We start from the raw sequence: 72,089 nt of genomic DNA, 5'->3' as shown, positions 1-72,089 counted from the left end.
AAGACAACGTATAAGTATCTTTGTTATTTATGTTATGAATGTGTGTTTATAAAGTCAGGTTATTTATGTATTACTCTATTTGAAAGCTTTTATGGCATATATATATATATATATATATATATATATATATATATATATATAATTTGTAATTTTGACAAGTGTATGCATACTCGAGAATACTCTCACTTGTATGCAAAACAAGCAAATAAATAAATAAAATGAAATGAAATCTTTGAGTTTTACGTCCTACGGTTATGCCGGTTAAGTTAAAGGAGACGGTTATGAGAAATGAATGAAATGGTGGAATGAATAAAGTGGGAGGAAACGAAAGAGCCCCGAGGAAACCCACGCACACCGTGTTTGTCCACCACAAAGTTCACTTGGCGCGAGCTGGGATCGAACCAGGGACCGTATGCACCAGAGGTGAACGATTTACCACTGAACCTCTAAATAAACTAAAATCGAAGGCGTAGCTCCAAATGATGGAGTAGTTGCGTAGAGTTCAAACAATATTTGAGGGGAAAAGAACTTAGATTGAAATTCTTGAAAAATAGTTTGTTATTTTATAACAATAGATTAGCTAATTTCTTTGTAATTAAGAAAGTTGCTTGAAAAATAATGAGCTCTGAAAGACAAGGAAAAAAGTCCATAATCTTCATTAATGTTAATAAAATCTTCACATTGTTTTGGGAAAGCTTTGAGGTTACAGCAACTATGATAAGTGAAACAATTAATTATTTTCTCAACGTTGCCGAAGGAATCACAACAGTGAAGCAACACTTAGTAGTAGCTGTGCTATGTTTGTTAATAAATCAACAATGGAGAAAAAATTCGTCAACACTTCCGAAAGGATTGATTTTATTTGGGATACTTGATTAGTCTTTGCAAAGTTGTATATATGTCTGTGTGTATGGCTTATACACATTTACAATTGTAAGCGATAAGCAGCAATTGTAAAAATATTATTATAAAGCGGAAGATACTTATAGAGGTCGCTGGTACTAGAATGTGATAAAAGGGGGATCGTGGAACGAAATAGGTTGAGAAATCCTGCTTTAGACTAATAGCCAGTTCCCGAATCCTCTAGAATTGAGGAATGAATGAATGAAGGAAGATATACTCAATTCACAGAATACTTTTATATGAAATATTGGAATGTGTTTCGTATATCTTTCATATTTCCTTACCTGAATGATTCACTTGTCTGTCTGGTAGAAAAAAAAATAAGTTTTTGACTTGCTTCAATAACCCGAATTAGTTTGATAAACAACTCTGACTTAATCCATTCAAATCAGACAGTTGGTGTTATTGTATTCAAGCCAGACTTCGTAAATATTTACATAAATTTACAAAATACAAGATTTAAATGTTTGCACATTACAATAATTTTGAGGTTGTAATTGGTACCTTCACACATTTTACGAGTTTAAATTTATAATTTCCTCTGCAAAAGACAGACAAATGAATTAATGTTACCGAGAAAATGGGACCAACTTTTTTTTGCAAACTAAAACACTGTATTATCAACCTTCGAACTGTATAAAGCCTATTTACTTTGTAAATTTCTTTTTATCAAGATTTCACATTCATCACAGTTTCATAAAGTGAGAATTTCAATTACTTTTCTTCTCAGGACTCCACAAGAAGGCAGGAACTTACTCACATATTTCTAATTTAGAAGCGAATAGAAGCCATTGATAAAGATATCAACAAACATCGAAACTATTAAATAGAATTTCTAATTCACGGAATGTAAGGTAAAATCTTTCACATTGGAGTTTTCCATTATGTATCCTATAACAACTATTAGAAATTATTCTTTTAATGCATCATCATCATGGCAATTCAACAACAAGTACATAGTAATTTGAACTCTGGCAAAGACATAAAGAGGATCACTAGTTGTGTACCATAAAAGATACTATGCTATACTGAAGTATCTAAGCGATTAATATTATACGCTGAATATCAAATTTAAAAAGCCCGCAATTATTGTAAATATTTATTTTTTTCGTAAAATTTGTGTAAACAATTCAAGACTGGCTTCAAATACCTATGAACTGTCTGAATCGAACGAATTAAGTTAGGGTTGCTTCCAAAATCTGTGGTTTATTGAAATAAGACCAACACTCATTTTATTCTATCAGACATACACTTGGAAATTCCAGACAAGGAAATACGAAAGGCATGCGGGGTGCATTTTGCAGTTTTATATAAAAAGGACCTCATTTATCTGTAAGTCACGTAAGTCAAGAAGAGACATAGCCTTCTGTGTTTACTTCAAGTAACACAAGGAACATAATGTAAGTGTTTGTTCATATTAACCTTTTCTGATAGTTTCAGAAGCCTTGCTTCGTATCTCAAGTGCAGTCTTTATACATGTTACGAGAAAAATTAAAACCTCTTTATCACTCAATTATCAGTTTCCCATTCTTTTCAGTTCATGTTTGTCTCTATCTTGTGCAATATTCTGTGAGAAATTAACCTAACATTTAGATAGACTGAGAACCAACAACCAAAACTTCGATTCTTAATTGGTACTTCAATATTTAGAATTCTTCACAGAATAACAATACACTCTTATTTCCCAAGTATGTAAGGAAGTGAAATCTTTTGAATTTTACGTCCCACGGTTATGCCGGCTAGACTAGTGGAGACCGTGATAATGAGAAATGAATGAAATGGTAGAATGAAGGAAGTGGGAGGAAACGGAAGAACCTCGAGTAAACCCACGCACACGGTGTTTATCGACCACGAGGTTGACTTGACGGGAGCTGGGATCGAAACCAGGACCACATACACCAGAGGTGAACGCTCTACCACTGAGCCACCACCCCCCCAAATACGTAAAGTTTTAACTTTAACAATATTTTTTGAAGTTTAACAAAAAGATCGTATATTTGAGGTTAAATTGATGCTAAATACTATAGACTTATATATCCTCTTATACCCCAAATACATGAAGTATATACCCTCTCATACCCCAAATATATGAAGTATATATCCTCTCATACTCCAAATATGTGAGGTGTATACCCTCTAATACCCTAAATATATGAAGTATGTACCCTCTCATACCCTAAATATGTGAGGTACATACCCTCTCATACAAAATCACCAATATTTCCTTGTTGAGCTCACTCGTGACTAAGCGGTACGCGTACGTGCCTTTTTGTGGTCGATTCCCGGCGGAAGCTCATGTGGTTAGGATCACATTAAGCTATAGGTTCACGTCTCATATAGCCTCACTACTGAAAAGACTCTAAACTCAAAATTAAATCAAACCAATATTTCTTGCGGTTTAACCAAAAAAAAAAAAAATCTGTTAACCTCGAAAACAATTTTAATCTCAGAAAATATTTGGGTGATTCCATGCCAAAATGGACTGATTTATCGTTTTTGACGAAACCGAGACAAAGTGAAATTTGTGTTGAGAACTAAAAATTTTATCACTCGTCACGAGTGGTCGAAGTGAGACGGTATGCGGTGGTATGCCATACCGCCTCTGGTTTTTCAGTGATGAAGGCATGCCGTCACTGCAGAGTAGATGCTAAATTCCTTTAATAAAATCATTTTTATACACAGTGATTGACGAATACCTTTACAAGTAAAAAGATTTGATTTCTTATGTAGAAATAATTTCTAAGTTGACAACACATTTTTGTTCTTTTTCCTATCTTTTGTTTTTAAAATGAGGTGTCTTCAAAGAAGTTCATCTAGTTTATATTTTAATGTGCCATATTTCTTTCGTATGCCTGTGTGTCTTCTTGTTATAATTCATATAAATGCGTTTTGAGTGGATTTAGGAGTTGTCTGCTGTGGGAGCGATTCTTCCAGGGGTTTGGAGTACCCCTCAGTCGAGTAGGGGATCCGGGGGGCTTGTTAATACAAAAACTCGGTTTATGAACATTTTCGTGTACTATTCTCTATAATACAACGTAAGGGAATTTTTTTTCAGAAGGTTGTTGTCAAGGGATGAAAGTCTTTCCACCCCCCCCCCTTCTCCCCTCCTGTAACTAAAGAGAAGCTCTGCAGTGGTTTTCAGTCATTATGTAAATAGAAATGCAATCTTTTAGGCAGCATACCGTCACTGTATTTCAACATTTAGATAGCCGGTATATCGAGTCAAAATCGTAATAGAACATACCGCCTCTGCTTTTCTTCCACTTCGTACACTGCCCGTCACACAATACATTCATCACATGAACTTACAGACTTGGTTCATTCTGGCAAGATAAAGCTCTTGGTTTATAAAATGTCACTCTATCTCAATTTCATCCAAATGTAGTTAGTTCGTTCATGAAACTCCCATTTTATCTTTGACTTGAAAAAAATATGTCTCATTGCGTGATCCTAAAAATACAAATTATCTTCTGAAGTGTGTAATTCATTACAATGTTTCATTATTCTCCTTCCTCTTTCTTTCAAATGTAGCGTTTAACGTGCGAAAAATATCAAATTAATAACTATCTGGTTCATGTTAGATTTACTTTACTTTAGTAACTTCAGAAAAGAAATAGAAATCTCTGAACAAAGCTATTTATTTATTTATTTATTTTTAAATAATTGTGTAACAGTTTCGCCAACTAACTAGCGTAGCTTCTGATGAAGTCAAGAGGTTTAGGTAGTTGGCAAAACTGTTACACAATTGAAGAGTCCTCGGGAAAGAAAGAGGGGATGTCCATTTTTACTCATTTTTCAGGAAACGATTTTTAAAGTTCAAAACATTTTTTCCCCTAAACTAATCGTGGAAATTGCTTCAAATTTGGTTTACATGGAAACCAGTTTGAAAAATCTTATGCTCAATGTATATTATTGTAAGTAAAAGAATTAAAAAAAAAAAAAAAAAAAAAAAAAAAAAAGCTGACATGATATTCGTATACTGTATACTGGAGAAAATAGGTCTATTGCAGGCAAAACAATGGTAAAAAAAGAGGCGATTGTTTTTAAACTTATAAACAATCGTTTTTATTCTTCTTTTCTCCGCTAATTGCTTCTTTGGAAGTCCCATATAGAAGGTTTGAGCATCTGGGCTGCATAGGACCTTAAAAGCTTGCAGATCCTGCCATTTTCCTTCCGTAATAGGAAAGTTTCCTTTAAAAAAAAAAAAAAAAGAAAAAAAGAAAGAAAGAAAAAAGAAAGAAAGAAAGAAAAAAGAGCTTATAAATCACTCCAATAACTATCGTGTTGATCATAGCGTTCTATTCGAACTGTTTCCAACCGATTTAATCTGGTGTTTTAATGCACAACGAAAGTTCTGGAAATGTACTTTTATCGTCGAATCAGTACCCTGTATGGGAGAGTGGGACAAGGAGAACAAGCAAGGAACAAAGATTCATTGACTTTGCTGAGATCATGACAGGCAATGTCATATCTACGACTATCTTGCACATTGCACGACTCCAAATTGCTTACGGAAAGGTGCAGTTGCTTAAGACAGTTTGACGACATTAGAATGTTAAAAAGCAAGTTATGGGGCAAGGGTGATATATTTTTAACTCATTTAATATATAATAACGCATTGAATATACCTGTACTGCACACATGTCCGTGACAGAACAATATCACGGATGACAATATGATTTTTACAATACGGGTCTTCTTTTCATTCCATTTTTCTTCGTATTTTATAGTAATGAATATGTGAACCTTTGTGCACTATTGCGATATATTATTGTAGTAAATTACAATGTTAAAACAATTTATGTATAAGCGTCCAGCTTTCCAATGTGGGCCGTTTCGTTCTGCTATATCACATGCTAGCAGAATTATACTTTACTGAATTTTAAGCCGTCCTTTTCGCCCCACTCTGACATCTTTAATTCTACAGACATCCTGCATACAGAAATTCTTCAGAAATGAATGAAACGACAATTGGAGCTTATAATAAACAATGTTTGCAGTGCCGGCTTTAGTGGGTAGGCCGGTTAAGCACGGGCCTACCCAAAAATTTTGAAAAATATATAAACGCTAAAAGATTAGAGAGTAAATATATTTCCATTATTTATATTAATGGTAGAACAAATAGCATCAACCACTACTGAAAAAGTAATTTCCTATTGTCGTTAATCAATCAAATGTGTATATGTATCCATAAGCGAGAGAGCGGGCCTACCCAAAATTAAAATCTTAAAGCCACCCCTGAATGTTTGATGTGATGCTTGGTAATGGAAGATTCTTCTGGTAGTCCATAACCAAGCTTTCAACATTTTCTGATGTTCTGCTTCGATTTGTTGAGTTGAGTTGAGTTGATTTTAGTTTAGCGTCCCTTTTCAGCAGCGAGGCTATATGAGACGTGGACCTACTGATTAACGTGGAATCCGAACCACATGAGCTCCCGCCGGGAACCAAACCCGGGTCTCCCACGCCAAAGGCGCGTACGCTAACCGCTTAGCCACGGAGGAGCTCCTGCTTCGATTTGTAGATCTAGTCTTCCTCTGATAAAATGTTTCAGCCTTTGTAAGATGCACTCTTTTCTGGAATTCTCAACGATTTTTCTCCTTTTCAATCTCTGTCTTTCTGGAACTATTTACGTCCGATAAATTATTAAGCTCAGAATTTAAGGGTTATAATTTGACTTCTAATTCATCACACGTGGTATACGTGTCGCTACGAAGGTAACCGAATGATATGTTGAATTCGGTTGAAAATTTGTTCTATAAGTTTTGTAGCTTACAGGATAGTCTTCACCATATATTTTATATATATTTTTTGTATTATAATCTCGTTTTATCCTTACCAACAACCACCGACTTTTGTCAGAAAATATTATTTTCACTCTTTATAAGGCGACCCATTTACTATAAAGATTTGGTTTGTGAACTCTGGAAATAACCAAAATATTTGGTGTTTCCTAGGATTTAGGAAAATGTTATGACCCCATGAAGTTTCCGACGCTATACTTGTAAACGATGTATCTGAAAACACCTTTAAAAAAATAATATCCATCAACGAAAACAAAAAGAAAATGAGATTCTAAGAACTAGTACGAGCTTACTACAACAGTCCTTCAAATAGAACCAATTGTATTGACTATTTGTTTTCTTTTCAAAGAATGATTTTTCTTTCCTGTACATATTGTAATAGTTGTTATAGGGTTTCTGAAATAGTCTGTGAATTTGAGAGGTCATCAATGACTTAAAAAAATGTATGACATCATCAAAGGTGTTTTTTTTTTCCTTTTTTTTCTTGAATCGATAATTGTCTTAAGAACTTGCATTAATAACATGTATGGTGAATTATTTAAGGACATTAATTGACACATGTTTATGTTGATTTTATACGTACTTTTTTTTTTATTTATTGCGTCTAACACAAAGGTGATTCAGAAAGTAATGCCTCCAAGCCCACTACTTGCCCAATAGTAAGGCAAACGTTCTGACCTGTTTATCATTAAGCTATAGAATGTCACTTGTTTCATCTTCCTATCTTCTTCTCGTTCCACAGTAAGAAGCAATCCATGGATGTCATGGATGCCTGTTGAAACAGCGAGCTGTAATTGAATTTCTGACTGTGGAAAGTTGTGAGTTCCAGGAACATTCATCGAAGGTGACGAGTCGTGGATACATCATCACGACACGGAAACTAAACGTCAGTCGATGGACGTCCTCTCCTCTGCGAAAAAAATTAAAGTTGTCCCATCTGTTGGCAAAGTGTTCTTGGTATTCTGCCTCATCCTGTCTATAGTCCGAATCTTGCTCCCTGCGACTTTTGGCTCTTTCTTAAAGATCACTTTAAGGACCAACTCTATAGTTGTCACTCGGAGGTAGAAGCAACAGTTCGGCAATGGTGTCTCCAGCAGAAACAACAATTCTTCGCAAATTTGTTGTCCGTGATGGGGACTAGTTGAAAAATGATGCCACCATTTGTGGCTGATATTGCTAGGTTTCCACTGATACCTGTATCGGTGCTATCTGTCAAACACAAATAATGGTATCACCTTGGAGGCATTACTTTCTGACTCACCCTAGTATTTAATGTACCATTAACTTTCCTGTTTCGGTGTTTACTAACATCTTCCTCGGCAAATCGGAAAGCTCCTTGGCAAGCCATCTAACTCCTCTTATACTATTTTGTTAATATGTGTGGTTTGTAGAAACTTTTCTTACTTTAAAAGGCACTTTGTGAAGATTCCGTTTTAATCTTAAATCTATATGAAAATTGTCGACAATTTCTTTAACCTGTTGCAATATTACCTAGGTATTAAAAATGTATAAATGTTTACATAATATCGTAAAGTACTTAACTAACTTCTAATGAAGTGGCACTATAACCTTTTTTTAACAAAAAAAATCTTCTACTTTCTCTGATTGCTGAATTAACGAAAATCTTTTTTTCAATTGTTGTTGTAGGTCTCCTGGTGGTTTGATGAATTTCCAGCTAGTAACTAAATTTTGACAATTTTCAGTTTTGTTCCTAAACCTCATTCTGGGATTTAAGTGGTGTGTTCGTCTTACAAAATAGCTAACTTAGATAATTTTGACTTTCGTTTGACATGTATAAATAATTATTATGCGACATGTTGAGTTAATAGATATTCTTATTTGAATATTAGAAATTATTATTGTTGGTAATAAAATCCCATGCCTGCCTAAACTGCCCTTGTCCAGATTCAACTATTTTTTGTTCTGATGACAAATGGCTCATACAAAGAATAAGGTATGAGTAGGACGATGACTTTAACACTGTGTAGTCTATGTAGGACGACGATTTATATAACAAATTATTCTCTCCAAGAGACCTGAAACAACTGTATCTTCTGAAGAATGTGCCAAGAAATACCGAAACAGTACGGTGAATGGTATCTTAAATATTAGACGCAGTAAACAAAACAGTATATATACGAAACATGCATACCTGTTGTACTTGCAGTTTTTCATTTCTTTTACTTGTCTTCATAAGTATGTTTAGAGTCAATATATAGGATGTTTCAAAAAGAATGACATGATTTTAGAAGTCCATATATACTGACAAAATATACTACAAAAATGGGATAAATTGCAAAATTTTCAAGTTTTAGCTATGTTATTACAAATGCTCTATATTTCCACCACCAGCAAAACGAACAACATCTAGACGATAGCTAAATTCCACCATTTTATCCGAAATGCGAGGCCGATCTGGACTCTTACCTTTGCACAAGCATCCTGTCTCTTCAAATTGGCGATACCAACGACAAATATTTTTCAGGTGCAGGCGGATCGATGCCAAAAGGCCCACGAAAAACACGATGATCCGAAATCACTGACTCAGTCTTTGCAAACTGCAAAACACCTATTGAACGGACGCCATCTTACTTCTGACTGACTTCAAACTGAGAAGACACATTGACTGACATTGACGGCGATTTTCTGAAACTCTAGGCCACGCTTATTCAAACAACACTCATTTCCTTGCCGGCACGTCCCATGTTCCGTAATTATTACCGTCCAAAATCATGTCATTCTTATTGAAACACGGTGTATTTGAATTTACTATGTATGATTGACTGAATATGACCTTCTAAAGCAAAATGGATAGCCAAGACTTTTTGAACAAGACTAAACATAAGTGTATTCAAACTTACCTTCATATGCACTGTAGCACCACAGTCTCTTCTGTACTTTAGTTGTATTCATAACTATCAACTTGTGTTCAAATTTAAATAAACCTGACTTAGTCTAAGGTAGGTGCAGGTAAATACGCCAGTTAGCAGGTAAATAAGTCTTAATTTTCATGAAACACAAAGAACAAGACATATGCATTGTAGAGGAGTCTTTTCCGCATGTAGAAAAAAATGTGGTAATGATGCGATCTATTTCTATTTTGTACCCAAGATAAAAGAAAAAAGTGTTACAAAGTGGCGTATTTGCCAACATGTGCAAGTAATTACGCCAAGTCAAGGATATTACTATAAATCTGTAATAAATCTTGCAATTGCTTACATCGTCTGTATTAAACTAACTCAAATATTACTATACAATATGGCTGAACCAAAAAACAGAATAACCAAAGTGCAAGATGAAGATAAAAAGATAGTGTAAAAACGATAATCAAAGTTGAAATGAAGTTACAAATTGAAAAGTTTTAGTCCAAAAGAAGATAAGCAAACAGTATCACAGTACTGTGACTAAAAAAAAAAAAAAAAAACTACACCGAACATGTAGGACATATTACATGGAACATGTGGGACAAATGAAAACATCTTTGTCTTCTGCAGTCAGTCCTGCACAAGCCCTGACGTATTTCCCTGCACCACGTTGGTATTGATTTAGTAGTCATGGAATCACAACTACTGAAATTGCTTACAAAACAAAATGTTCCTAGACGGACAGCAAAAGCATACATAGCTGTAAACAATGTGCAATGTACTGAGTTTGCACGGTACTAATAACGGATTCTTACCTCTTTTGAAATAATAACGTCCTTCCACGGAATCTTCCCGAAGCAAACAACACTGCATGGCGTGGCGGTATCAGCGCTGTCTCCCGGAGTACTCGTCAAATCGGACTTGTCCAAGACCGTGGCACATATTGGAGTTGCATTTAATCGGATTTCGTTGGAAACGTCTCGGCACTGAACACTTGACGTATTTAGCTGCACTAGCGTATATACCTACAGTTACCTTACCATTTTTTAAAACAATTTGCAACATATTTACACAATTAAGATTGCTTAAACACAAGAGCAGGAACTGTTTAAAGGATATAAATGCCGGCAGGCATATGGCGATATATACACAAATAAAAACACTTGATTTGGAAAATGTTTTATATATATCTATATATTTAGATATAGATATATATATATATATTATTTATTGAACACAACATGTTTATATCTAGTATTTCTTTCAATCTTATTTTTCCTTAATTAATTCCTAGTTTTTCTTTAAATATATAACTTGATTATTCCTTTGTTTTCTTTTTAAATCTCTTCGCCTTTCATTATGGATTCAAAATTCGTTTTTTATAATTATTACAGGGACATAAATATAAAAATCTTGAATTGCAGAATCAAGATAGGCACGAAGTCTTTTTTTTCTAACACAACTTTGTATTTTATATATATTTATATATATATACTTTTTATATATAATAACAACAAAAAATATGCAGTCCAACAAGTTTTCATACTTTTTATACTTTAAGTCAACAAGCCATTATAATATTTTTGTGTATATTATTTTGTTACTAGTTTTTTTCTTGTATGTACAGAAAGTAATAACTAATCTTGTCTCAACAGACACGACGGCAACCATAATAATACAGTGAAACATGTTTTTAACGGATTTTTTTTAACAGTATCATGTTCTATTTCCGTTGTATACAAGTTCTGCTTAATACAGATTAAATTATACTATTTGTTAAAAAGAACTCAAGGAACTGTAAACTAATTACATAAAAAGATATTTTCCCTTGAGTAAAGGTTTCCGTTAAAGACATATTTCAATGCATATTATAATAATACTGGTCTCCATTACACTAAAAAGTTAGGAAAAACGTTTTTTTTTTTATTGGTAATATTCTTTATGTCAGATGAAACAGTGAATATCTTTATACCATGTACGTATGTATGTATGAATATGTACATATATATCCATATTTTATATTTATATACATATTCGATTTAAAGTGTCCAGAAAGTGTTGATACAACAAATATTTATTTGTTTACTTCTTTGTCGATGCGCATCATTTCAACGTCAAACGAACATAAATTATATACTCATAGTATGCATTCTTAACAACAACGATTACATCTTAATAAGTCAGTTAATACGATTAAACGTACATTTTTTTATGTATATACCTATATATTTATATCTATAATAATATTCGTTTGAATTGTGAAGTTTCAAGTAAGGCGATTTAAAAATCAAGTAATTAATAACTTTTTTCAAAGTTTCTTTCTGTCCCACTATCAGTAGAATATGTATATATATAGTTACTCAAGTCTTACAATATTTTTGTTTTTCTTCTAATGTTAACAGTAGATGTTTCAGGCTGTCTCTTTGCCACTTTTTATTAATAATATACCATTTTTCTTTTGTTTTCATCACACTTTATTTTTTTATATATATTTTTTCCCTTCAGTAGCCGACAAAACATATAGTAAGACTGACAAAAGAATTTGTTTGGCACAACGACTGCGTTTATATTTCATTCACAAGATAAAAAAAAAGTAATTACCGATACACAATCAGATTGAGTGCAAGGCTAATTATATCTAGAGCTCTAGGTAACATTCTACATCTTGTACTGCTATTAACGTTTAAAAAGGCAAACTTTATTATTGAGCCGTAAAGGATACCTTCTATCCTACAATATAATCCAGATCTAATTATCCTTGTACTTAATATTTGTGTGATGCAACAAAATTAAGTAATTAAGAGTTACTCTAAAACTCAAGATAGATTTGAAATGAAACCATGCACAAGTATCATGGATTTGAACACTACACAATTTTGAAGTAATCCTAGGTGATATTATACCTTTAATTATATATACCGGTAATAAAATAAAAAAAAAGTTTATCACACTTTAAAGTTTCTTCATAAGTTATATGAACATGATCTTACAGAATATAACGTGCTTTTTTTTCCATTGAGTAAAATTGGTTCGTGATTTCAATAAAGACTACCACTTGCTTTGTTTCAAGTTCAGGGCTACATTAAAACAAAACAGCAACAAAATATTACTTGTTTATAAGCCGAATTTCACACACCAAAAATCATTTCTAGTATTACAAACTGGAATAGAGGAGACATAATTCAATTAGTGTTCGGTTAAACATTTCTCTCATACTAGGAAAATTGTTTTTAATGAAACGAATATACTTGCCGTTATCATCTGGTCAGTTATAAGAAAAAACCCTGAATCACATAATATTCCAATGTCACTTATATCATTAACTCCAAAGAAATCACGTTAAATATTTTCTACTTATATTTCTCTTGTGCACGATTTAATTCAAAATTTATTATGACAAGTAACAGTACTAGTATTCGTAAAATTCTACTACCCTACTTAAGATAAAATAATTTGATTCTAAAAAAGAAAAAACGAAAAAAGAAAATATTTAAAAGAGGGTGTATATATTATTTTTACTTTATTTTTATGCATGTAGCTGTGACAATAATATCTGCTATAAGTCAGCTCTAATATTGTGCAAGTAATAGGTCGAAATCCAGCAACCTCAAATTTAAATATATCATTCTGAAATAGTTTTCCACTTTTAGAGTGAAAAACAAAGGACTGATTACTGATCATCCTTTCAATCAAATATACCTGATCAAAACCCCAATATTTCAGGTGAATTGTCCTTCGTACTATTCCTCTTATATGAGAGGACTGAACTGAAAACGCAATTATATCTGAAAACTTTTCATAATATTTTATTTAAAATTAAACTACTTGTGATAGACGTTTCGAAAAATGTTATTTATGTTTAGAAGACATGATCTATACTTTTTCGTCCTTTTTCATTATACCTACAATTTTTCCTTCTACAGACTAAATCTTGTGTTAATATTCTTTCACCTACATCATTTGGACTTCTGCTTGCAAATCAAATTATAGATTTCTAAAACTCATGATAAATTAATTCTAAGTTGAAGCCAAATTATAAAGTCCTAAAACTCATGTTAAATTTGATTCTAAGTTGAAGCCAAATTATGAAGTCCTAAAACTCATGTTCACTTTAATTCTAAGTTGAAGCCAAATTATGAAGTCCTAAATCTCATGTTAAATTTAATTCTGAGTTAAAACCAAATTATGAAGTCCTAAAGCTCATGTTAAATTTAATTCTAAGTGAAAACCAAATTATGAAGTCCTAAAACTCATGTTAAATTTAGTTCTAAGTTGAAGCCAAATTATGAAGTTCTAGAATTCATGTTAAATTTAATTCTAAATTGAAATTAGGTAAAATTATTTGTCAATTGTATTTGGTACTGTGTCTTTACACTTCTCTTCCTTCCTTTTTTTCATTCTGTCCACATAATTTCTATTTCTGTGAAAAATAATAAAGCAGAAAATCAAGGAAAGCCCAAGTCTCAGAAGAAAAATTCAAAATTTTGTTGGAAATGTTTTAATGAATAAGAACAGAAAATTCAAAATTTAGCATAATACTTTGGAAATCTGTAAAGATTATCTCTGTACCTTCCACCTCTAATTTTGGAAAATAGCACATTTTTCATTATTTTTAATATACATACCTAAAATACTGTATTCATGTATATAATTAATTATTGGGTAAACACGCTAAGGTTGACTATATTAAACAAAATATTGTGTCAAATATCGAATATTCATAATAGGAAAACAATCTGAATAAATTATTTTTCCTGACAGTAATGAATTATTTATAAGTCTGTACTTGTTGGTTCTGAGAACCTGTGCAAAAGTTGCCGATGGAACTAGTTATTCATAGTCTTCAGTGGTGTCTTTTGAGGGAAGTCACACAGGTAAAAATTAAATTAACATTTTTTCTGTACAACTAAGAGAATTAGTATACTGCTTATCGCTATTAGCTGTACTCAAGAATTAATACATATTTTAAGTTTTACCCTTATGTTATAGCAATTTTTTTTTTCTACTGATGTAACTTGTCTCAAGAACCTCCAATAGTTGGCTTTCTTCCAACTGATTCCATACATATTCATATAATTTCAAAGAAACAACAAAAGTACGATAAACCATCAACGAAACATATTCTTTAATACTCTAAATCTTTCTTTTTCGTTGATAATGAATTAGCATTAGAAATAACGTTTGTTCTTATTGATATACAAATTAAACTGTTTATTAGTAGTCCTTTTCGAAACGAATACCTTTTCCTATCCTGTATATATTTACTTATTTATATGTATGTATATCTCTGTCAATATTTTACTACTGGAAACATTTACGAAAATTTATTTATTATTAGTAATAGTAGTAGAAGTAGTAGTAGTAGTAGTGGTAGTAGTATAGTAGTAATATTTAAGAAGAGAGATCTGGTCCACAATGATAGTGCTTCCTTTTAAACGTGTAACCCTGTCTAATGTTTCTCTTTAAATAGGAAATTCTTCCTTAGTAAATAGAGAGTATTCTGCTCCTAGATTGATTATTTCTTTTCCAGCAGCAAGTGAGATATTTTTTTGGTGATAGTAGAAAGTACAGTCACTATGTGTACGTGTTTAAATAACACTTGTAATTCTAATTATTATCATATATGTATATACATATATATGTTTTTACTCAGCCATATAATTTCTAATTTAAAGTACAAAGTCTTTACCAACGTTATTTTACGTCGTTTTAATACCTCTTTTATAATATCCTACATTATTTAATCTAACAATTTTTCTCCTGTAATGATTATATTTATATATACATACTTTTTCAGACTTAGCTAATATAATCATCTATATAGTAAGATAACATGTACAAGAATTAACCATTTAAATTATTATTATTATTATTATTATCTGGACCCGTCGTTGAGGTGTATGTGATTTTTTTTATTCAAATAAAGATATTTGAAATACCTAGTTAGCAGAGAATATTTTTTACTGATGGGCTAAATTGTCAAAATATGATTTGTTAATTTAATTTCAAGAGTAGTTAACTAACGTTACTTTTTCAAGACAATCACAGAACTGGCCTTCACCAAAACATATAAATCATGGCGGTTTTCTTTTCTTTATTTTTATTGTTCTACAAAGAACCAAATTATTAGATTCAACATGAAATTCGCAGTATATTTGAGTTATGCTGTCACAAGAAAGTTTACCGAAAGTTTGCAAGAGTACGCATTACATTTCTAGAAGATAATTTTTGCTCTCGATTTGAATTTAAGCACACCCATCATTTGGCTATCGATTTCTAGTATAGAATCGACGGTTGATTGCTCCAGTTTAGTTTTGAAAACCTACTAAAACTTATTCGACACACTGCAAATAACGTTCGTATTTTTGACTTTTATTCCGAAATTGGTCATCAGCCTGGTATTGGACAAAAAGCATTACAACAGCTACGAATTTAAAAATCATCAATTTTTAGAACCGCTTTAAGAGGCTATAATAGAGTAGGGTAGGGTAGAGTAGAGTGAGGTAGGATTAAGTAGGGTAGGGTAGGGTCGGGTTAGCGCACGGTTGGGGAAGTTTTGACCCATTTTGTTAATAGAACGTAATTCCTCGTCTCTGAGCAAGGATACTAAATAGAGTGTCTCTATGCACTTGCAGCCATGTTCAGAATACAAATATTCGTTATTTTCCCATAATCTAACCATGCGGTAACCTTGCGCGAAGTAGTTTCTTCCGCTTGCCAAATAGTTCCATGTTTATAACTGCTTATATAAAATAAACACAACTTCTGCTCTCCTTACATATTACCAAGCATACAAACGAGCAAATTATTAATTTCTTCCCGGTAAATTTTCAAAATTTTCCTAGAAACGGACGACCAACTTTGGAATTTAACCCGTATTTTTTTCTAACATTCACATTATGTCATGACATACGCCACTTCTATCAAGTGCTAGAAAAACTGTTGGTTGATTGTTATCAGAGTTATTCAAAGTGTTTATGCACCATAGGCTCTTAATGAAAGTTTATATGTGGTACTCTGAATTTTGACTTTGTTAATAACAACAATAACAAATAACGAATTTATGGCAGAAAGTAACACACAATAACTGACAATTGATGACACCGTTAAAAAAAAAGTATCTAAATTGAGTTATTACTACTATTAGCAATAAAGTTAAAAGAAACTTGCATTTTTCAGTTGAATCTAACAATTTAGCCTCAATCAAAATCTCCAATCGTTTTGTAAGTACTCAATCTGTGCATGAATTAATAGCGTATTACAATTTTAATAGTAATTTCAATTATCTTGTTACACATATAACAGAAGCATTTGAAATTTTCAAAAGTTTTTTTTTTTTTTTAACTTTTTCCTTTAATAATATTAGCTGATAACATTGTGTTGCTAAAAACTGACAAATATCTATTCTGGAAAAAAGAAATATTTGCTGAATTTTTTTCTATTGTCTACCATAATGTAAATATGAAGCGAAAACTACAGATAAGATACAGAGAAATGAGAGAAATAAATGACCCTGCTTTTAAGGAGAATTTTCTCTTCAAGGGGAAAAAAATATATACAGAAAAATTCGGTTAAAAGGGAGTTCCAGTGACCCCGTATTTTTTCAAATGTTTGGGGTTTAAAATGTAGATTTCAATGAACTGTGTCCAATGGCACCACTTTTGATTTCTGGAACCGACCGCTTCAAGGTCAAATTAGGGGTCAAAAATAGAAAGTGGGACCATTTGGGTATTGCGAACCAGTAACCGACTGGGTGTCATTCGATTCGTATTATCATGTACATGAATAATTGGCGGCTGGGTGTGTAAATTCCGTTAAATCAAAAGTTAGTGTTTTAGAGAAGTCGCATTTGAAAGTTCAGATATAAGTCTAAAAATCCGATTTTGGGTTTCAGACATAAATCCAAAAAACAGTCTTATTAGGATGAAAACCTACAACAGCTAATCTTTTCCCAAAACCCGATTTTCGATTTATGTTTGAACTTTCAAATGCGATTTCTCTAAAACACTAATTTTTGACTTAATGCACTATACACACCCACCCGTCAATTGATATGCCATTTTTTCGAAGATTCTATTTTGACCCTGAAGATGAACGAAAATCTGGAAGTTTAGATCTTAAATTTTCGTTAATTTTCCGAATCAAAATTGAATTTTCGGGAAAATGGCAAATCAATTAATCGTGTATGTGTAAACACGACTCGAATAACATCCATTTTGTCCCAGTCGGTTACTAGTCCGCATTCCCCCAAAATCCTAAATTTATCGTTAATTTTCGGGAAAATGGCATATCAATAATTCACGTAGGTGTGGATACGAATCGAATGACACCCATTTCGTCCCAGTCGGTCACTGGTACGCATTGCCCAAATAGTCCCACTTTCTATTTTTGACCCCTAATTTGACCTTGAAGCAGTCGGTTCCAGAAATCAAAAGTGGTGCCATTGGAAACAGTTCATCGAAATCTACATTTTAAATCCCAAAAAATAGTTGAAAAATACGAGACCACGGTAACTCCCTTTTAACCAAAAATTCTTTCATAATTATGGTAACTTTCAAAAGCTCTTTTTTTTTTGTAATTTTCGTTTTTTTTTTTTTAATTAGCATAAACTTGAATATATTTAATTTATTTGAATGTCACTCTATTAAAGTACACCTAGATGTAGTTCTTATAGATTATGAAAATACCAGATTGAAAATTATTTTCATTTGTTTTTTCGGAAGTCAATTATTTTCACATGTAGACAAGATTCGGTTTCACTTAAAAGCAAATTTCATTTATAAATCATAACCTGATGAAAATATTAAAACAAACCAACAAAGTTTTAAAGTACACTCATTTCTTATTACTGTTATTCATAACAACATTTTAGTCGTGGATGCATTATTTTTGCACTAGAGTATTATCATTATGTTACAAAAAGAAGTGGAAATACGCCAGTATCTAGGGCGTCGTTAGACTCCAAGCTCTGATATATGTTACATGATTACACACACAAGGAAGAGGCCATTTACTTGAATGGAGCGAATAGGTTAGTGATACTACGAAATGAATAAATAATTTTATCCAAAAGTAATCGATTGCCTGTCTAACTTGAAATTTTTGCAGAAAATGTACGATAATCTCAATTCAAACCTTGAGCTCATGGTTAAATATTGTAATTTTCCATTAAAATTTTCTTCAGGATATAGTGCCTCATGCAAAATATCTTCTTATATATATAAATGAATTTAGGTCATCATATAAAACCTCTTTATATTATTTTGGACTTCCAAAGTTTTTTTTTTTTTTTAATGATCTTATTGTAATTGAAATTAAAACAAAATGGTGAACCGTGAAATATTTACTTTAATTCTATCTGGGTTTCTCATAATCTAAAATATTCTTTTCTTTTAGCTGGATAAACGTCAATTCTTGGTTATTGAAACAAACTGCAATCCAAAACATAGATTCATCCATTTGGATGCATAACGAACAGAATTATTTTATTCTTTACGCTTGATATGTCTTTAATAACAAGTAGCTTTACTTTCAAATGTGAATGTAAATTTTTTTGTAAATAAAAAGTACTCTTTTCCTTTCCGCTTTTCATTCTTTTTCTGTCTTAGCATCACGAAAAATTATCAAGGATATTCAATTATAGTTGACTGTGCAAAATTTTCTTGTGATTTACTTTGAGGTAAATTTTGTTACATTTACATGGTTACTCACTTTGAAATGTTAGTAAAAAAATTTTGAGAAGAAATATCCGTTAGAAGCTGAATATTTGACACTAGTTAGAAGACACGGAAAATTACTTTTTACCTCTGAAACTTAGTCCACTTTCAGGTCTAAAATTTTGGCACAATCCCTTATATATATAGTTGACTCTAGTTTTATTAAACCATGAAAACTATAACTGAACATTAAAAAAAATAATATAAAAGACCAAATCAAAAGAAAAGCAATTGCGGGAGACCCAATTTTGATTTTCGGCTGGAGTTCATGTGGTTCGGATTCCACGTTAAGCTGTAGGTCCACGTCTCAGATAGCCTCGCTGGTGAAAAGGATGCAAAACTCAAATCTAACTAACTAAACTGGATTTAGATACATATTTATAACACAGACGTTTCAAAATTTCATTATCGTCTTCAGGCTTGCAGAAAATCGAACTAGAAAAGTTTTCGAAGCATTGTATTTCATCCAAGCATTCGACATTACGTTTAGTAGATTTTTATTTGAATTTTAATTGCGACAAAAATGTATAAAAATTATAGGTACTCAAATTTAAAATGGCCTCTCCAACGCCATCTGTCAGCAACCGATTGAACTACATCACCCTAGCGACTAACACGTGGTCAACGCGATGCGTATCAGGGGCTTTCTAGACCTAGTGGCCGTCACGTCTCTCATTCACGTGACTCCCCAGTTGGCCTCACGACGCCGGGTGGACGCCGAAAATTGAGAAGCACCATAAACGACAAATTTGCTAAATCTTTCTACATCTTTCAATAGCACGTTATCAAATTTACTTTTAATTTATTTGTTTATCATTGAAACAATAATGAGAACCAATTTTCTGGGATCCTGTCCTGTTTAGATGCAACTCTCTCTTGTTTTTAACAAGGATGTTATAAAATAGAGGATCTGCCCATACGTATCTTCATCCTATGAACTCAGTGAAGCCAAAAAAACAACTGAGCATCGTCTGAGCCGGCACGTCTGATTGGCTACTCTCGTTTCCGCCATGATTGTTGGCTCGAAACATTGCGATCTTAGTGGCGCGGAGTGGGCAGAGTAGGTGTGGCGAAACTGTGACGTATGGCTTCACGATTTTGTTGTATGGGAATATCCTCTATTTTATAACATCCTTTGTTTTTACAGTGTCTGATGAAGCCGATATGTGCAGTTAGTTGGCGAATCTGTTACACATTTATTATTTTTAAATAAACGTTGTTTTCCTCAGTGATTTGTATTTTCAGTGTAAGAAATTTAGGCATTTATTCCGAAGTTGGGCGTCCACTTTCGCCACATTTTTTCGCTGTTATCTCCTTTGCACACTTTCTACAACTTGTTTTTAGGTTCATTAATCCGTGCTCTTCACAAACTTTTAAAAGATTTTGCTCGTTATCAACGTATTGCTTCACAAATGTTAAAACTGTTAGTTCATTCCCCTTGTACATTCGCCATGTTGATAACATAAATGCTCGTTTCTTTCCCACAATGCAACTGTTCGGTTACCTTGCGCCAAATAGTTCCCTCCGCTCGCCGTATAGTCCCATGCTTATAGCCGCTTATATATAACAAATAAACAGATTTTTTGAAACTCTTATATATTATCAAGCACAGAAACGATCAAATTATCCATATCTTTCCTGTAAATTTTAAAAATTTTGCTGGAAACGGACGCCCAACTTTGGAACTTAACCCGAAATTTATATTTTCCTGTCAACAAAACAGCAAATTTTTAAGATAATTAAACTTATTTCTTGCTTATCTGTTTCGATAATACTAAACATTAGCCTCAATTCTTTCCCTAACTAAATCGTTTTCCTATATTTCTAAACGTTTATCAGTTTTCGTTTCGCTTCAATAACCAAGCAAAATTGTTTATCCTTTTTTTTTTTTTTTTTTTACCATTTCAGAGTGTGAATTTTAAAGCTTGCAGTTACTCTAACAGATTTATAATCATTATTGTGTACAAAACATTATAGATATTCTTTTACAGTACAGAAGCAATCAATGAAATTTATTCAATCAACCTAATGTATCTATTTTTTTTTTCAAAGTAGTATATAAAATAACTTTTGACTATAAAAAATCTACATAAAGATATTAATTGCGGTGCATTGTACAGTAATAGTAGATGAAAAATAAAAATTAAAAAATGTGTAATTCTAGGAACCTAGATCCCGTTTTGCCTGATTGCATTTTGACTAGTTTTATCTTTTAGATCCATCAAGATTTCATCAATACATATGTATAAATTTGGAATGTTAAGAAAAGAACAGTAGCGTTTAAACGATTCTTGTTAACACTTTTACGCAGTATAGTTAAGTAATAAATACAAAATGACGAAAAAAATGTTCCGAAATGTTTTGTTATGACACAACAATGAAACCCAAGTCAGATTGTCCACACTTGAACTTTCTCAGCTATTACACACCAGTTGGCATGATCATAGTAAGAGGATATAATATGGAGATTGTCCACGTAACGTTCAATTAATTGATCCAGTTCACCTTCTCGGAACACGTGATAGTAACGGTGAAACGTTAGTGCGCCCCCCGTGTCGGATTGTAAAGAATCTTGAGACGTTGATCCACTAAGTGACGTTTCACAGCTTGCCGTCTTTTGTACAGTCTCTATGTCAGCTGGTTGTTGCTCATCGATTGTTTTGCTTTCACAGCTGGCACTGCGAGAACCAGATTCTTTACTGCTTAGTCTCCGCTCCATATTGTTTGCATTTAATACTGCTTCCTTAGTTAACTGTTCCATGTTACCGGTGATTTTTGATTCTTTTTTGTCACTGTTTACAGTATCCTTGTTACTGAAATCAGTTTGATTACTTGGTAAAGCGCTCTCTAAAGATGACGCTCTGCTCGCTGGTTTTCTACTTGGAAGAAGGAGTTGACTGACAATCGGTTTGTCATCTGTTGTAGCACCTGGGAGGTATTTGGGTATTTGGCCAACACTTATCACTTTGCGATCGTCTGTTTGTTTCTTTTGTTGATCTGATCGACTTGATGGCAAAGCACTTTCCAGAGAGGATGATCTAATCGTTGGTTTTTTATTTGAAAGTGTGGGCACTTGTTTCTCATTAGGTTTTGTTAATGAATCTTTTACAGCTTTTATGCTACCTTTAATAATGGAAGGTTTTTCAGTTTTCGAGATTTTTGAGTCTCCACATTTTTGTCCCTCATCTTTCCCGTCTTTCTGCTTCGTTATAGGTGTTTCTTTGCTAACACTGTCTCTGGATCCCTTGTCTGCTAATTGAGATTTGAAATTTGTTTGCGGGCGTATCTCCGTCTGAGGTTTACTTGCAGTACTTCCAGATGTATGACTTTCAGCTGATTTGCTGCTTACTTTCCCAGGCTCTTCTGTTTTGGGGCTTGTCTTCTTGCCACTTTGAGAAGATTTTTTACTGACTGAGCGCAGTTCTGGATCTTCTTTAGTTTTAGTTCCTGAACATTGTCCTGGATAATCAGATACATTAGTATGTTTACTTGCTTTTGTTTCATTGTTGAAAGACTCTGAGCAGCTTTGCTTATCGTGTGATGCTTCACTGGTTTCAGATGTTTTGACACCTTTTGATGAAACTGGTTTCTTGTCTACAGCTAATGGCATTGGCGAAGTTTTAAGCTCTAATTCTTTTAACTCTGAATGAATGTTTTTTGAATGTTTAGCAGCTCGATCTGACATCTTATGGAATATTGGAACTTCACCATTATCTGTTGCTGATGGTGATTCACTTTTGAGGGATTTGACTTTTGCTTTCTTTTCAGTTGCACTAGTTTCTGAATGTGCGTATAACATTTGTGAATGATCATGAACTGCAGAGCTAGGTCTACTAATTTCTACGGGTTTGGGTTCGATTCTAGATTCATGTTGTACTGGAACTGTTGCAACCTTCACGCTCGAGTCACTTTTATTGTCTCGACTACCAAAAATATTTCCCTGCTGTTTACTTTGTAACTTATTTCTTGATTGTTCCCGCAACAATCTACCACTTTGGGCTAACCTCATTGTAAATCTTTCATAATTTCTGTCCTGAATTGGGTCCATATCATCCTCTCTAACTGGAGACATTGTTCTTAACGTGTCTAAGGGTGTGCGATCACCGTAAGTTAACATACGCCCGAACCTACTTCTGTAGCTTTTATACCCTTTTAAGAAGCTGTCTTTGCTCGATTGTCTTGAGGTAGTCGTATCTAAATAAGAATCTTCATCTTTAGAGGACCACGCTGATGTAATATCCCAAAATCCTCCTTTTCTAACAGGTCTTGCCTTAGTAAAGTCCATGAGGGAACTTTCTTTTACAGGTGATTTCGATTTACTTGATTCTAGATAGGAGGTTGAAGTCTCTTTGACTGGAGACTTCTGTTCTTTGCAGAAATCTTTCAAATAACTTTTGCTTGTAGATGTTGGTGAATAAAATTGAATTTTGGTTTCCTGTGAGGGTGATCTAGATGGAGAACTTCTGAGAGACTTACTGTCAGTAACTGGTGATCTCACCTTTGTTAAATCACTATATCTTTCACTTCTTGGTGATGGAGTTCGTCTCATAGTTCCTCCTATATTCTCTTCCAAAGACAAATTTGGCTTTTTACAAGGGTCAAGGAAGTTTCCATTCCTTTCTAGCAAACTAATATTAGCGTATTCCATAGGAATATTACCTTTTATTGGCGATTCCATTTTTGATGGAGAGTAGAGATTATCTGTTACATTAGAATCTGAGTAGAACTCTTTTACAGGGGACTTGGAAATAGTTCTCCCTCGAAAACTGATCTCTTGCATTTGAGTCTTAATAGGACTAACATCTCCAAGTGACCTCATAGGATCCACAATTCGACGTTGCTGTATCGGAGATTTCCTAATAGTTTCTAATAAATGATCTTGCTTCACAGGTGACTTTGTTTCCTTAGTAGAAGGACACTGACTGGAAAACAACAATATTGATTCATCTGTGACTGGTGTTTTCATTTGGGGAATCCGAGCATCTCCTAGTGTTGGTGATTTCTTTGACACTGAAAAAGATTCCTTTTTTGGCGAAATTAATTGACTAGAATCTACAATTGAACTATATTCCTGTACTGGTGACTTTGATTTCCATACATTAACGTCTTTCATATCGTACACCGTTGGCTTATGACTTTCTCTGGATTTAATTTGCTTATTTGGTAAAGTAGATTTATAATTATGTAAATAACCCGTTTCGTTTAATATTTCTCTACCAGCTAAACTAGTACTGTGTTCAATAACTCCTGTTGATGTTGTTACTTGTACACTAGTATTGGCTTCACTAACAGGGGACCTAGAAAAATTGAAAGACACGTATTCATTACTTAACGGTGTGAAACGTGAAGTGATGTTGTTAGTATTTGTAGAATCAGTTTCTTGTGCGACTGTTCTGGCTAAATCACGTTTCACGTCATCACTTTGTTTCAGTGTTGTCCGAGAGAGTTCAATACCACTGAATGAAGAAGAATGAGCCTCTGTGGGCTTTTGTTTTCTGTCAAACGTAGGGCTTCGATGGGGTAAAATATTTTCACGCATCGATGATCTGTCTCTAGTCATGTGTTCACTCTCGCTGTAGTATCTCTCACTAATAGGAGACCTCTTAACAACCGTGCTCGTAGATCGCGGCTTTTCCGCAGTGGCACCAGAAATATCTACCGTAGGTAATGACGTCACTTCCCGAAACGGACCACAAACGAACGAAGCTTCGGCGGAATGCAAGGAACTAGGGAAACTGTAACTTTTGCCCGTGTCGTGTGAAAGACTAGAGTCAAAGACGCGACAACTATGTTCTGACGAGGATTGCTTAAGATCGTGCACCACGTCATGCGTAAAACCACTATTATATTTCCCAATACTTGGAATTGGTTCTTGTAAACTATGGAAGTTTCTTGATCTAATACTCGAAGCACCACAACTTTCTGAGTAACGATCAATTTCTTCTAATAAAGCTTCACTTAATTTTTCTGCGAATTCTGTTAAATGTTGTTTGCAGTCTTCACTGCTGCTACTACTACTACTTTTCTTATAGTCATCAGAGTCTATTTCCTCCAAGTTCACTCCACAACACGCCTGGGTTAATACTTGCTTCGTACCACGGATTAAACTTTCACTGTTTGGTGAATATTGAGACTCCGCCTGAAGGCTCCAGTAACCCAGAGCTGTTAGAGGATTTTCTAAAAGTTTCCTTCTTGCTCTAGGACTAGATTGTATCACTGCATCAACGGCTCCTTCCAGAGAACTAGCCACACTAGCTGCAGCTTCTAGAAGAGTTGACGAAGGGCTCTTTGATTGAGGTGGAGATCCATTCCCTTCTATATGATCTTCGTCATCAAGGAATAATTTCCCGCTACTTTCAAATTGCAATGTAGTGGCTGACGATGTAGGTGTTTTGTCCGGGCTCTGGTCCATGGGATCTTCTTCCTGTTTTTCTTCTTTTGTTTGGGGAGAGGAGTTTACATCGCTTTGTTGAGTACATGGAAGACAGTGCTGATTGTTTCTTGAAGATTCAGGCGAACTCGTCCCCTGTGGACCCACGATGTAGCTAGGTGTTTCATCTGCTGATGAAGTCTCTACACATACTGTTGTTTGCGTAGTGATGGCATCGGAGGTTGAAGTAACATCAGATGGGGACTCTGCTTGTGCACCTGTAAAGTATACGAAGAATAATATCATCCAAGGATCCTAAAATATTCTAATAATACGCAAATATACAAAGATACTTAAATTCAATTATGACAGAAACAAAAGCGATCTTGCAATTCCTATACAACACTCTATCGAAAAGGTCCTAAGTATACAGGAATCTTAATTTACAATAATGCAAAACAACGCTCAGGAATTCTAATTATGATTCTACTTACATATTCCTGTAATTCCTTAATTTCCTGTAAGCTTCCAAGCTTTCGACTCTCCCCTGGAGTCTTGGTCAAGAAGGACAGAAACGGAAGAAAAAGAATGGAAACATCAATGAATAAAAATGGAACGCACTTACTAAAGGAAGAACTATGAACACTCCGTGACGAAGACTCCATGGGAGAGTCGAAAGCTTGAAAGCTTAAAGAAAATTCAGACATTACAGGAATTTGTAAGTAGAATAATAATTTTACAATAACTTGCCTAATAACATGAGAAACCTTCAAAGACCAACGAACTACCTACTGGAGCATTGCTTTTACTGTTTCTGAGATTTATGAACAAACTAGGAACTTATTTAAAAAAATGAAGGGCTAGAAACTTGTAGAAGTGAACGAAATATGTAAAGTATACAAATAATACATGCATTTGTACCATGAAAAATATATATGTATATCAATACACATAGCCCGGTGTATAAAAAGCCATCTTGGCATATTTAATGAAACTTCATAACTAATAGAGTCATGAAAATATGTTTTGTTACTTATCATATCGTACTTATCATAATCATACTTACTTAATCATGAACATATCTTTTGTTACTTATCATACTTATCATAATTAGTAAAATATATTGACATGTTCAAAGTGCATATAATAACACTATCCATGGCTTTGGATTAGATTTGTAACAAAAGAAATACTGACCAAAGCACTGTGGGCCAGAAGCAGAATTTGCCTGGAAAAAAGTAGTTTTTTCAACTATGTCTAATCTACGCTCTAACAGCACAGTTGTTTTAAGTGATAACCAAAGTTTCTTGCTGCGTATCAGTAAACACGGATAACAGCCTATAGTGGTGGTAACAGCACGTCAAATTCGATAATTCATTCTCTGCTTTGTAGCGCGCTAAATACGGGTGGTATGAACGTAAGGCTTGTGGTTTAATTATACCTGTGAAAAGGCAAGGAACGTTGGCGAAATAAGCTATGAGTAAATGTATGTATATGTACTTGCTGTTTGACTAAAGTTTTGTTTGATTGGTTTATGTTGCTTTTCTGTAGAAGTATCTCCTAGACAGTGGAAGTAATTACGTAGTAAAGAACTGCTTTTGGAAATCCAAATGACATTTAAAAATGTATGTCCATGTATGTATCGCGATTTTTCGTCATGGTGTAGATTGATATATGTATTTCGAAATACAGTTGTGATCTACTGCCCATTCTTGCCTTTTTTTTTTTTTTTTTTTTTTTTTTTTTACACATTTATCTTATTTTCAAAGGTAGGTGTAGAGAGACGGACATGCTCGTCGTGACGCGGAAGGACCGGTATGAGGTGTTCCGTTATAAACCATTAAACGAAGCACTTTAGAATTATGTACGAACAAATATGGAATGGAAACCCTTTCTGTGGATGTTCTTTGCACTGTGAAAGTGCCTTTAAGTGTCAACAAAGGTGATTTCGAGAAGCGTTGGAAGTTGTGTAATAGAATGATTAATAGATTTTTATCCAAATATAATGACTGGTTGGAAGAATAAATTAAGTTCTATGATGAAGTGATTACTGCTTTCAAAACGATCTCTCGAAGCCAAGAGCATAGGCCTTCGACAAGCAAATCAGGCAGACCTAGTAAATCCTTCGAAGATTCGGGAATGAAGTTGAAGAGAAACCATTGTAAAGCCACTTGTTACAAGGCATTGTGAACAAGAGCTGGTGTTGCTTACCCAAAGGTCATTGAGAGCTGCTGGAAAGAGAAGCCGCAGTTGTATTAGAAGAAATCACTCGCACGACACCTAAGAGAGCAACGAAATACAAGAAGGCTTATCATTCGCCAAAACTGTATCCAAACACTTATTCTCCGGATGAAGTCGTGGTACTCATCCTAGATACCAATTTATCTAAAAGACAGTATATCGATTTGAGACTAGGCGCAAAGGCAAAACGTTGTGACATATATCTTTCGTATAAAGTGCTGTGGGAAGAAAAGTTACAGTGTCATCTCAGATAATAGCATATTATAGTAACTGATATATCAGCCAAAGTTCATTTACAAGCAATAATACATCAGACAATTAAGCACATCGTGAGTTTTCAGGAAGATGTTATTAAACAGTGCATCAGAGATGGAGACATAGTGAAATTAGTGTATAAATGGAGTTGCGATGGAAGCAGTTGTTATAGTGTATATAAGCAGAAAATTCAAACAGAAGATGAATCGAACAGTGTATATAATGACTCATATATTTTTGCTATCTCCTTCGTTCCCTTACAGTTGTATTCAACATCAGATGGGGAAGTTGACAAAGCAGTTTTGTAACCAAAATCCCAGACCACCGTCTTCTAGATTTTTTTCTACTCATCATGGGCGTCCGAAGGGAAAGGCAGGGTGGGGTCCGGGCTCCTTCCTGGCTGACGAAAATGTATACGTAATATAGTAAACCACGTATATTAAATACCAGATGTAATATAGCAACCATGAAGATGGATCCCCCTCTAGGAAATTTTCTTCGGGCACCCCTGCTACTTATTAGAATGTTGTATCAAAAAGAGACAACTGAATTGTCAAGACAGGAGTACGTTTAATGGAAACACAAATATGTAATTTAAAGCCTAATGTAGGAGAAGGAGAAGGAAGTAGATGTTATCCCTAAACTTGTATTCAAAATGGTGGATGGGAAGATGTGCAACTCTGTTACAGAAACTTCCTCTCAAATGTGCTATATATGTGGATGTACTCCTAAGACTATGAACGATATTGAATTACGAACAAAAGAAATGAATATTAGCAGATATAGATTTGGAACCTCCCCTTACATACCGATTTCTCGAATACCTAATTCACATAGCTTATTGGTTGGACATCCAAAAATGGCAGGTTAGGGATCCTGAAGACAAAGTCAAATTCTCTGCAAGGAAGGAGAAAATTATGCAAGAGTTCCGAACGAAAATTGGGTTAATTATATATCAGCCTGAACCTAGAGATGTAGGAAATTCTAAAGATGGAAACACAGTGCGGCGTTTCTTTCAAGATCCATTACAATCCGCTGAGGTTATCGGAATTAATGAAAAACTAATTCGGCGATTTGTTATTATATTGCGAACTATATCATGTGGTATTCCAATTAATGTACAAAGATTTGATGCATTCACATTAGAAAGTACTACACTGCATCTTAGTTTACATTCATGATTTTTCATCCCGGTTTCTGTTCATAAAATTCTAATTCATGGAGGAAAAATAGTTGAGTCAGCCATCTTGAATATCGGAATACTCTTTGAGGAAGCTCAAGAACTAACACATAAGCACATTAGAGCAGATAAGGCAGCGAGTGCAAGGAAAACTTTTCGCAAAGAGAACATTCGCGATAAATTGCACATGCTCTTACTCAAGTCCGATCCTATCATTTCAAATCAATCTCCTCGCAAAGAGAACATTCGCGATGAATTGCACATGCTCCTACTCAAGTCCGATCCTATCATTTCAAATCAATTTCCTTTTCGAAACAAAATCAAAAACTCATTCATTACTGATGTCAGGAAGTTACTTACAGAAAATGCTATTAAATGTGCAGCATCTTAGGAAAGTGAAGTAGGATATGACCAAGATTGCGATAGTGATAATTGTGATGGTGATGATGACGTCGATAATAATAATAATAATAATAATAATAATAATAATAATAATAATAATAATAATAATAATAATAATAATAATAATAATAATAACAATAATAATGCAGACGAGGACAACGAACACAAGAATGATGAGTTATAGGCCTGTGAAAGAAGATTAGATTATTTATATCTTTAATCTTTGCAGGTAAAATACTTTATTGTTCTATTTCGCTAATTTACTTTTGTATTTTTTTTATTTTTTAGCTTTTAATTCATTATTTCTCTCTTACGCATCGTTTTACAGTTGTTATGCATATATTGTGGCCACTCACGGCATCAAGTAATGATTTTACTGGTATAGTGACCATTTATTGCATGTATAGGTGGAGTACTACTTTTTTCCAGTCAGATTCTGTATGTGGCCTACTGAGCAAAGCTTAAAAACACACTATTTTAAACTAAGTAGGAGAGACGAAGAAGAGAACGAAAGAGAGGATAAAACAACATAAAGATGATGTGAGGAGAAAGAAAGATATCAATGCGATATACCTAGGTACAAACATGTTAAAGAGACTAATCACAAAATTAACTGGGGTAAGACGGAAGTATTGGAGACAGAGAAGAGAATGATATTAAGGAAGTGGAAAGAAGCAGATTGGATAAAGAAGGTAGGAAGAGATAAGCTGATGAACTAGACAGGGGGCTTACCTATTAACGAATTATGACAGAGAATTTTGGATATCATAGACAGGAATATGAAGTTGAAAAAAGGCCAATATAAGGATCAAAATGGCGGTTGGAAAATGGACACGGGGATTGGCTGAAGGCTTTAGCCAATAGAATTTAGACTTTTTCATAAGGATGACTATATATCTATATCTATATCTATCTATCTATATCTATCTATCTATCTATCTATCTATCTATCTATCTATCTATCTATATATATATATATATATATATATATATATATATATATATATATATATATATATATATATATGTGTGTGTGTGTGTGTGTGTGTGTGTGTGTGTGTGTGGTCACTTGAACACAAAATAAATAAATAAACATAATACATTTCCGCAGTTAAAGAAATCTACATTATAATACCCCTGTATTAAGAATGTGGTTTCTTCATGCCATTGTAGGGTAGCAGAATATGTGACACTAATAAGTATCTGATAGAAATACATATATAGTAGTAGACAATTCCCAACAATTACAAACCGTCAACCAATCTATATTCCGTGTTTCATCTTCCAAACTTAGGGACGTAGTAATTTTCACATACATTTCGAACCTTCCTTCCTCCCTAAGAACATTCAATTTAATAAATGTGATATTAGAAAATGATGGCTTGAAAGCATCCACTCATAAAAATAATTTCAAACGTTTCCCGTGATGATAAAGACAACGTTAATTTGACTGTATAGGAAAAGATATTTCAAATTACATCTTCTCCCACCTAGATGCGGAATTTCAAAGAAAGCTGGGATAAGTATTCGTTTACTTTTCAATAATGAGCTTATACACTGAGTTTTATTTCCCTAACTTGAAGAACTCCTGTGAAATTTTATTTCTCGCAATAATTTTGAAACACCCTCTTTCCTTTAGGATACACATTTTAAGATTACTAAAAGTGTTATGACAAAAATCTGGACTGAGCCAAGTGCCAACTTAATTTAAAAAAATAAATAAATAAATAAATAAAATCAAACACATGAACCGTTTCCCAGTGATTATGAGACAGGCAAACTTGATGTAATTTTTCATGTAAAGAAAAAAAAATCGCCATTGCTGCTCTTCTTCCCCTCAAAAGGGGAATTTCCGAAAACGTTGAAGCACGTGTCTGCTTCTTCTTAATTAGGAGTTTATCCGCCAATTTTCTTCTCCCTAACATGAGGAGCTCGTAAGTTGCCATACATTGAAATTGAAACACCGTCTTATCCTTGGACTGGCATTTATATAAAAGTGAGATGAAAGATCCAAAATAGGTATAATCTCTTAAATTTTTTTTTAAAAAAAAATGATTTTTGCTTGTTTGTTTGTTTACAAGATAGTAAATTTTGCCCCTTCTAGTAATGGAATGTATGGGAAAATCAGTTCACGTAATCATTTAGTTGACTTTTTTTAAAACTTTTAAAGCTATGAATTTTGATTTTAAAAAAGTATATATATATATATATATATATATATATATATATATATATATATATATATTACGTTTGCAATGGAGTTTATGCAAGAGATAACAGGATAGTGTAAGAAGAAGGAAAGCAGAAAATCTGTTCTACGCTGTTTCACAAAATAGAAATATTTTTTTTTTTTTTTTTTTTTTGCGAGGAAGAAATAGCGAAATATGTAGTATTACAGTTTTAGATCTGATTTTATCCTATTAGATTTTTTAAAAACTTTTTTTTTTGCTAAGATAATAATATAAGATACCAAGTACAATTCTAGATAAAAAATAAGAGTGTTCTGGACTTTTCTTCCATTAATAAACTATAGAAATAAGCTTACATCCGAAACTAAGTACACACGTAATTGAAACGAAAGTATCGAATTTCTAACATTTGACTTAACCAGCATTTGTGTGTCTGTCCGCCTGTCTGTTTGTTTCACTATGATTTTCACAAAGTTTATTCGATTTTAATGAAATTTGGTATATGCCTTCTTCCAATTTTACAAAACAACCTTATTTGTAATTGTTGCAAGAATCATCTGCGCTAGGATCAATGCAGAACAACTAAAATTAGCCTCAATAAACATTGTAGACATGTTTGGTTCAGTTTCTCTAAATTTAGTAGGGGCGCGGTGGCTCAGTGGTAAAGCGTCTACTTCTGGTGCATGGGGTCCCTGGTTCGATCCCATCTCGCGCCAAGCAAACTTTGTAGTGGACAAACACCGTGTGCGTGGGTTGTCTCGGGGTTTTCCCGTTTCCTCCCACTTTCTTCACTCCACCATGTCATTCATTTCTCATCATCACCGTCTCCTTTAGCCTAGCCGGCATAATCGTGGGATGTAAAACTGAAATATTTCATTTCATTTTTCTAAATTTAGTAATGCAGTGTATACAACATTGACTCATAGCAAATAAATTTAATTGCCTGGAAATTTGCGAATCACTACAATACTAGAATTGTACCTTCGTATAAATTACTTTTTCCTTTGAAAATAAATTTTACAAACAAATAGAGCGTTTAGCTATAGGCAGCCCAGTCTCATCACTTTTGGCAAATATTGTTATGAATTACTACGAAAGCAAAATTCTAAACACAATTAAATAAATAAAAAGAAAGTTTTTAAAATACTGTATGTATGCAGATGACTATCTTCTGGTTTACAAAAAGGACGAGGATCCAAATAATCTACTTGTAATAATATCTGCCCTGATAGTACGTTTACAATAAAATGAGAAATTAATAATAAAATCAATTTGTTGGACATGACCATCAGCAGATTGAATAACAAATTTCATATGAGCACAGTAGAGTTCTTAGAAATCGGTACTCGGTAACCTGGCAGTCCGGGTAACTCGGACACATCCTAGCAGGACAACCCGGAAGTCCGGATAACTCGGCCACATCCTGGCAGGACAACCCGGAAGTCCGGATAACTCGGCCACATCCTGGCAGGACAACCCGGAAGTCCGGATAACTCGGCCACATCCTGGCAGGACAACCCGGAAGTCCGGATAACTCGGCCACATCCTGGCAGGACAACCCGAAAGTCCGGATAACTCGGCCACATCCTGGCAGGACAACCCGGAAGTCCGGATAACTCGGCCACATCCTGGCAGGACAACCCGGAAGTCCGGATAACTCGGCCACATCCTGGCAGGACAACCCGAAAGTCCGGATAACTCGGCCACATCCTGGCAGGACAACCCGGAAGTCCGGATAACTCGGCCACATCCTGGCAGGACGAAAAGACCCCGCTCGCAGACCCGTCTAAGTATATTTCTGAGGTCTGTCTGATCAGATAAATTACTGTACAGTGTGTATTCATTAATTTTCATTTTCACGTATAGTAAAGGATCTAAATCTTCATAAAGTACGTACTTTTCCTTTGTTTAAGGGTAATTGGGCAGTTTATTCTCTGTTGTATTCTCAAACAACCAATACATACAAATACAGTACTGTTTTCTGAAGAAACACTCGTTCTTATTCTTTTTTAACCTCATTCCCGATAACCCGGCATTTTCACAAATTCGGCCACTCTTCAGTCCACATTTGGCGAGCTTTCGAGTCTCTACTAGAGGGTGTCCCGGAAATAAGGACAAATTTGAATTTCGCACCGTTTTGTCATATAACGGTTGGCAACCGTGGTTTTACCATGTTTGTTATCCTCTATCCTTCCGATTAGTAGCCTGTGTGGTGAGCATTGTTGGTTTGTTGTTTATTTCGGCTTGGAGCGTTTGAGAACAAAGCAACGCATCCAAGTGATTAAAAGTTATTACAAAAACAAGGAAAGTCCCACGGCAACCGTTCGAGATTTGCGTGTGACACTTGGACGCAATGTTGATCCTACTGAATCATCAGTTCGGAAGTTGGTCCTGAAGTTTGAAGTTTGAGACCACGCGGTCAGTGTTAAATGTTAAGCAAACTGGAAGACCGCGTTCTGTTCGAACAGAAGAAAACATTGCTGTTGTGCGTGACAGTGTGACCGTAAACCTCATAAAATCAGTCCGCCGACGAGCTTACCCCTTATGACTTTTTTTTGGGGGGGGGCGGATTTGTGAAATCTAAAGTGTACGTGAACAAAGCACAGACAATACAACCACTGAAGGATAAAATTAAGAGGGTTAGTAACGGCATCACACCAGATGTTTGTGAACGCGTCATTGCAAATTTCAATGAACGCATTGCTCATTGCCGTGCAGCTTTGGGTGGTCATATGCAGGATACAATTTTTCATATATGAATGTGAGAAAATTAACTAATGTGTATGTATACATAAATGGGAGAAGTTATTCAATGTGTTTATAAAAAAAATTTCAATATATTTTATATTAGTTTTATAGCACTTTAATATTCGTTTCTATTTCCCGTACACCCTCATCTACAAAAGGCCGAATACGATGATGTGTACATAAGTAAAAATTCGGTACATTCTACAAAGACAAGCCAAATGTTTGGATAAACTTTCTTCCTGAGATTCTACAAAATCTTATCTCAAAACAAGGAAAGTCAATTAGATTTCGTTTATAAAACTATCCTCCAAAATGGCTATAACAAATATTTGTTAGATAAATGGAACCAAAATAGCTCTATTTACAAAAAGAGGACAAAATTTAAAAATAAAATAAAATAAAAAGTACGAGAAAGAATCAGAAACTAAAGTAGCAAGGCCGTTACTTCTGGAGTTTCTTCTGCTATAGAAGAATAAGGAATGGGCGATAATTTTAATACATGAAGTTGGCAACTGTACGAGAGTTTCAGCCACCCGCCACCGAGTTTTAGTTGTCAGTAAAAACAAATGACGACTCGTTTCAAAAACTGGTCTCGCGAAGAAGTTCGCTCAGTTATTCGATTTCTGTGGGCAAAATATGTAACCGCGGTTGAAATTCACTGGTTTACAGAGAGACTGTAATGTCTCGTCATTATGTCGCAGAATGGTGTCGAAAGTTTGCGGCTGGCAAAATAATAATAATAATAATAATAATAATAATAATAATAATAATAATAATAATAATAATAATAATAATAATAATAAAAACCCTCACCCATGAGAAGCGCAGTGGCCGACGCAGCACTGCATCAACAGATGTGAACACAGCTCGCTTGGATGAGCTGATTTAAGACAACAAAAGAATCACGTTACTCCATCTGAAGGCACAATTAACCCACATAGCACAAGTACGTCCACGGGATGTGCGAGACTGAACCCGCAACGGATGACGGAACATCCCGGGATTATCCGAATGTGCTCGAAGGACATCCACAGGATTTCCGCGGGAGATCCAGATGTCTGCTAATATCCCGGGATACGGGATATTCAACGGGACCACGAAGGGATGTCTATTAGTTTTCCCTCGGACCTCCTGTCCCATCTGGGACGTCCCGATAATCCCGGACGTCCATGGGATGTCTTCTCATTGCCCCGATAATCCCGGGAACCGAATGGGATGATTGGGATCAAAATGGGACATCCCAGGCACGTAGTGTGCTATGTGGGAAGAGTGTCGTTCGGAAGCATTCATCACATTGTGCACGATATTCTGCAGACGAGATGAAACGGTTCGTGACAACGTGGCTAAACACGCAAGAACAGGATTTTTATCAGGAAGCAAATTTCAAACTCATCCCACGATGCGACAAGTGCCTGAACCGATATGGAGACAATGGAGAACCGATATCAAAAAATAACCTAATGTATGTACTATCCTGAACCAATATAGAGACAATGGAGAACCGATATCAAAAAATAACCTAATGTATGTACTATCCTGAACCAATATAGAGACAATGGAGAACCGATATCAAAAAATAACCTAATGTATGTACTATCTATTGGCTGTATGAAACAATATATACACGTTTCACTGCAAGCTTTGTAACTTTAATTTCTGATCACTCCTCGTACAGAGGCTACTTTCCCATTAGGGGGAGCGGTGGTTCAGTGGCAGAGCGTTCACTTCCGGTGCTTGGGGTCCCTGGTTCGATCCCAACTTGCGCGCGTGGATTTTGTGGTGGAGAAACACTGTGCTCGTAGGTTTTCTCGGGGTTCTCCCGTTTCCTCCCACTTTCTTCATTCCACCATTTCATTAATTTCTCATTGTCACCGTCTCCTTTAGCCTAACCGGTATAACCATGGGACGTAAAACTTAAAGATTCCATTACTTTTCCATTATGATCCAGTTTTCCCTACAGAATGCAGAAATGAAAAACACTGTAAAAAAAAAGTAGCCTTAACATCACCTAACTATGGAAACCATTTCTCACAGGATGCGAAAGTTACTACGTAAAGAGGTAAAACTCCTGTATTAACGAGGATGTAATTGTGAGCAAACCTTCATAAAAATGACGAAGAGAACCATCGATATTAGGATCAAGAAACATATTAGAGACTTTGAGGACCAAACTCAAGCAACCTCAGGATTATCTAAATTCCTAAGTGAATCCAAGCATATTATCGAACAAACAAACATTTTGCACAAATCTTCTTTACCTTTAGAAACACAAATTGATGAATCTTCCTACATCAAGACCAAGAACTTAAAAGTAAATTTAGATAAAGGTAGATAGATAAGCAATGGTACTATCATAAATCACAGTAAACAATATCCTATACTTTCCAATATCGTACCAAATTTCCCTAGCTGTCGTATTAGTCAACATCTTACAACCTGTATCTATTTCAATGTCAGTGGATATGGAAACACTGTGAATTTAATATACAAAGATTGCAGCTTCCTTACCAGACAAACCTACAAACCTGTTAATTTTGACCTGTTAAGTGATGAAAATATCCTTTTCCTGCACAGCAGAGAGAAATTAAATGTGGAATTGCAGTAGTTCAAGATATAATTTCATAACATGCTTGACAATGTTGACGGAAATATAAGGCTTTTTTTTTTTTTTTTTTTTTTTAATATCACGACCCGCCACTCAGGTAAACAATCTTTGATGTATATAGGAGTATATTTGTTATACGAAAGGATATACTGTACAGGATGTTCGAAGATTATCTGCACCCTTAGGCTTGAATATCACAGAGACCACTATCGTTATAAATTTTAATTTATTCATTTATTACATACGATATTTAAGTGTACTTATATAGACAAACTATATATCCAGTGGATTTGTTTAACGTGTTATTCGAACCACATGATCTCTCAGCGGGAATTGAATCCGGATCTCCGGCGCCGAAAGCGCGTGCGCTAACAATATAGTCGTGACAGAGCTATTCTACATTTATAAGTGTATAAGTTATTGCGGGTTCATTAAAATACATATTTTATTTTTAAGTTAATGACCAGACTTAATATGTTTCCTCTTTTGTAAATATAAGTAAGCAAAATAATCGTAATTCGAGAGAACCACAAAGAAAAATAATCCATATTTGTGACACAGGAAACGTACTTCATCTTTAATAATTCAAACGTTCTTCCAAGGAAATCATAATGTTGCAAAGTACGCAAAATTCAAACAGGTATTTTGGAAATTTATTTTGGCTATTGTAAAATAAGGAAGCGATAATCAAACTATTTGTTTAAGGAAATAAAAACAGATAACGTAGGCACCACACCACAGTTAATAGGAAGTTTTCCTATAAGGAAATACCAAAGTAAGGTATTTCATAAGAAGACCTGAGCTGAGCTCTACGCTACAACCAGGAAGCGTGCGAATCCTGGAAAGGGATGGTGCTGGTTGATAAGAGAAGCTAACCCGGGGAGCTGAAATTAAGATCTGATAGTGAAAAGACAACTATAGGAGATCATCAAAGCTGAATTATCCAGTCAGTATTACATCTATTTATGATGTTGGATTAAGTTTCTGTGCTATTGCAATTTAGTAGATTCTTGTAATTAAGACGATTTTGAGTCCTGATAGCTGATGTCGAAATATCCAAAGAAATCGATTTCTATTATTTAATTTCTTATCCTAATGAATTCGTAAAATTTATTCTTGAGTTGTCTTAATACACGGTGTTACTAATTTCTGATGAGCTACGCTGTCCTGAAGCATAAAAGTTTCTAAAATACTGAGTTATTCCAGTTTGAAATTTGTAGCACACGTTAATATGTTAATTAAGATGTTGATTTATTTGTTTAAAATTATTAGCGTTTTGTAATGAAAGATTGAAAAAATCTATTTTAACTGGACTACTTAATCAGTTAGTGGACTGGATAGTGAACTCGAAAATCTGCCTAGATCTATTGGTGTTGTGTTTCATACATCACATTTCCTAGCTATATGTCATTTTTATGTGTAGCTCCAATATTCTTCTTCATCATCTTCCAATCTTGATTGGTTCCAATATTCTGTAGACTTATAACTTAATATGAAACCCAAAATGTGTGAATTTCCATTGAGAATTAAACCTGAGTTTTCTGCGCCGGGTGAGTGTGTTAACAAATAGAGTTCCGAGGAAGCATATCTGAAAATCTTATACTTACAACCTATGTATTTCCACCTGAAACACCATTTTTACTAAGTACACTCTTTTGTATATTTTAAGTGCATACAGAGAAGCAACTGTCCAAGTTTCATTAGATCGTGCACTTTTCGCGTCTTTGAAAATCTTGTTCAAGTTTTATTGGAATGTAATTTTCATGTTTTCGACATTCTTGTTCAAGTTTTTGGATCGTGTATTTTCCATACCTTTAAAACTCTGTTCAAGTTTTAATGGACCGAATGCTTTTCATGTTTTTGAGACTCTTGTTCAAGTTATATTGGATTGCATATTTTCACATCTTTGAAGCTCTTATTCAAGTTTTATTGGATCTTGGACATTTCATACCTTTAAATTCATTGTTCAAGTTTTAATGGATCAGCTATTTTCGTTTTTTGAGACTTTTGTTCAAGTTTTATTATACCGGTATTGAATACATTTCACATCTTAGAAGCTCTTGTTCAAGTTTTATTGGATAGTGTACTTTTCACGACTTTAAAGTTCTCGTTCAAGTTTTAATGGATCAGGTACTTTTCAAGTTTTTTGAGACTTTTGTTCAAGTTTTATTGTATTGAATATTTTTCACGTTTTAGAAGATCTTATTCAAGATTTATTGGATCGTGTACTTTTCACGACTTTAATGCTCTTGTTCAAGTTTTAATGGATCGGGTACTTTTCACGTTTTCGAGACTTTTGTTCAAGTTTTATTGGATTGAGTACTTTTTAGATCTTTGAAGCTGTTATTAAAGTTTTAACGGATCGTGTATTTTTCATACCTTTTAAAGCTCTTGTTTAAGTTTTAATGGATCAGGTACTTTTCACGTTTTTTGAGACTCTTGTTCAAATTTTCTTGGATTGAATACTTTTCACATCTTTGAAGTTTTTATTCAAGTTTTATTGGATCGTGTACTTTTACGTCTCAGAAATCATACAAAGTACGGTTGACAAAGTTCAAGACAGTTTGTATAAATTAATTAACAATACTTACAAAGAAGGGTCTACAGACTTCCAGACTAGCAAGGTAGTGGCAACACTAAAAACAATAGGTGCTGATAAATGCGAGAATCACAGTATTATAAGCTTCCTTACGTATGCTTAAAACTCTTGACAAAGTTACTTTATAGAAGATTGGACTCAAGATAGAAGTAGTACTAGCAAATGGCCAGTTTGGATTCAGAAAGAAAACAAGAACAAATGTAGCAATAGTGCATTAAGAGGATTACTGGAAGAAGAAATTCGAGTGGGAAGAGCAATTTACGTAGCAAAATGTTGACCTGAGAAAAGCGTTTGATAATGTAGAATGGAACAAACAGTTTAAAATTCTGAATTAAGCAGTAATAAACTATAGGGAGTGAAGAATAATGTATAAACCTATACAAAGAACAGAAGGCAACAATTGAGTAGAAGGAGAGAAAGAGGAGAAGTAGCAATTCAGAAAGGCGTTAGACAAAGATGCTCACTGCCACCAATTTTATTTAATCCCTACTTCGAAGAAGCAATAAAAGAAATCAAGGACATCCACAGCATAGGAATAACTATTCATGGTCCCAAAAATTAGAGTGTAATATGTAAAAGATTTTAGGAAATAGATTAACTATAGATGCAAAATAGTGACATAATTCAATGTGTATTAGCCCCATGCTGTAAGCGTCAGTGGACTACCGATGGGCAACTAGCGACATCTCGCCAAACATAAGTGGCCCCGCAGCGACGATCCGGGGTGGCCCCATTTTCGTTTCGAAAACTATACCACAAGCTGCCCACCACCGGTGGAGACGCGATGAAACGCCAATGAAACACATAATTACTCCTCCAAAATATGTTAAATCGCCTATATGTGTTATTTGTTTACATTAAGGTGAGTCTAAAACACTAAAAAAAAAGGAACCCAGAGATTGGCGCCAACCATCAACCTTATAATTACTGGGCGCGTGTTCTTACGAATTCGCCACGCAGGCGATGAAGAAAACCTCGCTTGTAGAGGGATAAATTGTTGAAGTTTTCTTAATTTGTCAAATCAGGGTGCTTCTTTAATCATGAATACTTGACGATAACCTTTTGGGATATAATAAAATGCGTTTGCCTTGTAATTTGGTAACGAAATGATGCGTTTCTATTTACTTTATTTAATACTTATCCCATATGCACCTTCTAATGGTCCGCGACTAAATTGTATGTATTTAGTTTCCATCTAAATGCCTACAATTTTCCGCACTCTTCTCAAGACTTTTCACTTCATGATGTACAAGCAGGGGTTACTCTTGACTCCTGGAACTCACTTTAGGAATAATTCGTCAGGAAAAAATAATATAATAATAACCGCATGTACATGACTGGCGATAGTTCATGTTGGTCCCTGCGCGATTCTTCTTGACGAATCGAATGAGCGCGGACCAAAATGAAGTTCTCGCTGCTAAGCGGTGGTAACTTCATCACGCCGACTCTAGATATCAGTTTCGACTAGACATAACCCTGCCGCCAGTGGCATACTAGCAGCAATCCTTTGACGCGTCGCTATATCGACGATCCACATTTACTGGCAACTGGACCACTAGGTGTTGGTGACGTTTACGGCATGGGGACTATTTTAATCTATCGCTTATTTCACGTTCTGTTTAATTAAGAGGAAGTTTAAGTAAACATTACAAGATTGACATTATGCAAGCAAAATTATTGTTAGTTAAGAAATGAATGTCCTAAAATATTACTATTACTTACTTTCAACATTTTCTATTCGATCTGACGAGGAACTTGCTTCAGGTGCTGGAAGATCAGACTGGGAAGATTGTTCTGGCCCCTCATTCATCACACTGATCACGCTACTTACAGAGTCCGGAGACGAAACTCCACTGGAATCACTGTCTAGATCGTCCGTCTCCGGATTAAAAAGTTCAAGACTCAGAAATTTAGGGATTGTTCGCGCAGGTAACTGAGTTGGTTTAGCTGATCCCCTTCGAACAATAGGATACTCTGGAGTAGGAAAAATAAGAGGCGGTAAAGTCGGCGATACTTTCTTAGGAGATTCTACAACGTCTACTTGTAATTCAGAACAGTGTTTTCGTACTAATTCCTGGATTTTTACAAAAGTATCTTCTGTTTCGTCCTCGAGCGGAGAATTATTACCTGATGATAATTTGTCGTCAATTTCTTTCTTTTCATTGTTATTATTATGATTATTGTTGTTATTATTGTTATTATTGTTGTTGTCGTTGCTATGTTTTTCTGTGTCTGCTGGTGGTTGCTGTTCACTAGTCCCGGCTTTTGATTCGGTTGTTGTTTTCAACGGAGATTTTGGTGGTGCTTGCTCGTCTTCCTGTTCACTACTTTTAGGATCCGGTTTTGGAATAAATATAACTGACGCAAAACTGTCCTCCGAATCAACACTAGTATCGCTCTGAAGACTGCTGTCTTTGGAGGAATCAGATCCATCTTCCTTCGATGGTCGCCGTTCCTTTTCACGCGGTTCTTCATCGTCTGCGTTCTTTCTCTTTGGTGAGCTTGATTCAAGTGAATCTCCACTATCACCTTGGCTTGCCCAAGCCCGTAATGCTGCAGGGTTTCTTTCTTTACGATTAAATAAAGGTTGTAATGATTTTTTCTCCGCGTTATTCTGGTCATGAAAGGCACTCGATGAGTCACTCTGTTCGTCATTGTTGCCGTCAGAAGTTTTACTTGTGCTCTCTGTACTTGTACTCAGCACACCGACATCACTCTTCCAGCTTTGTAACATCCTGACAAACCCGTTCCTGAACGAATACTGTCCCTTTGTGTCTTTCTTAATTTCACTCTTCGTGATACTTGTGCTCTTCAGCTTCGTTAAACCGTTCTTCAGCATCTGAAACCTTTTGTTATTAGCTGAGAAAAGTGATTCTCGAATACTGTCTAATTTATCCGATCGTGTTTTGTTGCATATCAATTCTTCATTGAGAGACGCTTGTTTTTGAATATTCTGCCGAACGCGTTCTTTTTCACGAAGCCGATCTGTTGACATGAGTTCCTCATTTAAAGAACTTTGCTTAAAGATGTTTCGCTTCGTCATGGAACGAGCTGGAAAATCACCACGAACTTTGAATTCCGGTAAAGATTTTACGATGTTCCTCATCTCAGCCAGCGTGTCTCGTTTTTCAGCGTGTTCTTCTTCCTCCTCTTCGCCATCCGATTCATGGATTGATTTCTTTTGTTTGACTAGCATTGGTCTTCCAGGGCGACCTCCACCTCCACCCGTTGCTGTTGATGACGTGGTTGTAGTCGTTGTTGTGCTCACCACAATAGTTGTCGTAGTAGTTGTAGTAGCGGTAATGGTAATATTGGTAACTGTTGACGAAGTAACAGACGTAAATTGTGTCCCAGTTCCACTCCCGCCGGGTTCGTTTTCCCCTAGTGGTGCTAGACTTGAGAAACTAGACCGAGACCTCACTAAATTCGAAATTTCCTCATTAGTTTTCCGTGGACGGAGCAAGCTAGTCGACAAAACACCTAGAATATCGCTTAGACTCTTCGATTTCTGGTTCAAGGTCACCGTTTCATGGACCGGTGCTTGGCAAGCAAATGTTTGGCGGCGCTGAGTTGTAACAATCGTGGGTTCATCTTCCTCTAGCCGTCGTAGCTCGATTGGCAAGTCCTCAATGTTGCCTAAACTGTCTTGTTTATCCAGTTCTGGTGTATGTGGTGGTTCCTTGGTGCAAGAGCCCCATGGTTTGGAGGAATCAAGGGTCTGTAGAAACCATGGTCTATGTCCAGAGCCTGATCTTTTGCCGCCAGCAAGTTTCTGGAATTAAAAAAACAGAACACAATGAGACAGATCGAAATTTAATTCAAATCTCTCGTTAACCAAATATTAATATTCACAGACAATATGAGTTTTCAATGGGTTAAACTATTACAAACTAATTAAACTATTATACTTTATCATCGAACTCTTACAAATATATCAACTGTCAGAAGTTTTACTTTCCTACTTGTAATACACGCTTATCGATGAATGTACAAATACTTTATTTCGGTAATATCCTATTTAAAAGTACACGTGTTCAATACTTCTGTTTTAACACTTTGAGTTCTAACTCCATATTTTAATGGAGTAGCTGATCTTTTGTAGACTGCGGATTTCGTATTTATACGTGATTTGATTCAAAATGTATTTCAATGGTTTTGCTCTCTTTATTATACGGAGTTAGCAGTTTTGAAATATCCTTTGGACTTTGTAGTTCGGAATTTTCGTCAATAGATAGCCTGAAGATCCTAATACCTTGTTACCGCCATGGTTCAAAAACTAGCCAGGAAGGCGAGAAGGAGCCTATCGGACGATTGAATACACTTCATTTTAGAAGCGGACAATGATGGTGATTTGTTTGAGAGAGAGTTATTATTGGATGATTGTAGGAATAATCTAGACTATGTAGCAACAGAAATATTAGATATGTCAGGCAAATAACCTCAGTTAATAATTCTCATATTCTTATTCATCTTCCTTGCACTATGTGTAAATGTTATTTGTGATTTGTAATGGTTTTGTGGTTGGAATACAGAATATTGTATATAAGAATAAAGAGTAAGCTCTAAGCTTTCAAACAGTGGATATTGTATTATTTTAGCTTTTCTAGATTTTGAGATGTAATTTTATAAAAGATTGTAAAAATGCCCAGCATTCTTGGGAAAGGCAGTACTTAAAGTGTTAAATAAATGTAATATTAATCCAATCAACACTAATATAGGAAACATTGCCAAAAAAATCTGTAGATAGAGAGTTATGAGGCCAAAACAGAAATATATTAGTCTTGTTCTTTCGTTGTCAAGCGTATATTTTCAACATACTGACGTCGCTCTTAGTATCCTGACAAATCCGTCTGAGTGTGTGTGATCTGATCACGTCTCAATATTTATTAATTGTTTTACATATCATATTTGTGATTCCTGACAAGTTTCCTAAAAACTTTTTTTTTTTTTGAGTAAAACAAAATCTACAAAAATAAGCATCTCTACCTATCGACAGTTCTTGTGGAAATAAAAAAGGAGGTTAGTAGAGGGTTTCCGGCAAAATGTGGTTACAGATTTTTCACTTTTCCTGTAAATGATAGCACCTAAATAACCCAACTGTACATATATTCTGTTTTTGGCTTAATAATGTTTAATATGATGAAAAGAAGTATTGTGGCTTTGAGTGATTTTGATGCCATAACCACTGAAATTTTCAATTATAATTCCTTGTAGTTCAGTATTTTTTTATCGAAATAATGTATAGATGGAAATAATGTTTTATTCCGAAAACATTTGCCAGTACGGAACAGAGTACTCGGCATAACTAGTCTCATTTGTTTTTTATAAACATGTTTCTCGAATACAAAGTAGTTAGTGCTTAAACACTTTTTAAGTTATTTAAAAATTTATATCGAATATTTTTGTATCAGACATTTTATTAAACTCAAGTCATGTGACGACATTATACAAAGCCATAAAGATAACTTTCAGTGAAAAAGTAATTATATACCTGTTGATTATTTATCAACAAAATTTACAAAACTTTTTACACACACAAAATTATGCCGTAAATATTACTCATTAGTAAAATTTAAATCCAAACTCAAAAGTGCTAATACTTAACAAAACACATTTTGTTTTCACAAAAGAGGGAGGGGGGGGGGCACTGGAATGAATGCTTAAGAAGTGAAGAACCTAACTTACAGATTTAATCTTCTGATTCAGGAATTTACATGTATTGTCTAACTTATCGTAAAACCTATAAAAGACCTTTAACTTTATAGATGAAAAGCTCGGACAAAGATGGCGCCGAAAATTCACAATTTGTATTTGACAAGTAATTATATATATGTTTCACAAAATTTCACGGAGATTTGTATTTTTTTTTTTTTTTTTTAAGTTAAACTTTTGATATTCCAGCCATGTCTTGTTTATTTTAACTCACGTTTCAAAGAAGACCTACTGTATTGTTCATCATTGTTACAATAAAATATATTTAGCACAGTAAAATCTGGAATACTTTTGTTACAATGAAGAATCAGTAACTTCGTGTATATACTCTAGGAATCCTTACTGTGTGGTTCCTTTTCTGGAATGATTTCGGCAACCAATCTTGTTTCTACTAACTGACTGACAAAATTGTTGAAGAATATAGCCTGCACAAAGATTATTCCAGGATTGTGGTATTAAAAAAAAAAGTTAAAAAAAATAAAATTGTTACAGCCATATCGTTATATATATCGACATGCAACAACTACAACTTTGCTATAACGTTAAGTTTGAATCAAACTTCATAGATTAATTTCATATTTGTTTTAAAGAATGTTCAAAATTTCACTAAATTTGAATGTTCGGCTCTATTCCAATAAGTTCCTATGTGTTGTCTCAGTACACTTTGTATATAGGTACATATATATTACTGTTTACATTTATTATGTTTATTTGCTCTTATTATTACTTCACTATTTATTATTATTATTATTATTATTATTATTATTATTATTATTATTATTATTATTATTATTATTATTATTATTATTATTATTATTACTTTTTCGTTTTTTTATTATCTTAATGACAAGGGTTAGGTGTCAGAACAGTCATGGCAGCTTTAATAACACCATGTAAAAGTCAATTTTGAATATCTCACCTTTTCTTTCTTTCTTGAAATAAAATGAAATGAAATTTCTGAGTTTTACGTCCCACAGTTATGCCGGTTAGGCTAAAGGAGACGGTGATGATGAGTAATGAATGAAATGGTGGAATGAAGAAAGTGAGAGGAAACGGAGAGTCCCGAGCAAACCCACGCACACCACAAAGTTCACTTGGCGGGAGCAGGGTTTGAACCCGGTGCCCCATGCACCAGAGGTGAACGCTCTACCACTAAGCCACCGCGGACCCCTTCTTTCTTTCTTTTCTTTATGGGGAGTCATATGAGTATGACATATTCCGATGTACACATACATCTCATCAGGGCCCGGGGTTTTAAGCGCCCGGGGCGAGAATTCCAAGGCGCCTCCCTCCCCCAGTGTGTTATAAGAAACAATCAGAGTTTATTATATTTAAATATGGAATGTAAGATCATAATGTAAGATAAAAGAAGTGGTATTACGTCAATTTTTTAAAGTGAATGGCTTTGGTAGTTAAAGAATAAAAATTAATGAGAACGTGGTTTTGAATTATTGGAATCGAGTGCTATTCTTATTTACTTTGAACTTGATACACATCAACATAGTAATAGCATAGAATATACAAATAACGATACAAATATTAAATTCCAAGATTTAAAAAATTCTTCTCGCAAAGGGCTGGAGAGAGTTCCAGATGAATAATCCTAGACGATGTTTCACATTACCGGTAATTTTCAAGTTCAATACTCTATTGGGAGTCCCTCAAGGACCATATCTAGGTCCCATGTTGTTTCTTCTTGTTATTAATGAAATTCGTCTGTATATTAAAACTTCTTGTATTAAGTATTAATTCTGTGTATTAAGTTCTTTTTGCCGACAATCTCAAATTATACTCCAAAGTAAGTTCAATTGATGAACGCAGGGAAGTTCAATAGGATCTACAAAGAGTTCAAATACGGTGTTATAAGAACAAATTAGTCCTAAATGTGTCCAAATTTAAATCTGTATGTTTAAGGAGGAAAGAAAATCCAATTAACTTTACCTATACAATAAGTGGCACTTCCTTGTCTACCCCAAATACTATCAAAGATCTAGGAGTTATATTTGATAGCAAATTAACCTTTGCCCAACACGTTGACGCAATAAGGAGTAGTGCATATAGAAACCTAGGTTTAATTTATAGGATAAAACAGTATTTCTACAAAGAATCAACATTTATAAGGTTATATTTTTCGTATGTGAGGTCAAAATTAAAATACTGTTGTACTGTTTGGACACCCAATGTCACTAAATACTCTGTAATAGAAAATATGCAGTTTAAATTTTTAAAAATGCTTATATACAAGAAACCGGTTTCTACCCAAAGTATAGGGGGTCTATCCTCTACGAAGACATAGTAACGAATTTTAGTTTTCAAACATTAGAAAAAAGGAGATGGGTTTTTGATTTGTTGTTCTTGCATAAATTATTAAACGGTAAAATTGACTGTCTAGAATTAGTTTCAGAATTATTATTACTTGTCTCAATAGGTAAGACTAGAACAGCAAACACAGGGACATTCTATTGTAGAAAAACAAGAACTAACATGTTACATAAGTCTTCTCTGTAGAGAATGTGTGCTTCATATAACAATATAATTATATTTCATGTAGTAGATGTATTTAGTATATCCGTAAACAGGTTCAAAACAATTGTCAAGCAATAACTTCTGCATAATTAAACGGCGTATATTTGAGTTTGTATAATAGTGTATGATAGATAATTATCTACACGACACCAAGCATTAAGCATAAACTGGGCATTAAGCCTGTTGTGTTGTCCTTATGAAGTAAATAAATGAATTTTACTTAGCCGTGGCCTGATCATTATTAAAATATCTGATTTAACATTATTTTTTTAGAAAAAAAAATATTTACCAACATAATCTGAATTCCTTGAATTATGTTGATTTGTCGTCCAGGCGCCCCCTCTGTTCGCGGCGCCCGGAGCGATCGCCCCGATCGCCCCGCCCATGCGAAGGCCCTGCATCTCACATTTAAAAAAATCATTATTCATCCATCAATATTTCAGGAGCCTTACCTGTAGAGCTCTACGAACGAAGCTGTAGCATGTTTCGTTGGGACTGGAGAGGTCAGAGCTACTTTGCGAACTACTGGGGCGGGAAGGGTCAATCGAGCGACCTTTATGGCGGCTTCTGCCTCTCTTTCGTTGGCCAGTCCTACAAAATACAAGAAACATGTATTAACATCAAACTATTGAAAGGCATAACACACAAACACATATATATTGTACATACACACACAAAGTGTTCGTATGAGAAGCACTTAAAAATTGTTATCGATTACAGAATCAATTTCGTTCATAAATGTACGGATTATTTTTTGGTTTTACTTATTTATCGACGGGCAGGAGACGGAACATATCAATTACTGGAATTTCCATGGCCTAAGAGGGGTAATATATTTGAACATTCAACAGTGTTGAGTACAACAGCGTGTCTACTATTTCAGACAAATAAAATTCCCTGACTTTTCTAGGTTTCCCAGAACAAAACAGAAAATGGAATGAGTTTTAAATCTAACAGAAAATGGAATAGAAATGTAATTAGGTATTCATTATGTTAATCATAAACAGTTATAAATTAGAGTTAATCATAAACAGTTAGTCTCTCACTTATCGCTACATTAAAATCAACAAGATCAGAGCAAGCGTTATTTAGGACTTTATTGGGGGTCACCGGTTGCAGTAGCCTAGCTACTCCCCTGGATACAAGAAGATTTTTTAACGTATATCATAAATCACGAGCACCAGATGCAAGAGTTCTTCATTGTGTAATGACTGTTGCTATAGCGAAAAATTGTTTCCCAAACATTGTGTAGATAAAATGTTGAAGCAATGAAATAAACTTATCGTAAACCTATCTTTAGAAAAAAATTCTAGAATATACAGAAAATTCCCTAGTTGGTCCAGAAATTATAAAATTCCCTGACTTTTCCAGGTTTTCCAAGTTTTCCAGACTAGCAGACATTCTGTACTACTTAGTGATCTGCACATGCCTAGCTTAAGTTCGGGCCGTGCTCGGGTCAATTAACTGCACTTTTTTTAATAATTACTGACATTCGTTAAACGATAAGTAATAAAGTCAAATGGTGAAGCCTGTGTGCACGCAGGTGGAGTGAAAGGTGTTACAAAAACAATGTAATATTTATAGTTATTACAGTTACAATGCAATATTTAGAGTTACAGTTGCTTAGCGGCTGCTTGCTTATCGGGCCGGGCCGGGTTCGGAACAAGAAGTTTTGAAACTTATACGGTCGAGATGTGCTCCGGCCAAAAACTTTCAAAACTCTCCGCGTCCGGGCTGGGCCGAGCCCAGGTTCATTCGGACAGGAGTAGGCTTGGGCCAAAACTTCGGCCATGCAGGTCTCTAGTACAACTAATGATACACATGAGTGAAATTTCATACAGCACACCTTACTGTCTTCTTGGTATTCGTGGATATAAAACATTAGAAATTATATCAAATAATATACTCTGCTAAAGACAGTAAAAGAAGGAAACACGTTTAGAAGTTTCGATTTCGTCCGGTAGGTGTCATCCACGTGCAGGACGTTTGCTGCCATCTAACGGCACAATGTGTAACTTTTACCAGTCTAAAATTATACACCTTTGTTCAATATAATAAAAATGGAATATGTATAGCCACTTAGAGTCATCAGTACGCATAAAGAAAATAAGGGATTGATTTCATTAAAAAAGTCGGCCAAAATAATCGTTCTACCTATTTATTGCAAAAAATTAAGTTATGATGTGGAGTAAACCCAAAAGCAAGGTATACAATTTAAAAAATACAAAGAATTTAATGTTAACATCATTTTAAAGCATGTACAGTCAGTAGCGAAAGTATCTCCCTCCTCTGAATGCTATAACTCCATTAAGTCGCGTCCAGTACTTTTGTTACTATCACATATGCCTGGATAGATGTAACCGAATATTAAGAAGGAGGTAAGTAGAAACAAGTGTGAAAAATGATGCAGTGCGAATAGAAATGAATATGAAAAAGTTTATTAAGCAAGTCAGAAAGGAATGTGAAGAATGATATTCTGTGAGAGGTAATTAATGTGAACAAGAATATTGAGCGAATGGAAACTAACGTGAAAAGAAATACTGAGCGGTTAGAAACTAGAAAAAGAAAAGAATACAGAGCAAGTGGAAACGAATATAGAAAAGAATATTAAGTGGAAAGATTGTGAAGAAATTTGAACACATTAGAAACAAATGTGAAGAATGATAATCTGAAGAATGGTAACTAATATGAAGAAGAATATTGAGCAAGTGGAAACGAATGTGAAAAAGAATGTTGAGCGAGTGGGAAAATTGTGAAGAATTTTGAACACATTAGAAACAAATGTAAAGAATAATAATCTGAAGAATGGTAACTAAGATGATGAAGAATATTGAGCAAGTGGAAATGAATGTGAAAAAGAACATTGAGTGAGTGGAAAGATTGTGAAGAATTTTGAACACATTAGAAGCAAATGTGAAAAATGATAATCTGAAGAATGGAAACTAATATTAACAAGTGGAAGTGAATGTAAAGAAGAATAGATTCTTTTAAACGAGATGAAAACAAATCTACAGAAAAATACTCTGTTCGTGGAAGTCATTAAAAACAATAATAACCTTTTATGAATAAAAACAATTTTTAAAAAAAGCCTTAGATGAGTACAGAGAAATAAACATGGCTGTGGATGGAAATGTATACGATAACAACTATTAAGCAAGTAGGAAGCAAATTAAAAGAAGAATACTCTCTTAATAAAAGTTTATAGGAACAAATATCTTAAAAACAATTTAAAGAAGATTGATTGATAGATACAAATCCGAAAAAGAATGCTCACTTACAGTGAGGGCTCACTGAATTACAACCACCTACCTAATACTTTGTTTGTCCACATTTTGCTCAGAGTACGGCCTGGACACGGCGTAGCACTGTTTTTGGTAGCTGCTAATATGTTTCCACGGAAATCTGACAAAATATATTCCTAATGGCATCCCACAATAAGCTCACAGGAGGTTGTGCAGGAGTCATGATGTAAAGAGCTCGTTCCACAACATACCATAAATGTTTTATAGGGTTAAGATACAGTAAGTTAGAGGAACAATTCATATGCTGCAACTCTGTGGAATGTTCCTCAAGCCAAGCAGATACAGCCAAGCGGGTACACCTATATCCTATGCATTATCGCCCTGGAAAATGTCGTCTTCGTATGGGTAAAAGTGTTGTATTGTAGTGTGTACGTGATTCTCTATCACCAGCTAGTATACAATGGATATCTTGCTGCTGTCCATAGACACCAACAGTCATAGCCCATGTCAATAGAAGCATCCCGAAACCATACAGCCACTCCCACTTGCCAGTACAGTACGCATCATGCACGAGGGATCCATAGCTTTGTGCTGTTGGCACCACACATGCACACATCTGTCCTAGAGGAGTAGCACAAACCGTGATTTACCGGACCAACACACCCTTTTTCAATCATACATGGTCGAATAAGCGTGTTCTTGTGCCCAAGCGCGACGAAGTAGGCGATGACGAGTCATAGGGAGTGGGTGACGAGTGTGTCGTCTACTGTGGAACTGCATGCGTGCCAATATACGCTGTATAGTTGCGTGGGATATGGGTGTTTTGCACCCACCATTGTATTGGTCACTCAATTCCCGAACACTAATGGTTCGTTTGGCTGCCGCGCAGGGGCGGATCCAGGACGGGCTTCTGGAGAAGGGTTGTAATACTGCTACTTAGAGCTAGTTTTAAAAGCTCCAACTCCAAAGAAAAGTTTCCTCTTCTGGAGGGTAAGTTTCCTCCCCCCTGAATCCGGCACTGCTGCCGCGGGCTGTTTGACGTAACGCTCACCCCACGTTTTAAACTTCCGTACGCCCCTGCAGTTCCATCTCTTGGAAACTGTTACCATATTCTCTTCCCACTCCTTGTACACCTTCATGATACAGGAACGGCTGTATCCGACAAGTATTGTTGTCTGAGTTACTGACGCACCTATTGCTGGGGTACCCACAATCATACCCTATTAAAATGAGAATAAATCCTGTCCACCTTCCATTATAACAGTGTGTTGTCTGCCAATATGTAAGCTCAAGTTTTTGTGTGTGTGTGTGTGTGTGTGTGTCTTCAACACTACCAGTCGGGGTGGTCATGTAATCAGCTCGGCTGCTGGCAACTCTTTCTTGTGTGAAGGGATGATTGCAATTCAGTGAGTACTCAGCGTGTGTTATCTTTAAAAATATATATATATTAGATTCTTCTTGAAATACCCTAATCAGTATGCACAGTATTTAAGACACAGACAATTTCTAAATTAAATTAAGACAATCTATGGAAAGATTATTTACCGTGGAGATCGGCAGGAGTCGCTATCGGAGGTCTGCGTGTAGGCGTTGTAAGGGTGTCCGTCCTCCTCTGAGGTTGTGGTGGAAGTGAGGTCTCGCTCCACTGACGGCGTCTTGTCGTCGCTGCTAAAGTGTTGAGGTTTGTGCCACGGAACGAGAACGTCTTGCGATTCGAACTTCAACAGAAATAAATATAAATTAACACAAAAAGAATATTGAGCGATCTATTGAAAATTCTATTAACAAATATTTAAAATTTTACTAAATTTAGTCATCATTATATTACGCAAATTCACATTCAGTCCTCAGTTTAGAGCTATAAGGTCACATCATTTTGGAACTCTGATATAACCAAGAAATTGACTTTTTAAAATGAGGGATTACCTTAATTTAAATATGAAAATGACATTTTGTAATTATTCTTATCCATACATTTGATATTTTTATTGTCTAATACAAGGGAGCTCTTCAGTGTTACAAAATGCAATTTTAACCCCTTGGGTTTCAGGTGTCATTTCCCTATATGCGTGCTATAATACCAGGTTTTCATTTACTCTCAAAAGACTGTCTACACCATTATATAGGACCTAGTTATTGTGCACGCACGAAGAGGGCATTCACATTACTTTAAAAAAAATGATAAAAATCATTTGCATTGCGGAACATTTGGAATGAAAAATGGAAATTTTGATGTTGTGAAGGGATTTAATGCTGCTTTGGGTTGGCAACACTGACCGGAGATCAAAGACAAAGTTTTTTTTTCTTTTTCCGATCTCGAAACACGATATCGAAGTTGCCAATTGCATATCGTCAAAACAAACACATGTGTGTCGTAATTGAATGATCCCCTAAACTTGCGATCTACTGAGACGAAATATTTTATTTTATGTCAGTAATGTGCTGCTACTTAAGGAGAAATAGTAGAACTAACTCGTGCCTTCCTCCCACTAAAAAACATTCATCATCTCCAGGATTATTAGAACCCTTAATAAAGGATACATTTTCACGACATCCACATAGATGTCACTGGTATTTTGCAACGGAGTATTTTATGACATCCATATTAATGTCACTGGTATTTTGCAACGGAGTATTTTATGATATCCACATGGATGTGACTGGTATTTTGTAATGGAGTATTTTATAACACCCCCATGGATGCCACTGGTATTTTGCAACGGAGTATTTTATGACATGACATCTATATTGATGTCCCTGGAACGCAAGGGGTTACATATAAATTAGTATCAGTTAGCCTGGCTGCAAACTCAAATTTTAATTCCAGAAAAATATGAAGCCACATCATTAAAAGTTATGATTTTATCCCTACAAACTAAAAACGGAAACTGATCTAACATATTATTTACTTAATGTAAATATGGATTAGCACATTAAGTAAGTTTTTCCTCTTGGTCTGTAGAGATAAAATAGTCTTCTCAAGACCTGCCACTGGTTTAGTACATTAAAGTACATAGTAGATATAACTTGCATAAAAGTTAACAAGAAATAGACATTATTGTAATTATATTTTCACGATTTACGTATATATTAAGATATAGGCCTATAAGTAATAAGCAAAAATCAACGTACTTTCGTAACAATATGTCAAACTGCATTACTTCCAGAGATCATTCTCACGAATATTATCTCTGATTGAGAACTAAGGAAGTAACGTTTCTTTAAGTTAGTTAACTTCATGCCTTAACGGTGTTAAGAACTACGAAATCTGTATTGTTTAGCCCGTTGATATCAGGATTACTTTTATTTTCTTCGAAACGATTTCGAATTTTAATGACGTGATTATCCAACAAGAAGTATCCTATCAATTTGTAAGTTTCACTGGTGTTCCCCAAGGTTCTAACCTTGATCCTTTGTGCTGAAATGGTAAAAAAAAAGTCAATTGTCTGTTATTTGCCAATGACCTAAAGCTTTATAAATCAACTACAGTTGAACAAAACAGTAAACATTCACAAGAAAATTTGAATACAATTTTAGCTTATGTTCAGAGTAGCATTCATATATTTTAAGTATTATTATACTTTCTTTCTTTGCGGTTGATCTATTAATTATATTTTTAGCCGACTTCAAAATAAAAAAAGAAAAGAAAAGAGAGAAAGAGAGAAGAGAAAAGAAAAAGGAGGATGCTTTCAATTTAACTTGTAGACCCTTTATGATCTGGACATGTCCAAATATAACTTCACCATATGTGCACCGATTTTAATGATTGATATTTTGTTCATTTGTTTGTTTGAAATAGTATACGTACCTACTTGGTGCTCCTATATATATGCTGAAGGGTATATATATATATATATATATATATATATATATATATATATATATACTTGGAAGGGTACATATATATATACGTGTTGGTAGGGCCTCGTATATTTCATTAGAATTTGATAGTAATCTGGAACTAGACTATGAAACACCAGATACTGCTTTAATTACAGCAAAGTAATTTACTTATAGGCAACCATGAATTCTTTGGCGTGAGTATGGTTGCATAACAACACAGGGGTTGTACTGCAAAGTTGCGGAACACTTTCAAACTACATTTACTATCTCTGTTGTTTGTAACATTTTTAAATAAGTAGGTTACGCGTGTGAAGTCAATTAAGTTTTTTTTTTTTACTTTTAAAAACGGTTTTATAATTTGTTCTTGCAATATCTCCTAAAATTTAAGCGACGTACTTTGTATAATCATCCCGTTTTGTCTTTACATTAGCTTATTCGTATAACTTTACTAACATTGAAGTAAACAAGTAAAATTATATTATGTACTGTTTTGATATTACTTAGTAAATGTTAAAGATGTATGTAGTAAATTAACGCCTCTTCTTCTTCTCCAGAAGCAGCACCTTAAAATATTTTTTTCTCATAATCAATAAAATTATCCGCAATAATCAACAGAGCTAACTCATCTACCGTAGACATATTTTGTATTCTCATATTTGTGAAATCTTAAAGAGATTGCGTCATGTTTTGTAATTAGTTTCAGGCAACAAAAGTTAATTAACTGTTACCAACAACAAAACCCACAGCAATTATGAAAAGTTTTTGGTGTTGAGGCTAAAATGACAGTACGTGGAAGTAATAATGAGAAGATGGCGTTAGAGCATGCCCCAACACGTTTAGTAGATTTCAAACTTCCGAAACCGTGAGAGAACTTCTCAATTACATTGCTTATGTAAGGTAACCAAGAAAGTTCTATCGCTTTTTCACCTACCACCTTCGAACATCGATATGTCACCTCAGACGTACCTGGAAGATCAAAAATAGCCCCATCCGCATTGACAACCCTCTGCCAATGTTCTGGAACGCCATGGGTTCCATCGCGGTAGAACTTGGTGCGCCGTGAAGCGAAGAAGGTATCAAGTGCATTTTACTCCTCTACCAGGGATTTGAACTGGCGTCCTCTAAGGAATGGAACAGGTGATAATCGGACGTGCAATGTCCCGGAAGTATGGCACATGCAATAGTGTTTCCAACCCAATGCGCAGAATGGTCTCCCGGGTCATCCTAACCACGTAGGGCTTAACATTGTCCCGTAAACTCTTTGCCATTCAGAGTTTTGATTTTTTCTTGAACATAACTCAACTGCTGACAGTACACAGTTGCATTGATGCTCTGACCAGCAGGTAGTAGTTCTCGATGCCGCGCACAGTCCACTAAACATACAGGAGGACCTTCTTCTGGTGCAGTGCTGGTTTCTGCTGTTTTGGAACCAGTTCATGGTATGCTAACCAATGATGACGGTGCCGTGGAGCTTTGTACAGGACCCACTTCTCATCACACGTCAACACCCTGTCCAGAAATGACTCTTTCCTTAAACTAGAGAGCAAAGAAACACGGGTGTAGGCTCGCGCTTCCTTCTGGCTCAGTGTCAAATCATGTGGGACTCATCGACCCAACTTTATGGAGTGCTTCCCAAGTTGATAGAGGTGCTGCCGAATGGTCTCTCCACTCATACTGAATTGTAGTCCTAGATCCTCACATATCTGGCCACTGTTGGCTTCAACTGTTGCCTGAAGATTTTCATTTTGTACATGAGTTGGTCTTCCGGCACGTGATGCGTCTTCGAGTATTTTGTCACCGTCCTTAAACGTGCTAAACCGCCGCTGCACTGTTCGCGTAATCACGTCATCCTCACCAAAGCCATGGCCTATCTTCAGCCCCGCTGCAGCGGCATTTGACCCCAGTTTGAGCTCGTGCAGCATACAAACACGTATGACACTCTGTGGAGGTCCCACGTTCACTCTTTTCTTATACAAGTTCACGGTGTAACTGAACCGCCACATCCAGGTAGTATGTTGGACATACCAACACTAACAACCGACCTTCGCCTCATCTGCATTCTCATTCAACTTACGGTGTGAGGACTAATGGAACACAGACCTCCACAAAAAGCGGTAGAACTTTCTTGGTTATCTTTATATTCACAATATTATTCCCCTCCTTCCCCCTCCTCAGTCAATTGAAAGTATCCTCGGTTTTAGAGTCAAGATAGTGTGATGGGAATTTCGTGTACTATGAGGTTTGAGCTGGCATGTCATCGTGACTGGGAACTGAGTTCGGAGTCCGTGTTAATAGTAGGTTTCTTCCTTCATAACCTCAGTGGCGTATACGGAATCAATACACAAGAGCTCAACTCAATTCAACATGAAACGAAATCTTTTAATTTAACGTCCCACAATTATGCCTATTAAGCTAAGGGGGACGAATGATTAAGGCAACTGAATGATGATAGATGAATTGGTGGAATGAAAATGTTGAAGGAGACGGAATTACCCCCGATATAACCCACGGACACGATGTTATCCACCGCAAAATTACCTAGCTGCCGATTGAACCAGGGACTCCAAGCTCCATAGCAGAGGCGGATCCAGGGGAACTATCAGGGCAATCGCCCCTCCCAGAAAAGGGAACTTTTTACTTTATATATAAATAAAACCTATCCCAGAGCTTGGAGCTATTAAAAGTACTCTAAGTAGCAGTATTACAATAGGGTGCAGCGTTTTACCACTTTTTTTCTCGGAATGAAATGTAATACCTGGCAAAAGTGGCCAATTCACATGGACATTTCAGGTGTAGATTTGTTTTCAAATCAGATAATATCTTCTGTGAGAACTATTGCCTCAAAGTTTCAAAATTTACCTGAAAATTACAAAAAATACCAAAGTCGTTCATTAATTTTAGTTATGTTAAAGTAAATATATTTTTGGTTAAATACATGTCAGTTGCTATGAAAACTGACATTCCAGTCTCAAAATGCCAGTTATATGCCCTTGGGGGAAATAGGGGTGCCTCTTCTGGGGCTAGAAAAGGGAGCAAATTCAGTACAGTTAAGCGGTTGTGCATTTCCTCGCTCACATGGCAATATAGCCTGGCCAAGTGACCCAAAGCCCACCATGTAGAGGTGGCTGCACCTAGGGCTCCTCTGCTAGGCCTATCCAATCAACCAACCATATGTTGGGCCGGATGAACTGATCCGATTAGTCACTGTCAGAAAAAATTGTCACAAATTGGGATTTTGATTGAAATTTAGACTCAGCTTACCTAGAAAGTAAGATTGACCTGATTATTCCGCCTCTAGCATCACTGGCACATACTCGGGAGGCTTCTTCAGTGACAAATTCACTATCCGTTCTACTGCCACCGTTTGGCACGGATGGACGGTGAAGGACCATTCTGGCACAGTGTTGTCAGGAAGTGAAAGTTTGACCATGAGCTGTTTGTTTGGTACCGTCCATAGAACTTACTGGTAGTACAGTTATTGAAACATCAGTGCTTTCCCAAAAGACCATTGCAGTGTAACCGTTTGCCTCAAAATTCAGTCTGGGAATGATGTTATATCTAATGGAGTTATGGAGATTCCCTGCTTTGTATTCTCGAGCACTAAGAATCTTATGTAATGCATCTTGTCGGATAGCAAGTCGACCATCAGTCATCATGGCGAGAATAAATTTTCTGGGAGTGAAAAGAATGCATTCGTCTGAATGGATGAACGGATTACAGCCTAGTATTCTCTTGGTAAGTATCTAGACCTTGAATGGCCTCAAAGACGTGAGAGGACCATCAGCAATGGAAGACTATGTTCTGATACGGCATTGTATAACCACACAGACTCTAAGTATGAATGTCGCAATTTCTATTAATTTCTTGATAGGTTTTTGTTGCAATATACAATGTTAAAATTCTTTTTGCACTAGTCAACCAACTAGCTTTGTTTAGTTTGCCAGGGACCATAGAAACAAACTCTTCCGGGCATGCTCTGGAGTCAATGGCTTGAGATATCTGGAACAAGCATCTCATGTCCTTACTGAGTTTTCTGTGCTCTTCTGGACTATGATGAGGTAGGTCACATTTTATTGGTTTGAATAGCAACACTGAAAGCTTTTTCACAGTTAGATAGTTTTGAAAATATGGGACGTGTGTAAGAATAGAGGCTTGAATAAGCGCCGTGAATATGCGTGAGGAGAGCTCTGAACAGCAGTTAATTAAACTGCAAGAGACAAATAGCCCATTGCATATGTTTTCCTGTTAGTTTTTTTTAATTTTCGAAGAACAACTCCATTCCAAGCATGTTAGTGTATGTTCCATCACACCCAAGAACCTCAACTTTATCAAAGCCAACTCTGAGTTGGTTCATGTAGCACTGGTCTCGTCATGTGCAGAGCCAGAGGATGGTGTCACGTGACCAATATATTGAGAGTTACGTTCAGCCACAAGTGATGAGTGCTCTTCTCTAACGATGCCTGTGTGTGTATTAGTGTCATCCCTTCTATCATCAAAGTATAGAATTTTAATGGGATCATCATTTCTAGAACTTTCTTCTAAATTCCGAGCAAGTTTAAGTTTCGCATGCCTTATTTGGTTCCTGTCTACAGTTAAAGCAGATGTTATGTCTCTAGATTTTTGAGAAGTTATAATTCCAGCCTTTGAAGCTGCCTGAAGCACAGTTGTTATATGTGCCGCAACCCTCTCGCTTACATTGTATCTCTGAGTAGAGATGCAAGGGCTCGGAAAAAACCGGCTTTTTTGGAAAAAAACTCGGTTTTTTCTGCTTTGCTTTTTTGCTTGGGAAATTTTGGGCTTTTTTCAAAATTCTGCTTTAAATCGATAAAGCAGACTTTGTTTCGCTTCTCTATAACACAAAAAGTCATTTAGTTAGTGGTTGATGCCGATAATAATATAAAACCTCGAAAGTAAACCATGAATTTCGAAAAGATATTTTAAACAATTTTACTTCAACATTTTTACATTATGAATTCCAAAGGATTAACCAATGTATATAATAAACACATTTTAACCTCCTATATACAAAAGTAAGCAGAGTTGGCAAGAACCATGGTTGTTTCTGAAAATGCCAAAAACCCGTTTTGGGGGGGCAGTTTAAACCAGGCTTTCTTGGGGTTTTTTGATTTAGATATTTTGCTTTATGTATTTGTATTACATATTCACAGAAATAAGTTTGTTTCGCCTTGGTGTTATTATTCAACAACGGGGTTATGCTGGAAGAGGTCCCATAAGCTTAAAGAGGTCCGGTCAGTAAATTTCTTAAATTGAGAAACTCCCGCCCTAGCGATCGGGAAAATCCAGTCATTCTTTTAAATGTAAAACAAAAACGGGAAAATCCTGTAAAATTTAATTTGCATGTAAAATTTAAAGGTCAACGTAATATAATCAGTACGCTAAAACTGAGTGACACACGATCATAGTCAACGTCTTGCGAATAAAATCAGAAAAATAAACACACTGCTGAACAAGACTGCACTTATTTAACATAAAAACACATTTACACGTGACGTTTCGATCTTCTATCCAAGATCCTCATCAGACGTGAGTGTACGTCTGATGAGGATCTTGGATAGAAGATCGAAACGTCACGTGTAAATGTGTTTTTATATTAAAAAGTGCAGTCTTGTTCAGCAGTGTGTTTATTTTTCTAAAACTGAGGTATTAAATTACAAATTTAGTATGTAGGTATCATTGAAAGTCCAATCCAAGCTAATGTTGGAAGCTAAGTAGGCAATCGATAAATTTTACCAATTTTAATCAATATATTTAAGCAACCTTCGCTTCTTTATAAAACAACAGGCATGCAGAAATATATAATTTGGTTTCGTTTTGTATGTTTAGGCTTAACATCCTTACGTAATACCGAGGTTATCAAGGAGAAGACTTTCGCTTAAAGTGACATCCGAAAGAGTACTTGGTTTACACATGAAAGAAGGGTTGTGGTTCGACCGACAATTGAACATGGGACACCTTGATTAAAAGGTGAAAAGGAAATAAGACTAATGCAGATGGTTTGACATGTGAAACGTCACTATGAAGTTCACACGATTCGCATTTTTGTTCTTTTAATTTTTTAGTTTAAACCAGTTATTAAAAAAAAAAAAACAGCTGGTGTAAACGAGCCAACCCTAAGAGTAAAAACTTCTTTCAAAAAATACACAAATAACTAGCAAAATTGTATGTAGTATTTTTACTTCAAAATATTCCATACCCTCTTTTTGAAACAAAATAAAATTAAAATAAAACATAAGAGAAATACTTAGATTTGTATGATACAATTAAAGGCTGCACATGGTTCTGTATATTCTTGAAATTCTACAGTCAAGTGTTTTATAACCACCATCAAGGGCGCCCATCAGGGGGGTTAAGGGGGCGCTTGCCCCCCCTAGAGGAAAATGTACTTCAGAATATTGAAAATCCAATAGGATTTTTACATTAGTTACAGCAAAATTTGAAACTATTTTTGAAACGTCGCTTATACTTCCCCTCCTTGGAAACCACAACATGGGCGCCCTTGACCACCATCACGGTTTACCCAGTCCTCAAGTTTTCTGAATTTTTAACAAGAGGGATTCAACATATCATTACGGAACAAAAAAAAAGACTACGGAATATATTTAAGTTAAGCTAAATACAACTGCACAACAAACGTGATTGAGTGGTTGGCTTTTGCGCTTCTATCGGGAAGTCCGGGATTCAACCCAGCATTCGACCATTCTGACAAAGCCTTCCTTCATTCCATCTGAGAATGTAGAAATAGTGAGTGTACTGGCCGACTAGGAGTGTAGGAGTTGGCCGACTTCCTTTCTTATTGTTTTTAAATCGTTATTATTACTAATTACCAGCAGTGACGGTTTTTCGAAGGTTAGAGGATCGGTCTTTCGGACTGAAGCCTGTTCTCCAAAGTTGTGGAATGTCTAAAACGAACGAAATATCTATTAGTTATGCCTTTACTCATAAACTTTAAGCTCCCGTCAAATAAAAATTACGAATGTTTAGAAAAACTAAACATCAGTAGTAAGAAAACCCCTCCCAAAACACTTTTTTAAATTCGCCACTGATTCTCAGTATAAAATGATCTTCAAGGTTGTATTCGGAAGATTATCGCTAAATATATCAACGAAACGAAATATTAAGCCTGTACTCATAAACTTCAAGCTCCTCCCAAATAAAATTAGGAGATTTTAGAAAATGAAACAATCAGAGAAACCCCTCCCAAAGTACTTTTCTAAATCCGCTATTGATTATTTGTATAAATTGGTATTCAAGGTTGTATCTGGAAAATTATTGCTAAATCATTGCACAACTACAGTATAACAGAAATGTGCAAATACGGTTTGACGGACATATTGAAAAACGTATGCTTTGACGGATATATAGAAAAACGTAAGTTTAACTTTCGTGCTAGAAGCTGAAGTACTAAGCTCTTAGAAATGAAACACGGATGACAAACTAAAATGATCTAGAGAAGGAAAAAAATGTCGATAACTCAAAAGTTAAAATAAAGTTAAATAACGTGTAAAATTGCCCTCAAATACTACATTCTTCATGTTAGCTTTAATTCGTAAAATATGTGCTCCATCCATCTTGATGGTGAATTACAGAGCTAAATATGGCATTCAGGTCGTGGAAATCTTATCTAACTATAGAATATACTATAAGAAAGCTATTTGGATAGAAAAATCATGAAAATGAAAAAAGCCAAAATTTCCAAAATTCTCGGTTTTTTTCCAAAAAAGCCGGCTTTTTATGTGAAAAAAACCATCGATTCAAAAAAGCCGGCTTTTTTGCATCTCTATCTCTGAGCAATCATAACAGTTTCAGTCAAATCTACGAAAGTCGTTCCTAAAGTAATGCATCCTTTTTTTATGGAAACTAATGGAGATACATAACTAGCAACAGCACAACTAAACAGAGCGATATTTCAGCTACAGACTCATTTTTCCACATAGTTCTCACCATTTGTTATGCACTTTTGTCAACGATGAACCAGAGCCTACACGTCGCGCTTGTAAAAATCGGCATTCCATGTACTGTCTTCTGGATTCCAACTCGTAGTGATAACACCACGTATCATCTCCAGTGACGATGCTATCCAAAAAATTGTCACGTTCATCTTGCCGAAGGAAAAGGCAAGGACGAAAAAAGTTGTAGAAACACTTAATTGTACTGAATTTACCCTCTTTTCCGGCCCCAGAGGAGGCACCCCTATACCCCCCAAGCGCATATAACTGGCATTTTGAGACTGGAATGTCAGTTTTCATAGCATCTGGCATGTATAAACCCAAAAATATGTTTACTTTAACGTAACAAAAAAGTGAACAATTTTGGTATTTTTTTGCAATTTTAAATGAAATTTTGAAACTTTCATGCAATAGTTCTCACAGAAGATATTATCTGATTTGAAAAAAGATCTATACCTGAAATGTCCATGTGGATTGGCCACTTTTGCCAGGTATTACATTTCGTTCCGAAGAAAAAGTGGCAAAACGACCGATCCTAGTATTACAACCCACCGCCCCCTAGAAGTCCGTCCTGGATCCGCCACTGCTCCAGAGGTAAGCGCTCTACCACTGAGCCACCGTGCCACCGTCAACTCAACCTAAGAAATTCGGGAGACAAAAGATAGAAACCCAGTATCTTCTTCGGTATGAAACAACTCAAGTGAAAGGTTTGTCTCTGGTATAGGGTTACCAACTTTGAAAGCTAAAATGACGCGTAGTTGTTCACAATTCTGAAAACAGATGAAGAATAATTGTATTTTAAACCATGAAATGTACAGTTAAGCCTGAGAAAAAATACCGGTCAGTTGGCAACGCTACCATAGGTTAGTTGTCGACATGATTGCTAATTGATAACCGAAAAAGTAAAGTTTAAAAATGTGTTGGCTTAATGTAGGTTAGGACCTTGAATAAAGAGTTGAGAAAAAGACTCATAAAATACTTTGTGTGGAGTGTTGTACTGTATGGGGCGGAAACGTGGACATTACGTAAAGGTGACGAAAATCGACTGGAAGCCTTCGAAATGTGGGTGTGGAAAAGAATGGAAAGAATTAGTTGGGGCGAGCGGAAAACGAATGAGAGAGTGTTAGAAATGATGGGTGAGAAAAGAACACTTTTAGATATAATTAGGAAGAGGAAGAGAAACTGGTTCGGACATTGCCTAAGAAGAGATTGTATCATGAGGGACGTCCTAGAGGGTATGGTGGCGGGAAAGAGAGGGAGGGGGCGAAGGAGACTACAATTAATGGATGATATTAAAACAGAAAGATCATACGCGAAGACGAAAAGGTTAGCGGAGGACCGTGGAGCATTGAAGCTTCTCAGCTGCGGCAAGTGACCTGCCAATAAAGGCAGAATACCTATGATGATGATGAATGTAGGTTAATGGTCAGCATGCTTGGGAAACGGTAGTTGAAGAAATACGTTGGCTTTATTTAGGCTAATGATCGGCATGATTGGGAATTGGTAGTTAAAAAAATTAAGTTGGACCAACATAGGTTATTTTCGGTTATTTTCTATCACTTTTATATATATATATATATATATATATATATATATATATATATATATATATATATATATATATATATATATATATATATATCTTCAACCTCCTCTTCCCGCAAGTTGAGGGGCTAAATTTGTATTTTAAACTGCATCGGGAGTGTCACTGTTCATCTCAGCAATCCCGAAAACTATGGATTCGACACTAATATCGAATTCATTCATTCATTTTCGGTCATTTTTATATATATCTCCCCTTCCCCTAAGTTGCACCCTCAAAATGAAATGATAAAAACCATCCCAGCACCGAACTTCATCTATGTTGAAAATTTAATTGAGATCAGTCTCGTGGTCCAAGAGGTACAAAGTTACAAACGTAGTGACTTTCATTTTTATATTCCCATGCATTTGTAATTTGTCCTTTTTATCCTAAAGAGTATACCATCCGCAAAACACGAAACTAGAGGTTTCATTTCATTTCCTCGGGTATGACCTTTGTCTGAGATGAATTAAGCATAGGTGCAAAGATTAAATTATAATGATATCAGTACTAGTAGTAGTAATAGTAATACTAGGTGTAGGTGTGATAAGATTTTGATGACCACTCCTCTCAGTAATGTAATTTCGAAACAAGCCAGAGGAGAAAAAAAAAGTTCGTTTTTCGTTAGCTCTGGTTCTCTTGTAATTGACGTGCGGTGATAAGATGGAAGAGCTCCGCTTTTAAAACTTTCATTCGCATTAAAGTGATGCTAGCCAGTCACTTACCTTCCTGTGCCGCTGTTCCATTGCCCAAACGGTAATTATTAAGCGGCCCCCAATTCGGAGGACTCGGGCAAGTTCTCGGAGTGCGTGAACGCGGCGCTCTGTGGTGGCGAAGTGATGAACTACAGCTATCGACAGAACCGCATCGAAGCTTTCGTCTCGAAAGGGAAGCGCTAGGTTGTCGCATATTAGCACCTGAAAAAAAAAAAAAAAAAGATACAAACACATTTAACTTTTATTTACATATCCCTTTTTCACTATGCTTATCAGGGGCGGACCAAGCCAAAATGTTCACCCGGGCAAAGCGACTTTTTGGCACCCTTTTCTCTTAGTTCTAGCCAGTGGCGTATTTAGGGGGGTGGCTATCGGGCTCAAGCCCCCCCCCCGAAATAAATTTGTTACATGCACAACTTCATTAAAATTTGTCGGCACACTAAAAGACAAATATAAGCTTATTCACGTGTTGTGCATAGCCCCTCTCGAAACAAAATCCTAAATACGCCACTGGTCCTAGCCTACATTTTACATTTTATTACAGTGATTTTAATATTTTAAACCCATTTTTCAAAAAGGAAAAATAATACTTAAATACATGATAAAGGTATATTTAGTACTTATATTTAGTACAGCAATATAAACAACCCTTTTTATGTATGTCCTAGTAGTTGAAATTCACAGCATTCATAAAATGTATCTCATGAATTTTTACAAAAGCTGAACACTCTTACAAGACTAAAACTTAATAATAGGTTTTATCAAGTATTAGAAATCCTCTAACTTTTGGTAAGTAAGTAAATATCAAAGTCAATTTAGGGAACTTTATGAGAAAGCGCCCATATCTGTTTCTTCCATAAAAAACAGTACCTTAAAATCTAGAATAATTTACACATGTTGTTTGAAAAGTTTGCAAGAACTGTACACTCATGTCCAAAATTATTGTCGCATGTCTAAATATGTTGTTGTAGAAATATAATTTGATAACGAATTCGCCCAGTATTTATTATAATGTTAGTATGTGTATAATCGAAAGAGACATGTATGTGGAAAATTTCATGTCAAAAGAGCAGTAAATAAGAACAATAAAACGAAAATAAAACTTTCTTGTTCATTTAGCAACATTTTGTTTTACTCATCCTAATTTTCGTATTTATAATTCTTTTCCTATGAAATTTACCACAAATATACATTTCCTGATTATACACATAGTATCAGTATTAAAAGTACCCTACAAAATCATTATCAAATCATATTCTTACAAGGAGACAGTTATAGATATGCGACAATCATTTTGGACATGAGTGCACATAGCGAAATAATAACATCTCCTAGACACTACTTTCAATAAAGGTCGACAGTTTGGCGAGGCGGTCTAGTTTCTAAGAAATCAAAAGTAAATACTGCATACACTGTTCCCCCTCCACTACCACTTTAAAAGAGTAACATATATAGAATCCAATAACATTCATTGCCTGGGAAAAGTTCACAAAGAATATGGCCAGCTATAAGCAATACCAATTCCCTCTTCACACTTCCTTCTACATGCCATGTCTCCATTTGTCGATACAGCCTCCTAGTACTACAAAACTTCTTCTATGATGGAATGGAAAGAAACATATAATCAACGCTACTTTTTTTCGGGGGCGGGGTGGTTCAGTGGTAGAGCGTTCACCTCCGGTGTTTGGTGTCCCTGGTTCGATCCCACCTCGCGCCGTGTGGACTTTGTGGTGGACAAACGCCGTGCTCGTGGATTTTCTCGGGGTTCTTCCGTTTCCTCCCACTTTCTTCATTCCACCATTTCACTCATCTCTCATTATCATCGTCTCCTTTAACCTAACCGACATAATCGTGGGACGTAAAATTAAGATTTCATATAACGCTACTTTGCAAGAATATAAACAAAAAATAAGTAGAAAATACGTTATAAAATTTACTTTTTGAGGCTCGTTTTGGCGCCCCCTGACTGTGTCGCCCCGGGCAGTCGCCGGGGTTACCCGGCTCTCAGTTTGCCCCTGATGCTTATGCTTGTTTAGTATTACTGGCAAGTCATTAAAATATCCCACTAAATAAAGATTAAAACTTACCACAATCCTGTTAAGAAATAACGTTTTTTTTTCACTACTTTAATAACTATTATTTTGCTTTAATTAATTAAACACGATATTAACCAACTGGTGTTGTGGTGGTGTACTCAGTACGAAGTTAACCTCAAAGATGAGTGACTTTACTCTTTTTGTCCTCTGGCGGCACAGTGCCTCAGTGGTAAAGTGCTTACTTCTGGTGCGTAGCGTCCCAGGTTCGATCCCCAGATTTTCTTTGGGGTACTCCCATTTCCTTCCACATTCTCATTCCACCAATTCTTCCATTATTATTATTATTATTATTATTATTATTATTATTATTATTATTATTATTATTATTATTATTATTAATTTGCTTTAATCGTCATCTCCCTAAAGAACATAAGGTGAGACGTTAAGGTGGATCACCACCCAGAAGTCGGGTTAAGTTCCAAAGTTGGGCGTCCGTTTCCAGCAAAATTTTTAAAATTTACAGGAAAGATATGGATAATTTGATCGTTTGTGTGCTTGATAATATAAAAGAGTCACGAAAAATCTGTTTATTTGTTATATATAAGCGGTTATAAACATGGGACTATACGGCGAGCGGAGGGAACTACTTGGCGCAAGGCAACCAAACAGTTGCATTGTGGGAAAGTAACGAGCATTTATGTTATCAACATGGCAAATGTACAAGAGCAATGCACTAACAGTTTTAACATTTGTGAAGCAATACGTTGATAACGAGCAAAATCTTTTAAAAGTTTGTGAAGAGCACGGATTAATGAACCTAATAACAAATTGCGGAAAATGTGGAAAGGAGATAACAGCGAAAAAACGTGCCGAAAGCGGACGCCCAACTTCGGAATAAATGCCCAGAAATCAGTACATATTTTAGCTCATTGCCCTAATTACTGTGTTACATATTATAAATATTGTACTATAAGATCAAGTTATGTTTCACCTACAACACAAGACACTGATTCATTTGGTTGTGTCTTTTGATATCGAAAAAGGTAACAAATAAAAGAAAATATTTGATTCGTTTTACAATGAGCACACAAGATGGCACTTGCTGTTAAATCTTACTAGAAGTGCTTCGTTTTATGAAATGTTTATTTGTATGTGTAAAGTATTTTAAAGTAACGATCTTATTACGAAATAGATATATTGTTATGTTTCATATTTTATTTAAATATTAATTTACATTTAAGGAAATAGATTTTGAGACGAAACTTTCGCAGAACGCCATAGGCCTAATGCGTTGTTGCCAAATTTGTACGTTTACTGTAGTAGTCACAATAAGAAAATTCCTGGATTCTAGCGTTGCAGTTCGAGAAGCGGAATTGCGGTAAGGGTCGAAAACTAATTTCACCAGTAAGTATCCAAGCAGAATTCCATGATTACTTCCTTTATTATTTGGCATCAGTAAACACTCGACACTATCTGGCAAAGCCACACTATTTATGCACCGTTTAGCACAGCACTGGGAACACCTAGTGATCCAAATTAAACTAAAAGATTTTATTTTATTTTATTTTTCTTCCCAATGAAAACTTGTATGATTCATATCTAACGACGATGCCAGCTACACCAAGATATTTTACATACAGAAATGTCCAAGGTGGGTCCGTTGAACCCATACTTATCAATACTTATCAATACATGATATTAACTTATTTTAAAGGATTTTGTTATAGACAGTTTGGCGCGGCGGCTTAGTTTCTAAGAAATCTAAAGTAAATACTGCATATACAAACTAACTCAAGGGGGCGCGGTGGCTCAGTGGTAGAGCGTTCACTTCCAGTGCTTGGGGTCCCTGGTTCGATGCCAGCTCGCGCCGTGTTGACTTTGTGGTGGACAAACACCGTGCTCGTGGGTTTTCTCGGGGTTCTCCCGTTCCCACTTTCATCATTCCTCCATTTTCACCCATTTCTCATCATCACCGTCTCCTTTAACCTAACCGGCATAACCATGGGACGTAAAACTTAAAGATTTCATTTCACAAATTAACTCAAAAGTTAAAAAAAAAAAATCCATGGCTGTACAATGTTTAGGTTAGGTTAGGTAAGTTTCGGTTAAGTTAATTTTAGTTTATACTTAAAAGAAATCCTCGGTTAATGTATAAGGACCATTGGACCCACATTGGTATTTTTAGGGTTAATTTCTTGGAGGACTCAATCGAGAGGGTAGAAAAAAATTTGGAAGCAGTCATTCTTGTGTGTACTGAAAAAGGGTAGTTTTATATTACTTGACTAACGTTACAATATCATAATAGCGGGGTTTATAATCACCAGCAGGCGCCCGCTCCTTGTCTCCTCTAGCGTCATCAGTGTTAGAATTCCATGTTAAACTGTAGGTCCACGTTTCATATAGCCTCGTTGCTGAGAGAGATCCTAAACAGGCCCGTATGCAGGGGGTCTAGGAGGCCTGTCCTCGCTAAATTTTTGCTGCCCACAAAAAATTTTCACGGGCTTGCAAATGAACTATAATATGCTTGGATCGCCCCCCCCCCTAACTTCAGAAGCCCACCCTAAATTTTTGGGCTGGCTACCGGCCTGATCCTAAACTCTAATCAACCAACTAACGCATGTGATTTCCTTCAAGAGCCGCTAATGATTTCTGTCTGAACGTCCAGATTTTTGCGACACTGGATATTATTTGATAAAACTCTTGATTTTATTTGACTTTTGGTATTAAATAGTAGGAAGAGTCTTGAAGTAACTGGCAATACTGGAAATGTTTTCTATGTTATCAAAAAAGAAGAAAAAGAAAAAGGAAAAAAAGAAGGAAAACTCAATTAAATTAACAAAGCCACTTCATTCTATGCACCTGACTGTGATAATTCCGTGTTATTTATACCAATTTGCGATTTGACTTCGTGAACTGAACAGGAAGCGATATACAGAATACAATGGAATGAAGTTACATAAAACATTCGACAACAATACAAGAAACACGTCTCTAGTTTAATGAGCGATCATTAGAAGGGTTTTCCAGCATAATGATCACGTCACTAAGGAAACATCTAATCATTGGTTTTGAACAGGCATTTCACCAATGATATTAAACTGTATTACGCAGTCACTTCCGGCTGTCGTCTAACCGCAGAAGTGGTTGAGTTAATGGTCACCAAATTTTGTTAAATTCAAGGATCACTCTGCTGTAACTAGAGAAAATAAATAGAGAAAATAAAGAAAATAAAGAGTTTCTTTGTGTGTCAGTCTGTGTGCGGCCTGGGAACCAGACGAGTGGACTGGGAGTTACCAAATTTAGGTAAGAGGTATCTTGGTCCACGCCCCAGACCAAGACGAAACTTTTTTTTCTTACTTTAAATTTCAAACCAGAGGGGTCTCAGAGGGAGCGTTTACCGGGACATGTCAAAGTAGTAGAAAATGACTGATATTAGTGTCGAATTCACAACCATTTTTAGGTCGTTGAGATCAATGGTGAAACTCTGATCGCATTAACTTCCAAATTCACCCTATTAGCCTGCAGGCCGGGGGTCACCGGGGAAATACCGAGACATGTAAAAGTAATCCAAAATGGCCGATATTAGTGTCAAATCCATGGTTTTTGCTGTCGCTGAGATCAATGGTGACACTTCCATTAGCGATGACTTTCAAATTCAGCTATCATTGTACGCGGTCCTGGAGTCACCTGCAGGAGGGTGTTTACCGACACATGTAAAAATAATCCAAAATGACCGATATTAATGTCATATCCACAATTTTCGCGGTCGCTGAGATGAATTATGATACTCCTACAGGCGTTGACTTCCAAATACAGCCTCCATCGACTCGAGGGCAGGAGCGTTTTTTTTTTTAATCAAAATTTGAACCAGAGGGTCTAAGGGAGCGTTTACCGGAATATGTGAAAGTATTAGAAAATGACCGATATATTTTTCTCTTTCTTTGTTCAGTTTGTTAACATAGATATTTTATCTGACCCATGCAAAGAATGGGTATTTCAGCTAGTATTACATATCTTAAATGCTTCTTTATACAGGAAAAATAAAGTGTATTACACATAAAACGAAATATGTGAATATTGCAAAAATCATTTCATTTTCCATCTTCAATCGTGGAATTCTTAATTTTTAGTGAGAGAATTTAGTATACTGAATATCGCATTTCCAACTTAAACGAATCCCCACATGAAACATTTTCTGAATAAAGTTGAGTTGAGTTGATTTTGAGTTTAACGTCCCTTTTCAGCAGCGAGGATATATGAGACGTGGACCTACTGATTAACGTGGAATCCGAACCACATGAGCTCCCGCCGGGAACCGAACCCGGGCCTCCCACGCCAAAGTTGGATATCAAAGAAATTTCTATCTTTTTCCCCCTCAGAAAGGGAAATCTCGAAAACGTTTATACATGTATTTCTGTATTTTTAATGAGGGAGGCCACAGTAGCTCAATAGTAGAGTGCCTACTTCCGGTGCATGGGAGCCCTACTTCGATCCCCGGCCAAGTAAGTTTGTGGTGGACAACATAGTGTCCGTGGATTTTCTCGGGGTACTCCCGTTTTCTCCTACAGTCTCATTCCACCAATCTTCCATCA

The 72,089-nt window shown here is 35.5% G+C and overlaps 1 protein-coding gene across 1 annotated transcript; it reads right to left on the bottom strand.

Moving 5' to 3' along the window:
* Positions 1–12,154: 12,154 nt before the first annotated feature.
* LOC145670464 (uncharacterized) lies at positions 12,155–65,637 on the bottom strand. The gene is made up of 5 exons (XM_081739175.1): positions 65,471–65,637; positions 52,899–53,071; positions 48,564–48,702; positions 41,596–43,645; positions 12,155–25,932 (listed from the first exon to the last, which is right to left on the bottom strand). Exons 1-5 carry the CDS (start codon positions 65,489–65,491, stop codon positions 21,674–21,676), a joined length of 6,642 nt encoding a protein of 2,213 aa, XP_081595301.1. The 5' UTR covers positions 65,492–65,637; the 3' UTR covers positions 12,155–21,673.
* Positions 65,638–72,089: the final 6,452 nt, after the last annotated feature.

The sequence above is a fragment of the Thermobia domestica genome, chromosome 14 (genome assembly GCF_964235325.1).
Source record: "Thermobia domestica chromosome 14, izTheDome1.hap1.1, whole genome shotgun sequence".
NCBI lineage: Eukaryota > Metazoa > Arthropoda > Insecta > Zygentoma > Lepismatidae > Thermobia > Thermobia domestica.
Note: the sequence above shows the minus strand (reverse complement) of the source record. Positions and strands in the feature narration are given on the sequence as shown.

What these genes read in the sequence shown, in the direction of transcription:
- LOC145670464 (XM_081739175.1), bottom strand. Translation starts at nt 65,491, where the DNA reads ATGGAACAGCGGCACAGGAAG. An exon ending in TGGAACAGCGGCACAGGAAG is followed by an intron (nt 53,072 to 65,470) that starts GTAAGTGACTGG and finishes TTTCTGTTGAAG; the next exon opens with TTCGAATCGCAAGACGTTCT. An exon ending in GACTCCTGCCGATCTCCACG is followed by an intron (nt 48,703 to 52,898) that starts GTAAATAATCTT and finishes TGTATTTTGTAG; the next exon opens with GACTGGCCAACGAAAGAGAG.